The sequence below is a fragment of the Haliaeetus leucocephalus genome, unplaced genomic scaffold, assembly GCF_000737465.1.
Source record: "Haliaeetus leucocephalus isolate CR32 unplaced genomic scaffold, Haliaeetus_leucocephalus-4.0 Scaffold556, whole genome shotgun sequence".
In the NCBI taxonomy this organism is placed as follows: domain Eukaryota; kingdom Metazoa; phylum Chordata; class Aves; order Accipitriformes; family Accipitridae; genus Haliaeetus; species Haliaeetus leucocephalus.
Genome location: NW_010972992.1, coordinates 540,533 through 610,789, shown reverse-complemented (window position 1 = coordinate 610,789; position 70,257 = coordinate 540,533). Strand labels below are relative to the sequence as shown.

The 70,257-nt window shown below is 53.4% G+C and overlaps 1 protein-coding gene across 1 annotated transcript; it reads left to right on the top strand.

Moving 5' to 3' along the window:
• Positions 1–17,338: 17,338 nt before the first annotated feature.
• Positions 17,339–55,291, top strand: EPHA8 (EPH receptor A8). Its single transcript, XM_010577481.1, has 16 exons — positions 17,339–17,359; positions 27,073–27,736; positions 40,739–40,894; positions 41,970–42,305; positions 44,594–44,718; positions 44,901–45,063; positions 45,540–45,636; positions 46,205–46,272; positions 46,812–46,937; positions 47,791–47,976; positions 48,607–48,668; positions 49,049–49,258; positions 51,675–51,824; positions 52,997–53,187; positions 53,590–53,745; positions 55,177–55,291. The coding sequence occupies exons 1-16, from the start codon at positions 17,339–17,341 to the stop codon at positions 55,289–55,291; spliced, it is 2,826 nt and encodes a 941-aa protein (XP_010575783.1).
• The last annotated feature ends 14,966 nt before the right edge of the window (positions 55,292–70,257 follow it).

The following is a 70,257-nucleotide window of genomic DNA, read 5'->3' as shown; positions in this document are numbered from 1 at the left end:
ATTAATCGGGTGCTGATTGCTCAGCTGGCCAAGGTCCTCCCACAGTTCCACCTCGTCACGACTGATGCCAAGATCTGACCCTCTCCGCTGGCATTAATGGAAGAAACCAGGCACCCACCTATGGTAACGAGGAGGGAAGCAGCATCCTCCACCTGGCCACGGTGAAGGGCTAGGCAAGACATTCGGCCGTGGCATCTCGTGAAAGATGCTGGCTCGAGGGCTGCTCTGCTGGGGAAGAGGCCAGGCTGTGATGGGGATACTGGTGAGTCCCTGGGGCAAACAGGGAAGGCACCACCTGGCCTGCTCCTCAGGGCAGGCACCTTGCTGAAATAGCGGCCTGACACATTAGGAAAACAAAAGCCCTCAGGGCGCTGGAGAGGGAAAAGAGCCCTGTGCAGGCTGCCCAGGAGGCAGGAAGGAGGTGAGACATGGTCCCTGTGATGCTTGACCTTGCTGCCAAGCAACCTGTCCCAGCCCCGATACAGCACGAGGAGTTTAGTGATACTGATGTAGCACAGGTATTGCTCCAGATGAATTGTTATAACAATATAGATGACTTGTCGGCATGTTTATATATTAGAAGCCAGTTTAAAGTGCTGTCCACATGCATCGTTACATGGGGTACACTGAAGTTCACTGGAAATTACTGCTAACAGCTCAGGCTGGGGCACCAAACGCAAGCTTTTCTGGTGGATGCCATTGCCACGTGAAAGTGCAGAACGGGGATGTACAACCTGCATGGGTACAGCATTCCGCTCCTATCCTGCTGCTCCCAGAGCTTTGCTGGAGAGGCCAGGGTAGAGGGCTCAGGACAAGAAGCCTGACTTGTTTAATCCCAGTTTTAAAAGGTCTTTGGATTCAGGGCTGTTGTCTGTGCAAGAGATGGAGGGGGCATTGTGCATGGCCATTTGTGTGGGGAAAGCCCCCCCCCAGGACTCCTGTCCCCCCACCCTGCAGGGGGGCACGGCTTTGCCAGGAGGATCCTGGACCTCTGTGCGGCATTGCCTGTGCTTGGGGACCCACTCAGGTCATCCTCCTCCTCCCGCAGACACCATGTGAGTGGGACAGGGATGCACATTGGGCTTGGGAGAGGGCACCTATTCCCCATCATCTCTCAGCGCTCCTCCTCCTGGCAAAGGGATGTACAGCAGCAGACAGACAGATGGACAGGCATCAGGGGGTTACAGAGACCTGCAACACAGCTCTTCTCCCTGCCCTGAGTGTTCCCTTCCCTGCAGAGTTGAAGGGGGACCTGGGTCTGCTAGTGGCCTGACACGGGGTGACATGGGTCCTGGAGATGGTGTCATTCCCTTAATGACTGCCACCCATGCTGCCTGCACCGGCCCTGACCTGGAGGTGCCTGGCCCTGCAAATGCTATAGGAAAGCAGAATTGCCTGGATGTTGCTTTCCTGACCCAGGAGGAGCAGGGACACTGGAGGCAGGGCTGTCCTCCCTGCTAGCCCAGGCACAGATTTGCTCTAGCAGGCCTGTGATGGGCAATCCTTGGGTGCAAAGCTGGGTGAAAGGGGCAACAGCCACTCAGGTCTGAGCTGCTGAGTTAGTGAGGAGGCTGTGGTCTCCCTGGTAAATGCACAATGACCTGGGTCATGCTAAAAGGGGGTATAGCCAGGCTTGGCTCCCCTCCTTTGCTGATCCTGAGCTGCCTGAGCTGTGCTTTCCTCTCTCCGCAGCATCTATAAATATCCTCCCCATCTCCGTGACAGCCAGGTGCAGGACCATGTCTGAGGGACGTGGTGACGGCAAGAGACTCACCAAGGAGCAGAGGCAGCAGCACGCAGTGAGATAGGGGAGGCAGCTGGCAGGCAGGCGTTGTGCCCCATCCTGCTCAGGCCAGGGAGAGGTGACTGGGAGCCTAGGGAGGGATGCAGATGGGGAGAACGGCCAGGGATCCTGGTGTGATGCCTTCCATGTGTCTGGTTCCTGGGCTGTTTGGGGTTTCTGGGATGCCTTGTGACTGTGTCTGCGGCTGCATGTGGATCCTGGTAGGGAAAGGATCCGCATTTCCAGACAGCAGCATCCCAGGCTCTTTCTCAAGTGTTTCCATCCTGTACCAGCTCACACACTCCCGACAGTGCCCAGCCTGCAGGCACATGCACTAATTATGCACACGAGGCACATCCTGACCGCAAAACCAAGTGTCCAGTGAAACCAGGATGCCTGCCCCTACTCCCACACCCCTTCAGTGCCCAGCGTGCACGCACCACATTACGGTATGCCATTCACACTGAGCCAGCACAGTCCTCCACCAAGGCTCAGCACCCTGCTGCACCCACCACTGCATGCAGGCACCCCAGTACATGTCATCCTCTCTCCCCAAAGCTGACAGTGTATCTGAGAGGCCTCCCATTCCCTGGGAGGGATTTGGGGCACACTGTTTTGGAGTCACTGTGTCCTGGCTCCTGCAAAGCTGCTTTACATTCTGTAACAGTGCCCAACCACCGCAGCTTTTCTAGGCTCCTGGGTCACAGCAAAGCCAAAAGCTGTGGGGAGGTGCAATATCTGGTAGCCCTGAACACCCCTGCAAGACCTAGAAGACCCGCATTCCTGGGACATGTGGGGCTGGGATGGTACCAGGGGACTGGAGATCCTCTGTGGGTGCCTGGGTTCTGTTGGAGGTCTGCAGGGTTAGCCCCCTGTGTTAGAGCGTCACTCTGGGAGCAGACTTCACTCAGTACTGCAAGGCCAAAGCTGGCTTCTCCTTCCCCAGAGGTTCATTTCCAGAGCTTGGGGCTGAGATGATGGCAGCGTGGATGGTGTCCCTCTGGCATGCCTGACTCTGCTTGGTCACTGCGTGACAAAGAGTTGAGGGATCCAGCACTGAGCTGTGACAAGCCCTTTCAGCACCAGGAGATTTCTGGGTTGGAGTAGCAATGTGATAGCTGGCGGAAAATCAGCTCTCCCACCACCTGCAGGGGTGCAACCATCATGGCATCAGCACTGCTCTGGGGCTTCCTGGTGGCTTGGTGCTGTTCAGGAAACCACCAGCCCTGACCCCTTTGCTCCAAGGTGCACTGCAAAGACCACCGCTTAGCTGCATCCCCTGCCAGACGGCACCGCTCAGCCTCTGCCAGCTGTGTTGGGAACTGCTGGAGTCCTCCCCAAGCCATGGCTGTGTCCCTGCTGGAGCCGCTCTGCAAACCTATCCTGTGATATCGCTGATGACAGGATCTCTCCAGCACTGTCTCCAGACGGATGGCTTCCCAGGCAGGCAGAGCAAAAAAACCTGGAGGCACCTGACGCCCTGGGCCGTTCCCAGATCCTAATGATGAGTGGTGCAGACATGTCCCTGCAGGCACAATCCTCATCCATTCTGAATGGGGAATTATTGCCACCACGTGCTGTGAGACGGGCAGGGAGCCCCTCTCAGCCCAGCAGGTAGGAAGCTGCTGGCAGCGCTGTGGGGTGCCCCAGCATGGGATCCAGCATCTCCAGGGAACATGCTGGGATCAAGGGTAAGACGGAGGGTGTGCAACACTCCCCCCCACCCCCCAAGCCCACTGAGCAAGTTGGGTTGAGCTTTATCCAAGGGATGGCCTGACAGTCAACAGAGGGAGATGCCCATCCTCCCTCCTGTGCCTTTTCCTGGGGTGAGTTGCTGGGGGCAGGGGAGGGCTGCAATCATACATCAGTTCCCTGGTCATGAGCACACGGAAGAGCAAATAACCCTACTGCACGTGGCATAGGTGGGAGTCAGCATCTGTGGTTACCATGGGCAGGTATTAGTGATCGTTCAGCATTTAGATGGGGAAACAGTTGTGGCCACTGTAGGGGGTCTGTTGACAGATGCCGAGTGTTTAATGCTGAGCAAGGTACTCACCCGGCTCAGCAATTCTGGTGGCTCCAAGCAAGAGGGACGTAGAGGCATCCTCAGTGGGGCTGTGGGGAGGCCGCTCTGTGCTCCCGAGGCAGCCCAGACCCCGGTTGCAGCGCACCCTTGCCCAGTGCCTGGCCTTGCCCACCGTGGGACAACTGCAGCGTCCTCCCAAACTCTGCTTTTGAAGGGCTTGGCCCTCTCTCAGGCAGCCGATGTGGCTGTAAACAGGCTGGGTGTTGTCAGCCCTGGCCGTGTTGTCCCCTGCTCCCGCTGACCCAGCTCAAGGGCAAGCAGAGAGTATCTATCCCAGGACAATGTGGCATGGAAAGCATCAAGGGGGGCAGGTTCTGCCTGTCTTCCACGGCCCCAGACATGCAAAGGGACCATGTGCAAGGGGTTTTCCTCTCTGTGCACACTGGGACTGAAGGGCAGCCCCATCCCCTTCACACCTGACCCCAACTGAGCGCAGAGCTCCCCGCTGGGCCACAGCTCAGGCTGCAAGTTTGGCTCTTGCAGCAGCTGGAAAAGAAAAGCGAAGAGGGTTGGGGAGCGCGAGCAGCGGTGGGGACTGCTCGAGCATCGCGAGGGAGGGAGGATGGATGGCAGTGGGGAGCGGGAGCCCACCGTCCGGATGGATGCTCGGGCTGGGTACAGCGTGCGCGCGTGGTGCGGGAAGGGGGGCTTGCTGCAGAGCCCACCCACCCTATTGGCTTGCGAGCGGTGACAGGCAGGCTGCTCCCTCCCTGCCGAGCCGCTCGCCTGTGTGGATGCGAGCAATGTGCGCAAAGTGCCTTTGCATTAGCCGGCGTGTGCTGTAGCTCTGGGCGCTCGCTCGCAGAGGTGCTGGGACAACCGAGGTGGCCCTGTCCCGTGCCTGGTGGCCCTGCCGGATCATGGCATGGGCACAGGGGGATCTGACGTCCTCGCTCTCCATCGTCATCGCTTTGGCTGCCTGCCTCTCTGCCACCACCAGCGAAGGTAGGAACCGGGGTGGCCCTGGCGTGACGGGGCAGTGTTGGGGGGGGACCTGTGGGATCGCTGTGGCTGTCTGGATGTGTCCACATGGGCTTGCTCGCTCTGTCGGGCTTAGCTTCTCCCTCCTCCCAGGGGAGCGCAGCTCCGGGTTCCTGCCTGCCTGAGTTTCCTGATCCTGGAGCTTTTGCACTGGAGGCTAAACTTCTGAGCTGGGCAGGAGGACTCGATTTCTGCAGCAATGCCTGTCAGCTCTGACTGGCCTCCCCTGCAAGGGCTCTGCTGCAGCGTGGAGGGGTGGCTGCAGAGGGGACAGGGACACAGACACCAGCTCAGCCACGGCGATCCCCATCACCAGAGCTGGTGGCAGTGCGGGGCCGTGTGTGCTGGCCGGGTGGTGTGGGCTGCAAGGGAGCAAGCAGGTGGGCACGGGAAGGTGTGCGGAGGATGTGGGGAGCTGGAAGGGCACTCAGGTGGGAAACTTGTCACGAAGGAATGGGCTGGAAACTTCTGAAGTAGAAAGCAGGGATGCAGCCAGGGACCCTCTCCCAACATCTCAGTGTCAGCCACATCAGGCCTGCTCCCTCTGCCCAGCCAGTCTACCCTGCTGCTGGCTGCACTCATCCCCGGCCCTTGTCAGCAGTGCAACCCTGCTCCCGCATCTCGGGCCCCCCTCAGCTTCGGCAGCGCTGCTCCCACTGCCTGCCACCCACCCGCTCGCCTGCCTTCTTCCGCGCTGGCAGCGGCAGCATGGCTGCTTCCCAGGTCTGCTGATCTTCATCACCCGGAGATCTGCTGTTCCCGCTCCCGAGCGTGTCCCTGGCACCAGCAGCATCCTCCTTCCCCCCTTCTGCTACGCCTGAGAGCCGCGGCCAGCACGGTGCAGCCCTCTGCAGCGAGTCCCGGTGCTGGTGTCCCTACCCGGTGGCGGCAGTGGCATCCCTCCCTTCTCCTGCCCCTGCATCCCTGCCATCCTTCTGGCTTGCTGAGGCCCACGGGCTGGCGCCGCGATGCCTCGTGCACTTTGCGGCATCCTGCCGGGCTGGATCCTTGCACCTGCTGCCATCTTCCAACACCCACCCGCACCTCGCCTCCAACCCAGTCTGTCTTCCTCACCTCTGTTACCCATTTCTGGCTATTTGCTGGTCCTAACCCCGTTTTATGGTAGCTGTCTGCTTCCTGGTACTCCTCCTGCTCCTTTCCCCGCTGGCTTTCCTGCCCTTGTGGGGGGATGCATTGGGCTTTCACTGCTGGGGACGGGCTGTGTGGGTGCAGGATGAGAACCCAGCCCCCTGACACCCCCAGCCCTTGCTTGCCCTCCACTCCACGGTGCAGCAGCTGCCCTGTACCCCGAGCCCTGGGCAGAGCGCAGTGCAGGATGCTGCCCGCGCTGCCCTGGGGTCTCAGCGCTGCAGCCCTGCAAAGCCAGGTAGCCCTGCCTGAACTCAGCTAACGCTGGGCACGGACAAGCGAGGCTGGGGCCTCTTTGCTTTCCTCTGTGGAGGAGATTGCTGGCTGCTGGGGTAGGTTTTATGGTGCCTATACGGACAGCCGGGCCCTGGACTGCTGTCTGCCTGTCCCCAGCTGGAAAGACCTGGGTTTCCCGCAAGACTTTTTGGAAAGCAAAGCTAGTCTCAATAACAGCCTTGATCAGGGGCATGCATGGGGCTGGGGATGAGCCAGGCTCTGGGGAAGACCAAGCGGGCTGGATCTGGGTTAGACTGGGCAGAAGGTGCTGGGCGGCATCAGGACAAAGTGCGGGAGCCGGCAGAAAGCTGGTGGTGCTCTGTTGACCACCCCCAAGGATGCTCGTGCCTCCGTGGCTACTGGGACACCGCTCTGCAGTGGCGCGGGGCAGCTCAGTGTCAGCCGGGCCCCACAATACAGACAGTGGAGCCGGGGATGTGGCTGCAGGCTCCTGCCAGCTCCCAGCATCTCTGGGTGTGGGGATGGGCTGGTGGCCGCATCCATGCCGGGGCGGTTGCAGTGCCGGTCATTGAGCGCCCTGGCATGGGGATGGGACTAGAAACGTGGAGAGGTGCTGCAAAGCACAGCATTGCCCTGGTGTCTCCTGCACTCTGGTTGTGCTGGGCTTTGCTACCCCATTTCTACAGCATGTGGCACTTGCGGGCACGGTGTGAGGGTGTAGCCGTGGTGCACAAAGGTGCCCCGCGGCTGCTGACCGTGACCTCTGCCTGCTGCCACAGCCATGGTCTGCTTCTTGCTGTGCATCTCTGGCCATGCTACCCAGAAAACCCAATGCTCGAGAGCTGCAGGGTAGAAAATTACAGCTGCAAAGCAAATTTAAGGCCAGTGTGCGCTGCACTCTGTGTGTGCGTATTGGGAGGCAATTGGTATATAAAGACGTATATTAACCTGAAGAAATGGCTTTAGTCTGATTTTCTTCTCCTTCCAAGAGCTCCCAGTGCATTTCTCTTTTCTGAAAGATTTGTTCCAAGAAGTTTTGAGCTTATATTTTTTATTCCTTTCAGTCTTGCATGCAGTGGGTGCCCTGGAAATGGGAGAAAAAGGGAATCGCCATTCCTTGGGAAATCCCCACATTTCAGCACAACAGCCATTGCAAAACGCATTGAAAGCGAAAACTCAGATTTTTTTTCTAGGTAGGTGAAAATTTGCAGGATGTGGAAAATTTTCATTTGGAGCACTGAAAAAATTTTGTCTGAAATTGTTAAATTGCTTTAGAGCAGGGAGGTAGAAAAGTTATTTTCAATAATAAGAAGATAGTGTGATAGACTAAAATATTTACACTATTACACACCAAGTTACATAGGCAAAAATATTAAAGCAGATATTTTATATGACATTGCAAATTGAAGTGCAATAATAAAATCTGAAATATCTTTGTTCTATTGAATGAAAATCAGACAAGCAGAAATTACCACATTTGGGGCTTGGGCAGGGAGTGACAAAATTTTATTTTCTGCTGGAAAATGGCACTTCAAATGCTGCTGCTGGGGTCTGCTCCCTCCCAGGTGATGCCTCCAGCTCAGGTCTGCCCTCCATCCATGAGGTGGGCAACCTTCCTCCCCATCACAGCACAGACCTCATGGCCCGCGGGTCAGCTTGGGTGATACCTCGGTGGGGAACATGGTGCAGTAGGGAAGAGGGACCCAGGGACATGTGTCCCAGCATTTCAGGCACGTAGGGACGGCCAAGGCAAACAGCAGGTGATGGGGATAGGGCAATGTACAGGGAGCGTACTGGTGAGGATGCAGAGCTGATGACACAGGGATGCTCGCCTTTTCCCCGCACCACGGGGTCGGTGATGGAGATGTTTTGTTCATCCTCGCAACAAGGATGGGGTGCGGGAGAGCACCAGGGTCCTTGGGAAAACCCAGCAGCTTGCTATGCTGCTGAAATGGGGGCCAGAGGAAGCTTGTGTGGCAATCTCCCCTGCTAATCTCTCAATTGTAATCTCATTAATTACCCCTCTGCTCAAACAGAAAAAGAGGAAAAAAACTTATCTGCATGTTTATTCAACGCTACTTTTCTACCCCTTCTGCAGCAATGCCGAAGTCAGGGCTGCGGGAGAAGCAAAGCTCTGAAAGGGAGAGGAAATAGCTTTTGCAGTTGTAAAAAGGCTGTGAGGATGCCGTGATCCTCTGTAAGAATTGGAAACAAGACGTTTTAGGTATACAGACTGTTGGTGATGGGGGGACAGAGAAGAATTAGTTTAAAACAGGGAGCTGATTTTGGCTATGTTTGCCAAAAAAAAAAAAAAAAATTGGGGTGTGTAATTTTTTGATTGATCCCAAAATGCTGATATAAAGCAAATACTTCCATGATTTTAGGCAGGCTCACGGGGATATGTTTCTGGTCTCATCTTCATTTCCATCCTTCTTGTATTAATAGCTTATAAAACTTCTGGATAATGAAACCACAAAATTTGCAGAAAAATAACACAACAGCACAGAAAATGCACCTACTCCGTGAGCTTTTTTTCATTCTCCTTGAATTCTCGTTTCCTGAAATCATGAGGGGTTTATTTACAGTGAAAATAAATGGGCACCCATTTTGGTGACGGTGGAAATAGATCTGATGAATCCAAAATTAAGTACAATTGAAAACCCAATGAATTACTACAGGGATGAAGGAATTCCCTATTTTTTCGATTGCTGAGAAATTATTAGAAAAATATTTTACCCAAAAGAAAAAAAAAACACTAAACAACGAACCCCAGCCCCATAAGATGCTCAGCCAGGGAGGGAGGGAGAGAGGCTCGTCCCACACATCCCGCTGGGGTCAGCACGTGTGGGTCCTGGCGGGCAAGACTCCGGAGAACGCTGGTTTCATCAAGATATCCTGACACCTCCGCTCTTTGTTTCGGTCGGGTCCTGTGTTTCGTACGTCCCTGCTCGCCTCGCTGGCAGCCTTCAGTGCTGCCTTTATCTCCAGGGGCAAATCCATTCATATGATAACTCTATTCATACCCTGACAGTTTTTGATAGTTCATTCTCCTAACCCCAGTGTGTTTGCATGACCAACACTCAAAATTATTCCTCTGTCACAGAGAAACGATTAACCCCTTCAGCCCTGGTAGTTCAAAAGTGAGCGGCGGGATCACACAGTCTATTTCCTTCAAAAAGAAAAAAAATAACCCCATGTCCTGCCTGAGTAGATGTGCGGTACTTAAGGTCATAAATAACTACATAAAGGACGTAACTCCTTTACGGGTCAGGTTCAGCCACACCAATAAAACCTAATGAACTGTGTTTGGCCTAAGGACGCCATCCAGAAAGGTATTCCACATTTATCTGAAGACATCGGCAAAGGCAGACCAATCCCTGCCTTCAATAATTTGTTCCAATGGCCCATTGGCCTCAGCCTTAAAAAATTAGACCCCTCTTTTCCCTAATACAAATTTGCCTGGATTCAACTTCCAGCCATTTGTTCTTGTTAGGCTTTCCTTACTAGATTTAAGAGCCCATATTTTTCTGCCATGAAAGTATGCTGAGTGCAACTGGGTGCCTCGCACTCCTCATGGGCACAAGCAGATTGGACTCTGCAGTTTCCTCTCTCTCATATTTTTTTTTCCTCCAACCCTGGTGTCATGGTTGTGCCTGTGGTATCTTCTGCTCTGTCTCCAGTTTCTCGTATTTAAAATGCCTTAACCATATAAGTGAGTGGCAACAGCACAGGCTGCAGCTAGATAGACCAGCTCCATCCCAGCATCAAAGGTGCGCACAGGTCACCAGATCTTTCCTTGGATGAAATACCTTTTGTGTTACGTACCTCCCATACAGTTTTTAAGGACTCTTGTGATATTTCATTACCGGTGGCATGAGATATTCAGCCTGTCCCCTCAAACATTTTTAGTATTGGTATTTTTGTCCATGAAAATATTCCATTTTAGAAAGCTATTTTTAAGAGAGCAAAGTAATTGCCTTTAAAAGAAATTAACTTGCTTTAAAAATGTCACTGGGATACAAACAGCTAGACATGGTTTAGGGTGGCCAACTGGTGTGAGAGCAAAAGATGTCGTCAGAGAAATCAGGGAAAACGCACCCGACAGTCTGAAAAACTGCCATCCAAAGCCCCTTCAGATAACCCAGATAAGTAAGCACATTTGCAAAAAATCCACATTTTTCCTAGTGAATGCTCCAGAGAGGATAAAACTCAAATCTTTGCCAGGACTGCCGGGATGCAAGAGTCAGTGGGAAGGGCAAGGTGTCTGCAGGCTTTGTACTGTTGATGGACTCACAGGCTCTGCTACAAGCGCAGATCTCCAGTGCCAGGTCCACCTGAGTCACTGTGGGTGGCATGGAAAGCAGCTGCGAGTGACACCAAGGAGTCCTGATTTTGGGTAAGAAATCTGCAAAATCCCAGACAGGCAGGAGATAATGGAGCAGACATGCGGCTTACAGGTTGGGGATGGAAGCGCTGAGATGCTCTGGGATAAGGACCTGGGATGGTGTTAGGGGCTTGCCTGGCGTGAGCTTTGACTCCCCAAAAATGCAGCAGAAGTCAGAAACCTTGTCAGCTAAAGCTGAAAAAGCATTCATGTCTATTTTGCTATACCCAATAAATGTGCAAAAAGAGAAGAGGGAATCAGGACTGGTGTGAGAACACTGGCACAAAACCCTCTGGAAAGGGCTCCCATTTCTCCGAGTCTGTGCTACACAGATTTTGCTTACCGCAAGCAAAAGAGGTGTATTTTGTGTTAGAAAAATCTCCTGTGTAATTTTTAGACTGTCACGATGTTGCGTTACTGGTGGCATGAGATATTCCGCCTGTCCCTGAGACTAGGATGGTAGCTTTGTGGAAAGTGGGACGTCCTGGTCCGGGTGCAGGTCTGTTACCTGTTCTTCAAGTTTCTGGGTTTGGGGACACTGGTGAGGGATGCAAGAAGCTGTCCTTTGAAGGTCTGTGGGTTGAACAGATTAGGTCTCGCAAGGCTTTAGCCAAATGAATTGCCAAGGTGTGGCTGTGCAAGGCACGGGCTCCTCTCTGCTGATGGACGGGTCCATGTCATCTTGCTGTCCTTTAGGCTGGAGACATTGTGATGGAAAGGACTCACACGACTCCCTGATGGCCAAATCCAGACCTGGGGACTCCAAGTCTGCAGAGCCCCTCACCAGGGCTGCAGGGACCCTTCAGCTGCCCTTGGTGCTCCCCAGTGACTGCCCTCTCCCCAGCCTCACCGCAGTCCTGCTCCTTCCCCTGCTCACATCGGATGTTTCCATGGAATTTCTTGCCTCCCTGACCTTTCTGAGCCCCCCCATCCCCAGAGCCTTCCCACCTCCTCCTCTGGCTTCTGCCCTGAATTACAACGAGCCCAGCCACCCCTTGAGCCCAAAAGAGCTCCTTCCCCACCAGCACGAGCTCCTGGACTGGGGACGTGGAAATGTGTGCTCACCCCTCGCTCTGAGCCTCAGGTCTGGCCCCATACACCCCATATTCGAACCCTGGGACAGCCTGTGGTTTTTTAACATTTCCAGTCAGTTATTTATGTCCAGCTCTGACCACACACTCTGTTTGCACCAAAACCTGTGTGTGCCACGAAGCGGGGATGCACACTGGTGCTGTAACACCCTGCCCGGTGGTGGGGAGTGTGTGTGCTTTAATCTAGGTTGCCGAAGCCAGCCTGCCCAATTTGCCCTGGCTGTCCCACCACACATGAGCGTCAGGAGTTTCAAATTGAGTAGGAAACACGAGCATTTTACATCTATATTTTCTCACCTATATTTCTGCGAGGAAACACTTTTTTGTTGTTTGGCTTTTGATGTGGGTTTTTTTTTTTTTTTTCTGGGGAAAAAAATGCTGCCCTGTAATTTCAAGGTTTTTAGCCTTGGAAATAATTTATTCAGGGTGTTTTGTTTTGTTTCATTTTTTTTTTCACTATTTCATGACACCTCAGTCCTACCACAGGTTATGGCCTTGTGCTGCACATTATCTTACATGATATCATGCAGGGTCTGGAAGGATCAGGTTGATAATTTTATTTTTAAAACCTGAACTGCAGCTTTTTGTTAGCACTGATTGAACAAACAAGCTTTCTTCCTACATCAAAGTATCTTCTGCTCCTGGTATACTGAAAAGGGGTGACCCTCTGGGCAGTCCTTATGGGCATTACCGCTCCTGATGCATTACAAAAGATATAAAATTAAATACAGAAAGTTCACAGCAACAATCCGGAGGTCTGAGAAGAAATCCTGAAATGGGAATTAGGGCACGTCCAAAAAGCAGCACTGCTTTTTCACGGCAATTGTTTGAAAATGTTTCTTTTTAATATATTTTTTTTTCAGCTGGATTGTGGCATTTCCAGAAATGTGGAAATCCCACATTCCTGATGGATTTGGCGACATCTTTTATATCTACCCGCAATGCTTTCCTAAATTTCCTCTCTGGGCAGCCGAGGCCAGCGGGTGCCGATGCGAGCACCATCCCCGCTGTGTCCTTAGTACATGCAGCCTCATCGACAAGCAGCTGCTTGACAAAGCCTGCCAGGATCTGGCCACTTGTGCGGTGGAGCACTGGTGTGCAGCACCCCACTGCCGCGGTGCTGACATGGATCCGCGGGGCGCATCCCCTGCGCACAGCTCCCGAATGGGAAGAGCTGACCTACCCTCCAGGCTTGCTGCTTTTACCTCAAAGCCCCAACGGATGGCCTTGTGCGTTGGTGAATAAATAACTATTTTGCTCTCTTTAAAGATATATGCTGTCCCGGGGAGGGGGAAGCTGAAAGCGAAGCATCCCATCCTGTGCCCCTGTGATGCTCCGAGGCCAGTAAGACACAGCTTTGTTGCTTGGAAAGGTCACGGCTGGCTATTCAGCATGCCCTTGGATTATATGGTGGGACACAAATGGCTGACCCACCCCGGCCCCACCTGCCCATTCAAAGTTCTCTTTGAGCTTATGAGAAATGAATACCGCTGGCTCTTGTTTGCGTCCTCTCATGGAGCCTCCTCCTGCCCCTTTCCCATACACCGACTCTCCCTTTCTGCTGCAGATAACCCTTCCCGTATCATTCCTTCACCAAGTGGGGCTGGGGCTGTGGAGCTGCTGTGGGGTGTGCAGACCTGTGTGGGGCTGTGGGGGCTGAGACCACCGGTCTTCGGCTAGCAGGGAGCAGGAGTGCCTAACCGTGCTGAAAAGAGTTTAATTATCGATGCAAAAGGCATTGTTACATGGGGGAGAGCCTTGCTGTGAATCCTGGGAGGGCTTTGAAGTTGTGATGGAGAGGAACTGAAGCCCAAGGGAACAGGGCTGCTCCCACTGACCCTTCCTCCCCACGTCTGCGCTACAAAGCCCCTGCGTGGGAGGGAGACGGCGGAGTAATTAGAGTGAGGACCGCAGTGGGTTAACAATTAGCGAGGGAGCTCAGAGCCCTCTTTGGTCCCCCACTGTTCTTCTAGAGGCTGGGGCTCAGCACATCCCCCAGCATGTCACCCCCGGGCTTGTCCCGCCACCCCACCATGCACTCCTGGGTGGGCTGAGGGTCTCCATGTTCCCCTGAGCTGGGCAGCCGTGGCTCCCACAGCACCATTCCTGAGCCGGGGATGCTTGGATGTGGGACCCCAAGATGTCTGTGCCTCTGTTTGTAGGGATGTAATACCTCCCTGCAGGAGCCACAACCACTAGCACAAGTGTTGGGAAAGGTTTCTCAGCACTCTTTATAGATATAGATATATGGACCCAGGCAAAACACACATCCTCTGGATGCTAGTCCCTGCCTTGGCTTCCTCGCTCATCCCAAGCGGTGTTTAGAATTTGGTAGATATGGGTATGGATATGGACATGGATACAGCTACAGATACATATAGATGTAGATATAAAAATAAAGATGTAGGTATAAATAAATTATACATATACATATAGATCATATACATATACATACACCTAATCTTCGACTCCTGCATAACGTGCATCTATGAGATTGCAATGTGCACTACTCACACAACTTTACATGATGCAACTTTATAAAGGAGCAAGTAGGTATGCCTTGCGTGAGACTCCATCTCAAGACCCCGGTTGGCACTGGGAAGCGACCTGCTCGCTCCTAGGTGCTTCCATTTGAATGGGCAATCAGGCTTGACAGCTTTTCCACCAGTGCGAGAATTTCCCCTGACACCTCCTGGTGTTTTGGCTCAATATGTCGAGTCAAGGCCAAGGCACAGAATAGGGAAAATACAAAATGGTGCTCAGGAAAACAAAATGGAGCTCGCAGTTTGAGACTGATACGTGCAGACAGTCCATAACATCAAACAGAATTGCCCAGCTGTAGGAGAGAGGTCTCCCAAACCGGCACATTTTCTGAGAAACGTTTCAGCTGAAAAGGGTCCTTTGTGGCGGTCTCGCTCACCCTCTGGCATCAAGGGCGGGATCTTTCTGAGCATTGCCCCCGGAGAACTGACACAGCCGGGAGATCACCTGCAAGGGGCTGGACAGGGCATTTGTCGCATGCAATGCAGTGGGTTTCATCGGTGTTGGTCTGTAGCCTTTCCCTGAAATGGGTGGCTGGGTTTTGGGACACTATTGTTCTCCCCATATCTGACCACAGCATGTAATAGTGCTGCTAGATGGATGCTCATATCCACAGACATGTGTGCTATACCATGAGTTAACGCAAGAGGTCTTGGACACAAAATGCTTTTGTATTTGTGCAATGCCCACTGCAGTGGGCTTAATGCATAGGACTCCTAGGCACTTGGCTAAAACACTTGCTAAGGAATAAAAGAAATAACTTAGCCCTCTTCCTGCAAAGAGGCATGAGCTATCTGCTCCACGCGCTTGTTGCAGGGAATGCAAGCTTGTGTAGTCGTTTGTGCACCAAAGCACCCGTCAGCAGACGGCTCCTTCATGTATAGGAGACTGGGTGACAACCATATGGTCCACATGGTGGGATGGGGTGCAGCAAGCTGGCTCCAGGTCCCACACACTGCTGTGCAGACAAGCCTGGGGCACATCCCACCATGCCTGCTCTGATCTCGGCGTTGTTCCCCATGGCGCGGTGCTCCAGCTGGACCCCAGTCTCTGCAGGCTCCTCATGCTGCCTGGAGAGAAGCGAGAGGCAGGCGCATCCATCGCTGAGCATCTCAGCGTGGGAAAGAGGGTGCAAAGACCATGGCTGGGGGGAGAGAGGGCCTGCGAAAGCGGTCCCCTCCCTGCAGCCTGCCTGCTGAGGGTCACCGGGACTCTGATCCTGCACTGTGAGCAGGGAAACTCCTGAGCCCCGGCTCCTGCTGGGTGAATTACCCAGGGAAAATAGGCAGAAAATCTTCAGATTAACAATAACAAATAAAAATGGATTTGAGATCTCCGAGGTAATTACTCCGTGCTGAGGGCAAGGGGCCTCTTTAGCAGTGGGAGCAGTGCCGTGCGGGGAGTGGAGGGGCTCGGCCTGCTGTTGGGCCAATGGAGTCACACAAGAAGCCCTGGAAATTCTTTCAAATTGTTCTGCTAACATTAATAAATGCCTCAAAAGCTCCTAATCTGCTATGTCAGAAGCATGACGTCTGGGCGTTTCACAGCCAGCTCACGTCTCTGCTCCTCTCTCTCCTCCGTCTCCTTCCCTGCCTGGTAATAGTAAATGAAAGTGGCACCCGTTCCTCCAGCTGCTGGGACCAGCATCATGCTGAGTCCAGCCTCTGCTGGGGCTGGAGCTGCTGTCCTGACATGCCCCGTCCCCGCCGTGACAAGCCGGTGCCTTGCACTGGGACCACCATCCCTCCAGAGCCCAGGGACCAGCCGAGACCCGGTGCTGCAGCAGGGATGCTGCGCCACGTTGCCTCGAGGTCCAGTTTGATGCTGCTCGAGGGCGAGGAAAAGCAGCTGGCATGGACGCAGCATCCAGCATGGTCTTGACCTTACTGGGTGACTGCAGGGCAAAGAGCACTGGGGAGAGCTGGAGGCACTGGAGGTCCCTGAGGGAGTCCGGTGCTGATGAGGGGTGACGAGGCATGGGTGCACTGGTGTCGGTGCCCACTGTGCTCACTCCCAAGGGTCAGGGCACCTTGCCGGCACCCTCTCCCAAGCCTCCATCCCTCTTGATCTGCACCCTGGAGCTGGGGCTTGGGGTCCTTCCCCAGGTGCTGACCAAGTCGGGGGGTTATCAGGCAGCGGCAAGTCTCTCCTCTGCCTGATGCTGTGGGATCTGGGTGTGGGGTTCATGGGCAGTAGATGACACTCAGGGGCAGCTCACCCTGTGCATGCAGCGATGCCGTGGCATCCCGCTTCCCCTGCCTGCTGACACTGCACGGGTTTCCATGGGAAGCTCCTGAGCACGTTCAAAGGCATCCTCGCCTCTCCCCCTGCAGAAGCTGCTACCCTGTCCTTGCAGCTTTTCCCATCTCTCCTTGTTAAGCTGAGCTCCCGGTGGTGGCAGGGCTTTTGAAGGGTTGGCTTTGATGGGCCTCCTCATGCAGCCTGTCCCCCAAGGGCTGGCTTCTCCAGTGGGGTGTCAGCCAGGACCATGGGAGGTCACTTTGTGCTGGAGACAGGCACTGCGGTGCGTAATTACAGTGGCTGCTGGAGTGCAGACTTCAAGCTGGTGATGCTGGGAGGGATGTGAGCCTAAAGGGCTCAGCGGAGCATCCAGAGGAGAAGTATCCAAGTGAGGAACAATGCTCCGGTTGCATCAGTGTTTGCACAGGGTGGGGCTGGTGGACAACCTGATGCTTGGAGTTTGTTTCCCCAGCTCCCCCTTGCTTTGCATCCCCTCCGACCTGCTGTTTGCAAATGGACACATTGCTCTCAGTCTTACGGCCAGGACTGATACAGCCCCACCCCAACTCTGCCCCGAACCAACAGCTCTGGGGAGCATCATTTGTTGCCATCCCCTTACTCTATATCTGCCTCAGCTGCAGCCAGGCAGGTCTCTGGCAGCAGCCCCATGGATTGATGGGCACAGGGAACAATCAAGAGAGTGGGATGCAAGGAGGGGTCATTTGTGGTGGCTCAGTTTCTTGCCCCTTGGGGACGGGGAGAAAGCTTTCTAATGCAGCATTTTGCTCCTGTGTTTTCCAGTGAACTTGCTAGACACGTCAACAATCCTGGGAGACTGGGGCTGGATGACTTATCCCTCACATGGGGTAAGTATGAAGCAGCTGTTGGCACATGGGGGACCCCAGTGGGATGGGTCACCATGGGTTCAGTGGGCAGGGTGGTCCCAGGTTGGTGCCTTGGTCAGTGCTGATGGGGCAAAGAGCCCATATCTGTTGGGAAAATGCCAGCCTGAAAGACTAGCAGTGGGATGCGGCCGGTTTGAAAATGCTGTTTAACTCTCCATGTCCCCTGGTAGGGACCAGGTTGTCACCAGGTCCTGAGCTTTGAGGGAACTCAAGACCTGGGTCACCCCATGGGCACTCACGCTGAGAAGCATCTCATTCCTCACTGCACCGGGGGAGCATCAGGAGCAACAGCCCAAAATGACTGGGAAGCTCTCAACCGCCTGTAATCAGAGGAGTTTGCTGTGGGAACTGGGCAAGAGGGGCAGGGGAGCATCCCCTGTAGATGGTTTCTTATGGGGAATGGGGATGTAAATGCACAGCCCTGTGGTGTGGCTGGGAGGGATGTAGGGGTGGTGATCCCCATGTGAGCCTGCCATCTCTACTGGTTGGATCGTCTCTGCATGCTCCCTTCACTTGCATTTCCATGTTCAAGTTTTTCCTGCCGCAGCAGCTTTCTGGAAATTGTGAGTTTCAGATGGCTGCGGTGACCTGGCTGTAAGGATTTTGCTCATTCATTTAGTGAACAGAAACAATCCCATAAATACACACAGGACCAACTGCAAGGCACAGTGGGGCTTGCTGCATGCACAAAACGTGCAAAATTGGGGTGCCTACCTGGCTTTCGCTGCTGTGTTGATTTTTCATGTCCACTCTTTTTCATCCCCTCTCTGAACTAAACGGTCCTAATCTTTTCAATTCCGCCTCCTACAGAAATCTTCCCAGGCCTCTAATCATTTTCATTGATCTGTTGCTTGAGACTTTCAGTCCCCGTGCTCTTTGAGCAGGAGTGATCAGAACTGTGAATTCATAATAATAACAATAATCAGATTTATATCAGACATTATCATATATGTAAATATATTAAATCATTAACTCAGCTCTAATTTTAGCAGTTAGCTGTTGCAATGATGACTATCCTGGAAATGTAGTAGATTCAGAGGTACAAGGTCAGAGGGGACCGCAGAGCTAATGTGATGTGATCTCCTGCATAAATGCAGGCCTTCAGACCTGTCAATTCACTTGCATCTCAGAAAAGCTCAGCTTTTAGAAAAAAAAACCATCCTTGACTACAAAATTGCCAGTGGTGGTAAATCCTCCAGGTCCTCGTAGCAATGTTGTTAACACGCTGCTGTTAAAAACCCATCGATACATGGGTTTGCCTGGCTTCGGTTTCCAGCCACCGGACCTTCTTCTGCCATTGCCCAGATGAGGGAGATGTTGTCCTCTTCATGGTCATGCACAGGCTGCCCTTGGTCATGTGGATCCCTGTCCCGTCACCCTGCTGATGCCATCTCATCCCAGCCCTGCTGCCAAATCCTGGCATCCTGGAGGGGCCTGATGCACGTTCAGGGGATCAGGGACCAGGGCTTCCTCTGCTCCCCTGGGAGGGAGGATGTTTCTGGGACGTTTCTGGGAGTGAGGGCTGTCTTCCTTTGTCCACTTCCATGGTTCTGCCCTTCACCACATCCTAAGCAATTCCTCTCCATAGTCAGACCCTCCACCGCTCGCAGACTGTCTAAGACCCTCCTTCTTCTGGATCCTCCACCATGAATCCAGCTCTCCAGACTCCTGCGTGACCGCATCCCCAGGCCCATTACTAGCTGTCAGACATGCAGATGGGATCCATCACATCACCTAGGTGACTTGGATGAAGATGAATCCACCTGAGCTGGCTGTCCTGGGGACACATGGGCATGACTGGGTAGGACCTTGCACTCCCAAAGCAGACAAGAGATTGAGCCTACAGGTGCCTTTTTCTCACCACATCAGGGACTTCCATGACGGGTTAAGGTGTATCATCCTGTATTGTACATCTGCAAATCCAGGGGATGAATACTGGGTCCCGTTAGAGTTGTCAGGTGTAATGTGTTATGTGACCATAGGGTGCTGGCTCACAGGGCAGTCACCACTGCACTGCTCTCTTGCACTACAGCAGATGTCCAGCAGGCCTTCACCAGCAGCCCAGCAACTCCTGAACCCTAATACGTGTCTGAAGTCTCCACCTTATTAGTGATGTTTATTAAGAATAGTTAATACTGGATGCCAAAAAAGAAAACCAAAAAGACTTGTGTAACACCTAACACCAAAGCCACCTCTTGGACATGCTGCTGTGTCCTCCTACAAGACCTAGGTAAGTCATGGGTAACACCACACTTTGCTTACCCTGTGCTTTTGCCCAACTTGTGGCCTTGTTACTGAGAGGATGACCATACAGCTGTGTGAAAACTGTCTTAAACACCTTCAAGGAGGGTGCCTGGGTTTCAAGGTGACATTCCTGCACAAACAACTTTGCATATCTTTTTTCAGCTGGATGTTTTAATGGTCCTTCTGAACACTTGTCTGGACTGTTGTTCTTCCCCCATGGGCCATTGCATTGCATCATCCTGAAAGAGCATCTCATTCCTTTAACCTCCTGCTGGTCCTTCAGCTCCAGGTGCTTTTTGAGTAGTAAATTTGCACTTGGATCCAGTTGCCATCACCAGAAAGGAGGTGGGATAGTGTGCTGGTGTCTCAGAGAAGCTACTGTAGGATACTTGCTCTCAGATGCCTCCTCAGCAGCCCCTACAGCAGGGTTCAGATTCAGGTGGGAGAGATGCCAGGTGACTTGCAGGCTTGGTATGTTGGGTCCACATGGCTCCAAGCCTGGTGTGATCTCTGCTCCGGGAAAGGGTCTGAGTTTGCTGGTCACTATCTCAGGAGTACTGTGGGTGTCCCTGGGACTGTCCCTGACCACTGTGGCATGCTGTGACTCTGGCAGCCCTGGGCTGGGTAGAACCCAGTTGGTGGTGTAGGATGGAGGTGGTGTACCATGAAGCCAGATTTTATTTGAGGTCCCTTATTTTTGATGCTGTTTCCTTAATTCAGATATTCCTGCTGGAAAAAAAGGTGGCAGTGCCCCCCGCCCTACCACTATCCTCCCTTGCTGCCTGCTGGCTGTCCTGCCTGAGCTGCAGCTGGAGTGTGTGCTGGGTGCTGGAGGGTGCAGGATTTTCCAGCAGTGTCTCTGCTCCATCCATGGACAGACACAAGCATCACAACATCCTCCTGCTAAGGGACAGTGTTGCTGACCTGCTCCCCAGCTGAAGTCTTGCTTGTTTTTGCTTTACCCACGTCTCCATTCCCCTGCTCCTCATGAACCCAGGGCCACCGCATGGGTGACAGTGGGGAGGTGAGTAGCTCTGGCTGGGTCTTTGCATGGCACTAAACAGCACAGAGTCCCAGTCCCCAGCCCAAGGAGCGTAAGAAGGGAACTTGTGTCTGCTAGCTCAGTCCCTAATGCCCTATGGCTTGCTTTTCCAGCACCTGCAGCTCCTGTCCCACCTCTCTGGGGCTCCTGGGGATGCCAGAGGAAAGGCAGAAGCCTCAGAGGTTTCGTCTTCGGGGCTGGGAGATCCCAGAGCTGCCCGTACAGCCAGGGCAATGGTTCAAAGCATCAGCAGTGCAAAACTGGAAGGGTACCACTTGCAAAGTCCTGATGTTTTCATCACACCTGTGGGCAAGGTGAACTTGCCTCACAGGGAGGTTTTTTTTCCTCTCTGGGCTTTCTGTGGCCAGCAAGAGCAGAGGAGCAGGGGACTGGGAGCAATGGGCATAGTGGGGGTCAGCAGCACCATGGGCCCTGGGGAGTGTCAAGCCATCAGGGAGCATGCATGGCCTGTTTTGACATTTCCTCTTGCCAGACAATTAACAGAGGGGTAATTGGCTGTAATTGCTGCTCAAGGGTTTAATTGCATCCTCCCCCTCACCTCCACCCCGGAGACACGTGCAGGAAGCGGAAGGGTCACTGGGAGCATCCCTGTCCCACAGGCTGCAGCTCCTCTCAATTATAACTTCAAAGGGCTCCCAGGAGCTTTGCAGCTCACTCCATCCCCAGAACAATTCCCTTTGCATTGAAAATTAAACTCTTATCAGTGCAGTCAAAGAGCCTGCCCCTTCCCCTTCTGTGCCTCTGGTTTCCCAGCTCTCCCCAGGAAAATGCCCCAGTGCCCCAGTGCCCTTCTCTCCCCTTTCCTTGCTTGGCACGTGACCTGCTGGATCAGAGGGACCCTGATCGGCCCCTTTGCAAATTGCTTTTCTACTGACTAATTAAAACGCTGATGAGATAAGTCAACATATTATTAATAATTATTGTATCGTCTACTTTGATTTACAAAGTCAAACAGGAAATGATTTTGTTCAGACACAGGGTATCTAAGGAGCTTGAATGATGCCTTGCAAAAGCTAATTATAATGGGAGCACCTTGAGTGCCGGAGAAAGGCCCCCCATGCTGCCCACAACCTCCCCGTCTGCCCCCCACCAACACCTCTGTTGTCTGGCCCCACAGCATCCCCCTTGTTGCACGGCCTGGGGTCAGCCCAGAATGCTGGTGGGCATCTGCCACCCAGGAAGCTGCCCCAATGCCTGGCATGCTTCATGTTGGCTTTGCTGGTGGGAACACCAGGAAAGACCTTCAGAGGTGGTTTGCACCTCCTCATCTCTGCCTCTCCACTCCTGGTAAAGGGACATTCCTGAGGCCCCTGGGCACAATTAGCCAAGCCAAGCCAATTCACTCATTCTGCAGTAGCTCAGAGACCAAACTGGCAGGAAGGCACCAGATTTGCTTAAACAACCAACTGAGAGCACAGACAACAGGCTTCTGCCTGTAGGACGGTCTCTCAGCAGTGTTTGCGCATCAGGGATGGGGATTTCATGCTGGTGTACAGTGCAAATGTAAACGCCCCAGGACCCAACTGTTTGCAGAACAAAGCCTATGCAGCAGGGGACTTTTTTTGCCTGGCTTTGGTCCTGCAGCCAACAGCCAGTTCATGGCCTAGATGAACCCCGCCTGACGCGCCAGGTCTGTTACAGAGCAGTCTCCCTTTGTCCCAAGCCCACCCTGCAAAAACTCTGCCCCAGTCCGAGCTGTGCTGTGTGCTTGCCATTTCAACCCCGTCTAAGGTCATGTCTTTCTCCTCAGAACACCAAAAGATATTTGGGCTCTCCCATTTGCCCAGGCCATGTCTTCTGCCCTCCATCACTTTGATGTCCTTGTGCCATTTCTTGGGTTTCTCTTTCAATCCAGAGCCTCTGCCTGGATCCAGGAATACCAGCAAGTTAAAGGACAAGCTGCAGCGAAACTGATTTTCTTTGAAAAAAAGAAGACGGGTAGGAATGGAACATTGGAAAATAAAGATTTAGACTAGTAATTGAGATAAAAGCTCATCTCCCAGCACTTGTTCAGTAAATGCTGGGTTATTGCTAATTCCCCAGACACTGGTCACTACCAGGAGTTAATCACCTGCAGTGAAGCTCAGGGTGGTTAACTGCCTGACAAATCCTTCCTTAGCCACAGCAGTGACTGATTTCATGGGGATTATCTCCATTAACGCCTCCCATCTAATGATTTATAGCTGCAATAATGTCCTTCTTTCTTTTTTTCTCTCCCAGTGACAGTGGTGTGAGGGACCTGGCAGCTCCAGGGGAGGTGCCGTAGCTCAGGTCTTGCTCTCGGGAGGAAGGAAAGTGCTGGATGTCTCAGTGGCAACAAAAACTTTGCTATGCCAAGCAGACCTGGCATCCCTCCTGGAAGCCAACGTAGGGCTGGGGAGACCTTGTGCCTTGGCTCCTGCTGTGGGCACCGCAAGGGTGGTGGGAGGCTGAGCTGCTGCTCCAGGGCAACGTGGTCTCTCCTAATGTGTTCGCCCCCTCCGCTCCTCCTCCGCCTCCTCCTCCCCACACTGCTGCACCACACAAGCCCTGGGAGACTTCTAAGACCTTGCTCAGCCGCCCAGATATCTGGTGTTTGCATCTTTCGCCTTTCATAATCTGGCAAATTTTTTTATAACTGGTGTTGACTTTAATTTAAACTATTAGGCAAGGCCCTGAATACAGATGCGATCATGTCCCCCCCCCGCCCCAACGCGTGCGCTCACCACGTTAATTATGATGTCCTCATTTCTGTCTCACTAGGGGTTCTTATCGCAATGATGGGGGCCGGGCTGAGCTTCGTTTAATAAAAGCCACTTCAAACTGTCAGCTGAGAGCAGGCGATGCTGGGAGGCTGGGTGTGTGCACAGTGCCTGCACTCTTGAACTAATGGTACCCGGCGTCAGAGACTCCTCTTCCTGCCCATAAGAGCCTGTAATTAAGGTGAAACAGAAAAACCCTTCAAGTCATGGGGACTCCTGAAGCGGGTCCCTCCATCCCAAATGCCTGGCACATCCTGGGACCTGGCGGAGCTGTGTTGCCTTGTAGCATGCTGGGAAGATGCACGGGTGGCATCCAAGCCCCCAGTTCAGGTGGCCTGCCTTCCCTTCGTGCAGTACCACCAATGACAGAGCACTTGCCCTGTAGGCCAGTGGTGCAGGTGTGGTGTTTCGGGCTAGTCTCAGATTGCGATCCCAAGGCGCTGCATGCAACCCTGGGAAAGAGCTGACAGTCCAGCCGCTGTGCAAAAAAGCACCAAGTTTGAAAGAGTGATGTTGCAAATGCAAACCCTCCGAGTTCTCCCCTGTGGTTGATGCTGACCATTGCCGGTGCTTGAAGGTGAGCATTTAGCTCCCTGCTCTCTGCCAGCAGCGAGGACACAGCCAGCTCTGGCAGTGCCACAGGGCTGTAGGGACACCACAGTCAGGAGCATTGTCTCCTCTGCCAGATTTGAGAGAGAAGTGAATGTCTGGAGACCCAAAGCAACCACACCAGCTGGAGGCCAAGACATTTCGTGGCACACAGAAACCTCATATTTCCCTTGTCAGACACTCCTGGAGAGCCCCAAGCCCCACAGACGTTGCAGAGGGGAGCTTGCTGTGCAGCGTGGGAGCATCCCTGCTCCCCACCCTCAGCTCTGCCCTCGTCCTGCGTGTCTCCTCCCGTGCGCAGCTCTGCCTCGCTTCCCCCCAGGGAACTCAGCAGGGAAAAGACAGGAAACAGATGTTGTGTTAATTTGTGCTCAATTAATTTCGACAACGACTTCCACACCCTCCGCAGCGCTGCAGTGCATACACGCGTTGACGCAGGAACGGGGAGCTGGCTGGTTTCTGCTGGCCCCAGTGCAGGAGTGTGCAGGGAGCTGTGCCATGTCTGCTGCTGCACACATTTTAGGGCACCTCTGTACCCCTTGGCTGAGCAGCAGGGGTGTATCCTGGGTGTCATAGCACTTTCTACAGGCTTATCTCTGTGGTTGAGGAAGCTGAGGCATAACAAGATGGGTGCTGCTGCTCACCCCTCCAGCAAAGCACACAGGTAGCCTGGCTCCTTTCCACGTTGTCTACTTGAGTGCTGGGGTGCAGAGCAAGTCCTCAGTGATCCTAGGACCTAGGATGAACCTGGGCTTTTCTGGAATTCAGGTGATTTTTTTAAAAGAATCTTGAAATATTTTTCTCTCCTGGCAGTGGCTTGACTTTCACACCCTTTGCCAGCATATTCCTCTCTGAATGAGTGTTTGTTGAAGTCTGCACCTGGAGCTGCTGCCTTTTCCAGGTTGTTTTTGAGCTCTTCAGCAGTGAGGAGCAGAGTTTCCTAAAGGCAAGATGCTGGGGGAGTTTTGAAGATGTACCTCACCAAAATGACTGCTCTGACCATCCTAGCACTAGCAGAAGGCAGAGGAACGTCTCCTCCACAGGAGCTGCAGGTTGAGGAGGCTAAATGAGGAAGGACTTTCCTGTCTGAGAGGGGAGAAAGGAGCAGGCTGTCTTACAGGTATCACTGATAACTCTTTCCAATCTCTCTTATGTCCTGGAGGTGTGATGCCCTCCCTCAGCTGTGTCCTGTCCCTGCAGTGCTAGCAGCCACATCATGAGGCTATCGGGTGCCTGTCCTGGCAGATCTGCATCCTTGCTGGCTCCCGCAGTCACTGGGGTGAAGTCTTCAGGCTCACACCCCACCCTGAGCTGAGCATCAGGCTCCTTCTCTCTGAGCTGCTGTCAGTTTTGCATCTGTAATGAATCACGGGTCACTATTCGCATAAGAAAACATCATTTTTTCCCTGTCAGAGCAAGCCCAGAGATTTATTTTAATGTACTTGCAATGCTGCTTAAAAGATTTGTTTTCCTGCTCTGTGCACCACTGCTGGAGCTCTGCTTGGCCCCCCCAGCTCCCCCAGACAGCACACAGGCAGGCAGGGCACATACGGTGAGTGCTGAAGTGGGGGGCTGCACCTCGCTGGCTGCCTTCGGTGGTGCAGGCAGAGCCAGGAAGGTGCAGGCAGGGGGGTGCTGAGGCTGTGGGGGGTGATGGTTTGGTAGGCAGAGCAGCAAGTACTGCAGGGGTGCCAGTACCTTCCCCAACTTCTGCAGGGCTGCGTCTGGGGCTGCCCCTCGCAACTGGACTTGGGTATGGTGGTGGGACTCAGGCATCTTCAAAGCCTGTTGCTAAGTCCAGAGAAAAGGCAGAAGGTCTGAAGTCCTCCTCTGCTCATCTTCCTCCTCCTCCTTCTCCCATAAGAAGAATTGAGGGGTCCCAGATCCATCCATGGGGGGTGTGATTGGTGTGCCTGGTTTGGACAGGGATGTGAGCTGAAGAGGTCGTGTGAAGCCCTCAGAGAAGTGAAGGTCTGTGGGTCCTGGTGAGGGGTTGGTGGGGTTGGAGAGGGTGGAGAGGGAGACATGTGAGGAAAGAGCGAGCCCCCAGAAATGTCCTGTAGCCCTCAACACCTAAGTTCAACTTGTCCCTCAACAACTGACCTCATTTATATCCAAAATCTCACTAACTTCTCACTTTGAGTCAGTCAAACCCACTTAGCATCCCTTCCTTGGATGGTACAAATGTCCCTGTCCCCTCCTAACTCACCCAGTGACTCCCCAGACCAGCCCTCCATCACAGTCTCACTTACTGCAACCTGCTTTTGCCCAGAATCCCCTTCCCAAGTTCATCCTGCTGCTACACTGAATTTTAACCCCAGAGCTGTCAAGCTGTAAGCCTCTGGATTCCCAGAGCCAGCCCCCAGTCCAGCCTCTCAGCTGGGCTGAGCACTGTGCACTCACTGAGGAACCACACTGACCTCTCCTTGCCTGGGAAGAAGGGGGCTCTGAGCCTCCATGGACCCCCGTTTCTTGCTGGAAGTCCTGTGTTCACTGCATGCTTCCCCTTCACCCTGTGGTATGCACCCTGAAACCCATTCTCCAGCTGGAAAGTGGAGAAGTTTAGTTTGTGCATGGAGATTGCATGAGCCAGAAGAGACCCAGGTGAGCACCGCGTGGGTGCCTTCCTGCTGCTGCTGCGAATGGCAGGTTAAGCACCAAAAGGGACTTGCAGATATGGTCTGGAGGGTTTGGAGCCCTCCCAAACAGTTTCTGCCATCAGTTTCTGCCATCAAATCAGACTCGTGCAAGCATTCCCGTCTGCGAACAGGGGTGCACTTCACCCAGCTCTGCATCTGGGTGGGCTGTGAGAGTTACTGCCCAAATTAGTGCTGGGTAAAGTCTGCTCATCTTAATTTTCCTTTGGCCTGTGGCAGCAGTGATCTCTCATCCAGACGCAGCTGCAGGAGCAGAGGGAGTTCATCCCAGCGTGGGTGATGACACAGACCCCTGCATGTCCCGTGCTCACCCAGTGTTCGGGGACATCTGGAATGACCTGTTCTCTCTCTGTCCTGCAGTGGGATTCAATCAATGAAATGGATGAGTTTTTCAGCCCCATCCACACCTACCAGGTCTGTAATGTCATGACTCCCAACCAGAACAACTGGCTACGGACCAACTGGGTTCAACGGGATGGCGCACGGCGGGTCTACGCAGAGATTAAATTCACGCTGAGGGACTGTAACAGCATGCCGGGTGTGCTGGGCACCTGCAAGGAGACTTTCAACCTCTACTACCTGGAGTCCGACCGGGACCTGGGCACCAGCACTCGGGAAAGCCAGTTTATGAAGATCGATACCATTGCAGCTGATGAGAGCTTCACCAACGTGGACCTGGGGGTGAGGCGCCTGAAGCTGAACACGGAGGTGCGGGGCGTGGGGCCACTGAGCAAGAGGGGTTTCTACTTGGCCTTCCAGGACATAGGTGCTTGCATCGCCATCGTTTCAGTGCGGGTGTACTACAAGAAGTGCCCGGCGATGGTGAGGAACTTGGCGTCCTTCTCCGAGGCTGTGACTGGGGCGGACTCCTCCTCCTTGGTGGAAGTGCGGGGAGAGTGCGTGGGCCATTCAGAAGAGAGGGACACCCCCAAAATGTACTGCAGTGCTGAGGGAGAATGGTTGGTGCCCATCGGGAAGTGTGTGTGCAGTGCTGGCTACGAAGAACAGCGTGATTCCTGCATGGGTGAGTCCCTGCTTCTTGCTAGCAGTGCCTGCAAGGGGAGGGATGGCTGTAAAGGGGCTCTTGCCTCTTTGGGGAAGGGCTGAGGGCAGAAGCCTGCTCAGAGAAACTTGGAAAGCCAGCCTCTGTGAAGGCCAAGGTCTGCCCAAACCTTTGCTGGCCATCTTCATGCTTCCAAAATGGATCACTGGTACCACTGACAAGCTCCTTTGGAGCTCCTGTGAGTCTGACTATGACATGTCCTGGTGCAGGGGGTTTGAAAGCAAGGAAAGCAAAAAGAAAAAACACCGAGCTTTTATGAAACAAGGTTATTGCATCCATCCATCACCCCTCCCTGGGGCTGCTGCAGAGCCCTGCCGTCCAGGGGTGTGGAGAGCCTTCCCGGGGGCCCTCTGTGCCGCTGGGCAGACTTCAAGCTGCCGACTGTACAAACTGTGATAAGGAAGCGGGGTGACCAGCAGCAGCCGTGCACCAGGCACGGGGATGTGTGTGTACAGAGCACGGCACTCGGGGCTCCCCATGAGAGCCATCCACACAGATTTGTTTGCTCTCAGTTTCTTTATGGGACGTGTTTAGGGGAGCAGCACAAATAAGAGTGCGGGGCCTTTGTTTGAGTTTCATGGAAACGTCAAGTGTAGCATTTGTCTTAGGGAGACTTGGCACAAGGTTAGGACGTCCGACACCGGAGTGGAATGGATCCAGGTGCTGCTGGGACCCGCGCCGGCCCCGGCGGGTCCCCAGCTACGCAGAGTGGGAAGGACGGGCAGAATAAATGTTTCTATCTGAAACTCCTCCTGTCTGCGACCATTGATTTGAAAGTCATCCTTGATAGATCTGGTAATTCAGAAAGGGCCTTCTTCTGCCATGTTAAAGAGTGGGTGTAAAGTGTGCATGGGGCCAGGCACATGCTACTGTGGGAGGGGGCACTGGCATGGGCTGCCTGGATGGCTGGGTCCCAGCCCCACGACTGCAAGGAGCTGCGAGTTGGAGGTTTGGTTCAGAATGGGCAAACACCCCTTCCCTGTATTCCCCTCCTGCAGTCCCATACAGCAGAATCCACCCCAGGAGATCACCACCCCAAAGCCTAGAGGCAGAGGGAAGCCCCAGGGTCTGTGTTGTGCTCAGCCCACCTCATTTTCCTGTGTTTCCTTGGACATGTTTGTCTCTCTTCTCGAAGCAAAACTCTGGGAGAGCTCCTTCTCTGCTCTCCTGCCCTTTTCTGGGTTTTGCCCCTACCCATAGGCACAGCACAGGAGGAAGTGTGGTCCAACCTGCCTCCCCAGATGGGGTGGACACAGGCAGAAGCTGGCCCTTCTGCATGCAGGCGGACTCAGACCCATGCTGCTCAACCAGAAATGCTCTTTGGTGAAGCTCTCCAAGGCTCGTGGCATCACAAACAGGACAGAAATGTCACTGGACTTTCTCCGACCTCAGTGTTGTCTCTCCTGCCTGCCTCCCCTGTTCCATTTATCCAGCTCCTAGCATGGGGCGTTTGATAGCCCATCATCAAGGGAGCAGGGGCAGCACATCCTTCCTAGCCTCTCCTTTGGTGGGTGGGAGTGGAGCAGGAGTACATATATTTACACACAAAAGCAAACAGATGCAAATCTCTGATCTAAGCTTCTTGTGTTTGACTGGGACAGAGTTCATTTTTCACGGTGAAAAGTGCCTTTCCAGAATGATTTATAACCCCAGTGGATCCGTCAGAGTTGGAAATTAGCCGTTTTAATTGTCAGGCGGACAAAAGCAGGATTCCAGTGGCTGTCGCCCCAGCAATTTTTCATTCTCCGTCACAGGGATGAGATGGTATAAATCACTCCTTGTGGCCCTAATAATCTTTCTATAAATATCAGGGAAATTCATTTTTTGCTTGGGGGGGGGGAAATTAGAGAGAAGATACTTTGCCTCTATGGCAGTGTTTAAAATGTGATTCCAAATTAATTTCCTTTTGCCTTTCACAGTTGGACGCCTTATTTGTCAAAGCTAAAGATGTTTGAACAGTGGAGGTTTCTCCCCCACTTCTTTAACGTTCATTTTTCTAAGGACCTGCCAGAGTGATGGAAGACAGCTCAGGAAACCAGATCATGGCCAGAGCTGTTCCCAGCCCTTCGGAAGTGAAGGAAGCCTGTGCCACAGAGCTGGGAAGGATGGGGTGAGGTGGGACATGGTGGAGGATGTGTAGGAACCTGGGGAAATTCTCTGCCTCTCATCCCCTTTACTGTCAGCCATCACCTTAGATGCCCCCTTGTTTGGGCAGAAGGGTGGTGGCTGGTATCTCTGACTCCTTGCGCTTACCCCAGCAGGATCCACATTTTTCATCTTGTTGTGATTGATGTCCTGGTGTTTGCCATAAGGGTGTGAGGGGCAGTTTCCATGGCATCGGGGGGGCAGATGTCAGCCCAGGAGCTCCGGATTCAGGACAACGCTAAGGATGCCAGCCAGCCTGGCATGAGATGTGTCACAGCCCTGCATCACACAAGACATTTGTCCCCCGTATTGGTGCCTCATGCATCTGTCTGATTTATCTTCAGAGGCACAGAGTCCCCTTTTCCAGCTGTCCCTGGGCACGGGTGCTGCAGTGCCTTACTGGGCAGAAAGCAGGTTTGAGCATGAATTGCCACAGCTGCTGATGGGGTCCTGGGGTCTGCCAGCTCCTAAAATTCCCAGCTTCTGGTCCCATGGCATCTTCTGCCACAGCCACCCCAAGAATGAAACCCCTTGAGTTCTCTCTCCCAGGGCAGCACAGCCCTGCTGCCCCACTCACTTTTCCCCTCCATTTTCAAGGCTCTGAAGGACTTTGCTTCCCTCATCCCTGTCATTCACAGCCAGCCTCGGATGTGCTGCTCTTTCCTTCTTGAAATGCATTAGTCCACAGCAAGACGCGTTAGTATCTCTTACACATAGCAAATAGCAACTGCTCTGCCTAAATAGCAGAATAAGCAATAGCATGAGTGAAAAGGATCTGTCCCAGCAATTTATCAGATAAGAAGACTATCAGCATAATTCACCTTATTTAAATGCAGTTGCTGTACAGGACAAATAGAGACCCATTTCAATAAGGTCAGTGCTATTAAAGAAACAAGAAAGGGGAGCACTTTAACCTGGTTCTGCTTCTGCGGGATGGGAAGAAACCCATAAGCCACCTCCTCAAACAGTCGTGAGGCTGAGAGCTGGGACATGTACCACATCCTGTGGATGGATGGAGAGATGGACAGGGAGGCTTAGGCAGGCTAGGACAGTGGCTCTCCACCCCCTCCCCTCCTACCAGCCCTTGCAGCCCCTCTTTGGGAAGGGCCACCAGGCTTCTGAGCCACCAAGGCTTTGAGTCTGTGGTCCTTGCATAAGAGTCAGCCTTTTGGGGCGGATCTGAATTATTCCTTGGGCTGCATCTGTCACCAGCTATCAGTGAGCAAAACTGGAAAGTTGGGCTACAATCTGTTTAGGTGATCATGAGTTGCATACGCGCAGAGTCAGTTTGGAGCATCAGTAGCAGTGCCATAGCTATGGATCGTGGTGCTGCTCTCTAGGAGCTGACACAAACCCAGCCAGCCAGCCAACCACCAGCCACGGAGACCTCCAGGAGTGCAGAATCTCTTGGGAAATGTTTTCTTTAACAAATGAAAAAGGGTGAAAGAGAAGGGACAGGCCCTCTTCCCTGTTGTCAGAGCAAAAGGATGAGCCTTTGGCAGAAATGCCATTCCCAAAGAGCATCTTTGAGGTATATTCATGGGTTTCAGGAGTGGTTCAGACATTTTTGTCTAAAGTTTTGGACCAGGCATCTTGGCCTCCAGGTCTCCTGATTGCTCTGGCTACTTTCCCTCTGCTGTGCTTGGGGGGCTTCAGCTTGGCTGTTGCTGTTGGCTGGAAAACAGTGATGAGGGAGCAACAGTTAAGCAAGTCCTGCTCTATCAGCCCATTTGCACATGAAGACGGGTGTTCATAGCCTGCCAGGGCTGAGCAAGAACAGCTACCAAACAGGGGTCTGATGTGTGTGGCTGAACAATGATCTGACCTTGGGGTAGACTTTACCCAGCTCTGCTTAAGCCAAAAAAATGGCCTGTCTCCTCCAGACAAGAGGAGAGGGAAGCTGTCACCACAGGGACCCTTTCCTCTCCAGCTCCCAAACTGAAGGAGAGATGGGAATAGGAGAGGGTCTGCTCGCCCCTCATGGACAAAATCCTCTGCTGCTGGGCGCTCTCATGCCTCCTGTGGTACACGCCTGGTGGAAATGGATCTGGAGAGTCTGGTTAGCAATCTGGAAGCCAGTTAATTTTTTCCAGTTGGTGGGATTCATGCTGATGAACCAATCAGCAAATTTAATGTACTTTAAACTTTCCTTGTGGGCAACTTTAATCGAGCAATTAAAGCACCACGGCATTGCTAATTAAGAGGAGAAAATACCCAGCTTGGTAATTATGTGCTTGTGAATACAGTTTTGCATTCATGGACCTTTAAGAAGAAAGTCAGTGGAGACTGACTTTCCAGCTGATGGGGCAAGGGGGAGCAGAGCTATAGGGTGTGACATGAGGGGAAACCCCATCCAGCTGTACCCCACCACCCACGTACCTTGCTGGTGGGCACAACCCTGGCCACACAGGGTCAGGGTAAGCCCTAGAAACACCAGGGGACAAAATGACACAGATGAAGCCATTGGCAGGGGAAGCCAGGTCAGAGACACTGACTCCACCTGTGCTGGGCTGGGCAATGACCTACAGCCACTGCAGCAAACATTTGCAGCTGTGTGAACAGATGTGGTCCAGATACTGATGTTGGAAGGGGAGGAAAGGTGGAGGCATACGACCTGCTCTCCTCGGCCTTGGGTGCGAGGGGACGGACCCCTTTGCCCAGTGCATTGCAGGTGCAGATGCTGCTCACCCTTGGATACCTGCCCAGGGAGACAACTGCCTGTGTTCTCTTCCTTCAGTGCCGAAAGAGTGGAGAAGCATACACGGAGGACGAAAGATGCGCTAGTGGGTTAAGGGAGCCCACCAGAGCCTTGCTCCATTCCCTTCTCTCCCCAAACTCCTTATCCCTTTCTCCCTCAGAGATGTTCTGAGAAGCCTCGGGCTTCTCTCTCCCTTTTCTGCTAACAGCGATTTTTTTCCCCACCTGTATAAGAACATCACACAGCAACTGTGAGCTCCTTGTGTTGTGTCTTCATGTGAAACAGCTGATCCAGGTTGCTCTGTTGGAAACAGGACACCGGTCCTGCTGGGCTGACTCCAAGCAAACCCCCTTTTTCCTGGCTCTGAGCTAGACAGGGCCCTCCAAAATGCATGCGGGGGTCACACATGCCTCTGTCAACCAGCAAACCTGGGAATTCAGGGCACCCATTACCAGGCTGGGCTCCACCTCCCTTAGGTCCTGCCTGGAAGAATATGTACCATATATCAAGGCAACAGATAAAAGTGTGTCAAAATACCCTATCACTGCAACTCCAAACAAACACATTGGAATATATTTCACTTTTCTTTACAAATTGGTGTGGATTTCAAGGAGACTTTCCGTGCAAGTCGCAGCACACCCATGCCAGCTCCGAGCTGCAGGCTTGATGGCTGTGTTGTACCTCAGTGACGTCTCTCCAGAGTCTCCTGTGCCTGCTGGCAGAGTACCAGGCTGTCGTACCCAGAGCTAGACTGCACCAGTGCCCTGAGTGCCCACCACAGAGGGCTTCTGCCGTGAGTGTACCAAAATGAACCTTTCAAGGGCAGGGGCAGTGATAGTTTTGAAGATGTGCTATGGAAGTTATGCAAACGTCCTTTCCATGATATCAGGCAAGAAAATCAAAGAAATTTGCAAGATTTTCACTCTTGGTTTGCAAGCCAGTCAGCTGCTTTGTAAAATACAGGCAATACTGTCTGGTAAGATTATATCACCTTCTGTTTATCCCACGCAAAGCCCTGCATCCCCCAAAAAAAGAAAACAGTTTGTTTTCCAAACCACATAAGCTAGGACTGTTAAGGATCCAGGTATCAGACTTCAGATGGGAACAGCCTGCAAAGAAGATGTGTCAGAGACACAATTTTTTTGCAAGGTTTGGGCTGGACATTAGGAAAAACTTCTTCCCCTGGAAGATTATCCAGCCCTGGGACGGGATCCTTGGATTCACATTTGCCTCGTACCAAGACTTCCAGTTTATAGTCCCAGACCTAGCTGCTAATTAGTCTGTTTGGATGCCGGGTCTGCTGGGTTATGTGTGCATGGCTAATTCAGCTCAGTGAGCATGCTGGAGAAGGCAGGGTGCAGGACAAGGTGATCTCATTATCTCCAGCACCTTCACTCCCTCCTTGAAAATTCAAGCTCATGGCTAATTGCATTTACTAGGAAAACAAAACAAAGCAGCACCCCCACCCCTGCCCCCTCCAAACCTTTTTTTTTTTTTTTTTTCTGATTAGGGGCAAACAAAAAAGACAGATGACTGCAGAGCTGCCCTTTCCCCACCAAGAGAACAATATGGGTTTTGTCCCTGGCTGAATATTTTATTGTTTGCCACTTTTCCTGAGTTTGCTGTGTTTAGCCACTGACATAGATGAAGGGTGAGAATGATGTGAGGCTGGAGTTTAGGGTATTGATGGGGCTGAAACAAATTTCATTTGTGCTTGGTAGGTCTCTGTAGTCCCTATAAGAAATGCCAAAGAGCAGCTGGACTGTGATGGATGGATCTGGCAGTACTCAAAGACCTTCACCAGTTTTTGAGTGTGGGGGTTTTTTTTGTTTGAACTCTTCTTTTCCACAGAATTTGGCCAGGTTCACGTCTTGAACACAGGTTGCTGCTCTGGATTACCAATGTGCAGGTGCCTGGGAAGCTGTTGTTGGGGAGTTAGAAACAGGCAGCCTGCAGGAAAGACCTGGCATTTTGCACTGATACTTACACTGGAGACGGTGTAATGCAATGGGGGGCTGGGGACCTTAAATTCACTACCAGCATATTCGGAAGATTGGTGTGATTGCCTTGCATGGGCAAGATGCTCCTCATCCCACAGAGCAGTAGCACCGTGCCAAAAATTTGTTCTGTACTTGGCATGAGATGCAGATCCTAACCATGTCACCGCTTCTTTCCCCTTCCTGAAAACAAGATGCTGCTGCTGACACTTCCCTGTGAAGGAGAAAGGGATCCAAAAGCTGGTGGTGCTCAGCTGTGCGAGAGCGAGGGCTGTGCTGGCCCTGTGATGCTCTTCACTTGCTTCTGCTGGAGTGCTGGGCACCCTTATTTTAAAGCTCAGCCTCTGTACATATCCATAGCCATATGCATGTTGTGAGAGGGCTCACATACATACCCTCCAAAGCTGCGTACTGGTTCCTGCAGGGGCTGGGATTAGGTTCTTGGTGTTTTGTACGTCCTTTCTTCATTTATGCATCTTTGCTCCCTGAAGCCTTGCAGCAGGGATGCAGGGTTACCTCCAGCACTGTCATCTGCAGGCGTGGCTCCCATTCAGCCATTCTTCTTCCTGAACACAGCGTTTTCTGGGGTTGTTTTTGGTTTGGTGAAAACTCTGTTCTTTTCAGGAGCCTTGGTTAGTTCTGTCTAAAACCCTTTGGCAAGACTGAGTTTTGGAAACAGGTTTTTTCTAATTCTGGCATTAGGCTGCCTGTTTCCATCTGACTCCTGCAAGCTGTAGCATTTCCCCAGATAAGCTTTACAAAAAAAGTTTTTGCTCCAAGAGCATGCCAGGCTGTCTCACCTACATAAGTCTGCACAGCATCACCTCGACTCCACTCCCGCAGAAGGATGTCTGCACCGGGCAGCAGAGCAGCACTCGCAGCAAACTGGGATTTGGATGTTTCCTGCTTTTAAAAATTTTTTTAAAAAACATGGAGGGAAGAAGAGCAGGACAGAGTCAGGGGTGCCTTCAGCAGTACTGAATCCAAGGCAATTGCTGATTTTTCTATGGCAGCACCATGCAGATGTCCAGTTTGGGATGCAGCCAGTCTGGGCCACCATGGTTCCAGTTTGCCCAGCAAGTAGAATTACTCCACTCGGAAAAGCAGAGGCCTCCTTAGACAACTTGTCCCAGTGGCTGTGAAATCTGGGAGCAAGAAGCTGTGCAGGGTGCCCTTTGCTGCATGTGCCATTTGCTCGCAGCCTGATGCATAGGGTTTTGCTAGCTTTGCAAAATCTTCATGGGTGAAAACTCCATGGGTTGAACTGTGGGAAGAAGGGCCAAGCAGTGGGGAGGTGATATGAGGTGGAGTCTGGGGTGATATGAGACAAGTTCAGGTGTGTAGAGTGGTGTGACAGGTTGTAAGGCAGTATTGGGGGTGGAAGGGGTTGTGAGCTGTGCAAAGAGGCTGCAAGGTGGGAACTGGGCTGTGTGAAGGGCTGTAAGGTGGTGCAGAGTGGCTAGAGGTAAAGCAGTGATTGGAGGTGTGAGACAGTGCAGGGGCGAGCAGGATGCAAAGGATGCACAGAGCATCAGCAGGGCCGTGGGGTGATGCATGATTTAGGGACCAAGAGTTTGCCTGAGAAAGCCAGCCCAGCCAGTCCCCAAAACCCCCTCCAGACCACCGACCAACTTGGGGACAGAGCCTGGGCTGACCTGGGATTGCAGGGAAAGGGGAGCACAGCCTTGCAAAAACACAAAGTCTGGGTCAATGAGGCAGATGCCTCTTTTAAAGACGTGACTGTGAATAACATGCTTCTGTTTCAGTGTCTGTGTCATGTGGGAGCTGAGCATCATGCTGAAACTGGATTGAAAAGAGCTAGGATTTTCTGTGCTAGCTTCTTCTGCATCCTGGAGGGCTCTGGGATTGATGCCTGTCTCTGGCTGTCACAGTGGCTGTGACACCCTTATTTCCATCTCTATTTCTTCCCAGCACCACCGAAGTATGTTCTGCTGGTGCTCTTGGCTCCCTTCTAGTGCTTGCTGATGTCCAGCTTTGTTGCAGGGTCAGAGAAGGGGGCAATTTGTGGCACCAGTGCTGCAGAGCTTCCCCATGGCACTCTCTCAGCTGTGCCCTTGCCCTGCCCAAACGTCCTGGCCTGAGGATGGAGCCAAGAGGGAGTGACACAGGGTCGATGCTCACATTTGCAGCCCCACTGAAGTAGCCCTTGGTGGTCCCACCAGGGCCACCTGCAGAGCACTAGTCCCAGATGGCAACTTCAGACTGAGAAGAGCAGCTCATTCCCAGCTAGTGTATCCTCGACAGGTTCATCTATCATCTCCTGAGCTCTGCCAGCTTATTAGCAGATGTTGTCCTGTCCCCAGAGGATGGAGAGGGAGGGAAACAAATGGACCAAACTACAGATGGCTGGCAGCGCCTTCCCCATGCTCGCTGTTTCTAAGACAAGCCTGCTGCTCCGGGGCCCCTTGGGCAGGTGATGCATGAGAGAGTGGGGCTGGTGGGCTGGGGAAAACAGGCAAGTTGTGCTGTGCAGGGTAGTGGGATCAGTGGAAGCCCTGTGGCATTTACCCCCAACAGGCTGGGGTGATAATTGCGACAGAGGGTTGGAGATGTGCTCTGCCGAGCACAGGTTTAGTGCTGGTTTTTGTAGGCTCTGTTTGTGTCTCTGGGACCAGCCAGGGGGCTGGGCTGCAAGCCCAGTGTAGATATGCACGTCTTGAGCTGGGCTGCAGGCAAAGGTGTGCTGTTGTCCCAAGTGCACTGCAAAACCACACCATGAGATGAAACTGCAAGGACAGACAACCTTGGCTGGGTTTGGCATGGGGAATGGCACTGGGGACAGAAGAAGGGCACCAGTAGCAGGACTTCTGGTGGTCCACAAAGAGGCAGGAGCCGAGATCCTCAGGCACAGAGTAAGGGTATCAACTGTATAAAATAATAACAAAAAAAAAGATATCCCCACCTTCTATAAGGCTCCTGGGAGGGCATTTCTGGTAGGTGGCAATAGCTGGTTGCTGCGAAGACAGCAGGACAACAGTTCTGCACCTCCCTGGTGGGTGGCTTCAGTGTGTGCTACAACCATGGCTGTGGAGCCCTGTAGATTTTAGACCTGATGTGTTTGACTGAATTTTTCTTGCTGGCCACTTCTCTGATGGTTTGCTCTTACCAGAGCTATCCCGGGAGGTCCTGGTCTTCCACATGTCATTGGCTTGGCATGAGAGACCTCAGTCCAGAGCAGGACATGCCTGTCATCCTGTACTGTAGGGATTTCTTATCTTGTGCAGGTTCCAAGCTGGTGCCCTGTCTCTCAAGCCTGCAAAAGGCTTTGCACATGTGTCCTGCTTCCACCTAAAGCAAGCACTGAGACACACAGAGGTGCATGACCCCATCCAGAACAGTGCCTACCCCAGCCCCAGTTGCTCTCCAGGCTTCCTCAAGTGCTTGTGCTGTCCAGGTGCTGGGAGGTGGCTCTCAGCAGCTCTGCCCTGGTGCGCAAATTCACCTGTAATTTGTCATTTAGGATAATTTTCCCCCTGAGTGCATCTAAAATAATTGGAATCATTGCTACAGGTAATTAATGCTTTCTTTTTTTTTTTTCCAGCATTAAATGCTAAGTGATTACAATTGCTTAGTGCAAATCTGCTGTGCTTCATGTTCCCAGCCTTCCTGCTGGCCTGTCTCTCTGTACCTGATACATGATACAGCACTGATTTCTTTGCCCTTAATTAAATATTGGTGGGGAGAACCACTCCAGTGCTTCTTGAATCAAGAGTCCCTGGTTGCTGGGTCCTGCGTGGGTAGAGATGACAGTGGTTTGCAGGTACAAGGGGGGCTTCACACAACAAGTTGAAGGTGGCAAATCCTGGCATGCGTGCTGGCTAGCATGGACTGTGGGGCTGTCTCTTCGCTTGGTTCCCATCTGGTAGGCTGTGCTCATGCCATGTCTTCATCCTTTCCCACACAGAGGAACTGGGAACTTTTCTTTCTTAGAGATATGATTTGGTTTATTTCCCCAGCTGCCTACCCCCCCAAATCTGTCCCCACCTGAGAACAGGGTGTAACAGCACTCATCTCAGTCTTACACCCAAAACCAAGGCGTTGCAGACCGGAGGGTGTTGCAGCATCAGGCAGAGGGGATTTGGTAAAGGCAGAGAGTCCCTGGCTCTTTTGGTGTGTGGGATAACAAAGACCAGTCAGCACCAGAGCTTGGCAAATGTTCCGGGCTGTCCTTGCTGTGGTTGGCTGGGGACAGGAATCCTCCTCTCCCAGCTCTGCCTCCCCTGTTTTCTCTCCTCTTCTGATGCCCTTGAGGAGGTGAAAGATGTTGAGAGAGCTGGGGAGCAAAGCCAGCCCAGAGCTGCTGCCATTTCCTCATGAGTCACATCTGCCTTCCCTTGCATCCCCAAGTTTGGGCATTTCTGCTCCTTGCTCTGATGCTACTCGGGGACTGGAGGAGCAGGGATTTGGGAACAAACTCTGGAGCTTCTGGCCTTTGCTTTTTCCAGCCTGCTATACCAAGCTGTGATACCAACCTGTGATACCACCATCCCTGGTACATCCTGCTAGTAGTATTTCTCCTCTGTCTTTAAAGCAGCATTCAGCACATAACTGCCACAGGAGCTGGTGACAGAGCCTGAAGAGGGACCAGCAAGCCACCAGGGATGTGTGTGGCTGGAGCACAGCCTTCAGCTGCTGTTGCTGGAAGTAGCTCCGTTATAAAAAGGCTGTTGCATTACTGTGCAGTGTGTGACACATGAAATATGTTGGTGGCAATCAGTCCAGGGAGATCTGTGGCAAGGAAAGGAGTGTTATTAATAACAAAACAAATCAGCACCTAGAAGCAGAACAAACAGCCAGCACAGAGGGACCCAGACCACTGGGGATGCTGGATCACAAACAAAACCCTTCTACATGCTTGGAAGCAAAATTTGAGGCAGTATGCAGAGGTGGCCACTGGGGGTAAAGACGGGAAAATGAAGGTATTACTACCTCAGTAAGGAAAAACAGAAATGAGTCAGAGCCAGGATTAACGCTTGAATCACTGGAACTGGTCCTAGAAGTACTTGGTGAATACAGGGACTCAGACAGAGCCTGTTTTTCCCTACTTGGAACTGAAATCTGCAAGAAAGGACAGATCCTTCCACCCCCAGACAGATACCTGACATGCCACATGTCACTTTTGAGCTAATCGATTTTCCTAATGAGAGACGAGTTGTTTGTTTGTGTGACAAATGATTCACCCGAGGGGTTTCTGGGAGAGGTGGGGGTAGGATGGAGCAGACTGATGCCAGCTGTGGCGTGGGATGAGCGTGTGCTGCTGCCACACAGTCCCCAGCACCAGAAGGAGGCAGAGCAACTGAAGGGGGGTTGCGTTGTCAGAAAAAAGCTCAGGGTAGCTCGTTTGGCCTTGCTGTCCCTCCGCAGATAGCAGGCAGCATGCATGCACTGCTGTTTTGTTGCAATGTGGAACAAGAGAGTTTTCCCTTTGTTTTGTGCAAGCAAACTTGTTTTGTATAGTGGCACACCAGGGGCTTGCAGAGGGATGTGCACCATGTTGCAGGTGCAGAGCTTTTCGTTCTTGAAACCGCCCACATGGATGCTCTTGGACACCTGGGCACATCCAGCATGAGTAGTATGGCAGTTCACAACATCACTGTGAAGTGAGGACTGTGCTGCAAATTTGCCCCGTAAATAATGGTTATTAGAATAGTTAACAAAGCAATTTCCAGTGCTGCCTGGTTTGATCTTTGCAGTGCTCCCTGCCCCGGGGCCAGGTGGTGCCCCAGAGGGGTGGCTGCAGTGGGCAGAGCTCTGGGCAGTAGGCAGGGGTACAAGGAGAGCACCTCGAGCCTCGCAGGCAGCTCATGAAAACAGAGGCACCTAAGTCTGCTTGTGAAACAGTGGTGAATGGGTACCAGGATGGCAGTAAGTACCAAGATGACAGCTTGGGGGAGAGACAAAAGCAATTTTCACAGAACACGGTTTCCAGCTGGACAGCTGGAGTGGGACTCACCCAGGCGCTGGGGAGAAGGGCTGGTTTCCCATGCACTGCGATGGGGGCGAGAGCGGGGTCCAGCTTTGTGCTGGTGGGACCCACCGAGTCATGGGATGCTCCTTATCCGGGCGCATCCCTCTGACCTCTGCCCCTTCCCTCCTCTGCAGCCTGCCAGCTGGGATTTTACAAGTCAGCCCCCGGGGACCAGCTGTGTGCAAAGTGCCCCTTGCACAGCCATTCGGAGAGCCGGGCGGCCCGTGTGTGCCGCTGCGACAGCAGCTTCTACAGGGCGGTGCAGGACCCCCCCTCGGCCGCCTGCACGCGTGAGTACCCCGGCTGCCCAGGCGCCCGTCCGTGCTGCAGCGGGGCAGGCGTCAAGCCCTCGGACACAGCAGGTGCTCCCTGGCTGAGCCCAGCATGCACCCTTGCCGCCGTGCATGCTGCCCAAGGCGCTGTAGCAGCCTTTCAACCCCAGGTCTCCCTTCAGCGCACGAGCTGAGACCCCCTTAGCTGCACTCCCTCACTGCCCTCTGTCTCATCCTCATCCTGCTGCTCTCCAAACATCCCTGGGCAGAGTCTGCTCCCCTCCTGGGCGTCTCTCCTGCGACAGGGCAGGTTGAGACCATGTCTCTGCCGACAAGCTCACCTGCTCATGCACCAGCCAGTGTGGCCGCTTCCCTTTGCAGAAATGCCCAGGGTGGTCAGACCCCTGGGAGGCAACAGGGTGGCACAAATGTTTCTGTGCTCTCCTTCGCTGTGGGTGGACGGTGGCACCAGGGCTTGTCATAGGGTTTCAGCTCAGCTCTCTGCAATAGCCTGCTCTGAGGGGCCTAGTGCTATTAAAAGGGGACAAGAACATCCCAGGAGGAGTCATCCTCTCTGTAGCTGGTCCAGCAGGGCAGAAAGGTGTGGGGCTGCTAGCTGAAGCCAGGGTGAAAGACAGGTCAGCAGCATCTGACTTGTGTTTCCCTAGGGGATATCCACCCAAGATTGTTGATTTCCCCAGGAAGTGTGAGTTTACCCTTCCCTTTAGATGAGCAGATCCTGTTCTCCACCGTCCAGCCCATCAGCACCTTGGCTCTTCCCCCAAAAGCTTCATGCATCCCCATTGCTTTCTGCTTCCCCCAGAACAAACATCAGCTTTTGCCTGCCTGGCATTTGGCATCCTGGTCCAGAGCATCTTACCTCCACGGCATTTCACCCTGAGACCTGTCTGTGTCTTTGCTGTCTTCTGTTTGGAGCATTTCCCTCTCCGGGCAGCTCTGTATTCCCTGTAGCATCATTTGTACACACAGGTACATGCTGCCCAAGATGCATCTCTCTGTGCGTCCCGTGCTCTGCCAGTCCCAACACACTTCAGCAGCTCCTGCTCTGCCTGAACCTCTGTTTCTTTTCCAGGCCCCCCCTCTGCTCCTGTGAACCTGATCTCCAGTGTAAATGGCACCTCGGTGACACTGGAGTGGGGCCCACCCCTGGACAAGGGGGGACGAGCTGACATCGTGTACAACGTGGTCTGCAGGCGCTGCGCGGGGGACGCTGGCCAGTGCGAGGCGTGTGGCAGTGCAATCCGCTTCGTGCCCCAGCAGATGAGCCTGGTGCAGGGAGCGCTGACGGTGACCAACCTCCTGGCCCACACCAACTACTCCTTTTGGGTGGAGGCCGTCAATGGCGTCTCTGACCTCAGCCTGGAGTCCAGGAGAGCTGCAGTCGCCAACATCACGACAAACCAGGCAGGTAGGAGGAGCAGACACCCCCCCCCAGGGCTTTGCCTGTGTGGGTGATGCTGATGTTGCTCTGACATTGCTCCAGCCAGTATCTGCAGGAGCCAGAACCTGCCCTAGCAGCCAAGGACTGGTTTGGTGATGGGCATGGGACCCCCAGGAGATGTGGCCCCTATCATCTCTGCTGCTGGAGGTGGGTTCAGGGAGCCGGGGTGGGCTGGAAACAAGCTGCTGCCCAAGGCAAGTCTTACCCTTCTCTGGTTCATGGTATCCTTTTTCATTCTCCTTTCCTTCCACTTCAGCCTGCAGCCACTGGTGGAGGCTCCTTTTCTGCAGGAGACAGGGGGCAGGGAGAACACTTGTTTATTGACAGGAACACTAAGTGGAGCATGAATCTTTCAGGCTGTTCCTCCAACCTTCTGTCCCTTCCCAAAGGGCCAAGCAGCAGTTCATGCTCTGCTCTTAGCTCACACCAATGCCCAGCCCTGGCAGGTGACAGCAACGTTTGCTGGGAAAAGTCTCTCTCATGCACGTCTCATCTGTGCAAATCCCTTGCTGTGAAATGCTTTTTCCCCAGGAAATATTTCTGAGCAATGCTCTAGCCCAGGTGGGCCAGGACCCTGCTACAGGGTCACCTAGGCATATCCCCAGAGCAGAGCCCAGCTAAGCCCCTTTCCACGGAACACGCTGTAGGCAGAGAGGACAGGGCAGGGACTGACCCTTCTTGTTAATCCTCCCAGTTGGAAATGAGCCCGCAGGAACTTCCTGCGATGCTGAGCCCCTTCTGCTCTCATGGCGGTGGTGCCAGCAGGAGAAACCCGGGGAGCCTCGCTAAGTTAGCTCATGGCTGGCATGAGAACAAGGCCCTTTTGTTACTAATGCCTGCCCGTAGCACTCCTTCAGCACTCCACTGAGCCTATGGGGAAGTGGCTCAATCCTGCTGGCTTGCTCCTGCATGATCCCTCCAAGTGCTTACGAGCAACGTCAGCCTGATGCCTCGGAGGGGGATGCTCTCAGGAGGTGCTGAATATTCCCATTTCAACCTCTCTGCTGGGAGGTGGATACTGAGCAGGTGCCGCGAAACCAGCAGGGTTGGGAATTTGGTAGTGGTTGAGGTTTAGCTGCTGTGCCTGCACGGTGCTCCAGCTGCTGTGCACCACAGAGCATCCCTGCCTGCCAGGAAGGGCTGAGGGATCCCTGCCACCCTGCTCAGGGTGGCTTGCCCATGCTGGGTGGCGGTCACTCTTGTCCCCCCAGCCCCAGGGGGGCTGGTGCAGCAGAGATGCCCTGGGGCTGTTTGGAGAGATGCCCTTGGGGTTTAGCTGATTCCCACCATCCCACCCTGTTCCAGCTCCCCGGAGTCCTGTGTCCCAACAGTGATTTCTGCTTCTCAGAAGAGCCAGCTCGAAGATGAACTGAGCTATAACTGCCACCTTTCAGTCCCTGGGTACCCCACTGCTGCTGCAGCCCCTGAGGCCTCTTTTGGTCTCTGTGCTCCTCCAGGGACACCCCTGTGCTGCAGCCATGGCAGACAGCAGCTCTATCTTCCCCAAAGCCACCGCATCCCATTTTTCATTCGGCAGTTAGGGTCATAAGGGGTGTCTGACCCCTTGCCATGGACCCCATGGCTGCACCTGGCCATCGCAGCACCCACCACACTCTCTGAGGTCCTTCCAGGGGGGTATTCCCAGCAGGAAAAGAGGCTCATGAGTTGGGTCCTCCAGCTCCAATTTGGGCATGGCAGGTACAAGGACCGATTCACAGGCTCCCAACCCAGGCCCAGGCAGATGACCAGTATCTCAGGGCAGGAGAGCACCCCCAGGATACCTTTAGACTGATGCTCATTCCCTGATCACCCCTCTGGGCATTTATCATGTCCTCTTTCCCTCTTCCCCTGACCCTCTTCCCATTCCCCAGATGGGGGGCAGGAGGGGTCAGGGTCCTGGTAGGGATCTCCACAACCTCCAGCCCTGCAGCCCCTTCTCCCTTCTGGCTCCAGGTCACAGTGAAACACCAGTGTCTCCTCCTGCCTGTGCTGGGACAGTGCCCTCCTCTTTCATATCCTCAGAGCCTGCTCATTCAATGGGAAAGAGATTGAGGCAACTGAAGCGAGCAAAGCCTGTTTGCTAGGCCCTTCACGGCACCCATCTCATGGCTTTAATCAAAACAGAAACATGGTTTAAACCAAGCATCCTGCATGGGTTGCCAGTTCCACCCTTCCCTGCTGCTGTGTCCTGCTGCCCTCACCCGTGCAGGACCCACACCAGCAGGTACCTAACACCCTGCCATCTGCATCCCCAGCCCCGTCCCAGGTGGTGGTAGTCCGCCAGGAGAGCACGGGCCAGAACAGCGTCACCTTGCTGTGGCAAGAGCCAGACCAGCCCAACGGCATCATCCTGGAGTACGAGATCAAGTACTACGAGAAGGTAATGCTGAGCTTGCTGCCGCAAACTGGTCCCAGCATGGTGGATTTAGATGGGCATGGCTCCGTTTAAATCCTGCTGGTGCAATTGCTGCTGTCAGCTAGCCTTGCGCAAAGGACTATTTTGGAAGATTTTGTGGCTGCTGTGCTAATACAGCAAGGTTTTTGGTGTTGTTTTTTCCCCAGGACAAGGAAATGCAGAGCTATTCGACCCTAAAATCCAAGGGCACCACTGCCACCATCTCTGGGCTCAAGCCTGCAACCCGCTACATTTTCCAGGTTCGGGCTCGCACCTCTGCTGGCTGCGGGAGGTTCAGTCAGACTGTGGAGGTGGAAACGGGGAAGCCAGGTGAGTGTGTACAGTTGTGGGATGTGGTAAGTGTGGGGCAGGGAGCATGGGGGATAGTGATGCCCTTCTCCATGGCCATTGTTCCTCTGCCACATAGGGAAGGAGGCTGGACACACATCTTCTGGGGTTTCGCCTGCAGGGCTTGCCTGAGTTTGCCCTCCTGAGATGTTCTTATACATTAGGAAGAAGAGGGAGGAAGGACATAGCAGCCAGGGTAGGGAAGACCTGGTGAGGTCCTGAGGCCCCAGACTCCTCTCTGTACTGGTTTGCTGTATCACCATGGCTTTCCCAGATCTGTGCTTGGTTTCCCCATGTATAAATGGTCCCTGTACACTGGGAGAGCCCCAAAGCTGGGGCTGGATGGTGGATAGTGCTTTATCTTTTAAGACCATGACCCCATTGGGGTAGGTAAGTTTCAGTGCTCAGCAGAGCACTCCCCACTCCAGCTCACCTCCTTCCTAACCTGCTTCTTCCAGTCTCTCTCCGGTACGACACGATGACGATTGTCTGGATCTGCTTGACACTCATCACCGGCCTTGTCGCGCTGCTGGTGGTCCTAATCTGCAAGAAGAGGTAAGTGTTTTCTGGAGGTCAGTGCAGCTTGTCACCAAGCAGGGCAGCAGGGATGGGAGTACTTGGGCGCAACTTTTGTCCTCTCAGTTTGTCCAAAGCATCCGTAGATGAGGGCTTAATAAGCAACCAAGAGACTTCATTTAGGGGTCACCCTGCCTCCACTTTCCCTGAGGCAGAGCTGGTCTCCAGACCTTCCCCTCATGCCAGCAAGCTGAATAGTGGAGAGCTCTTCTCCATCAAAAAGGTCCAAGGGGGACTGTGTCTGCTACATCTCAGCGTGACTGAGCCAGGCATGTGGAGCACACATGCTGCTGCCCAGAGAAGACAAAAGGGCTGCAGCTTTTAGCACTGCCAAGCCTTGGAGAGCATCTGGAAAGTACCTTGCTCCAGGCCAAAGTATTTGTCCAGCAAGACACAGGGATGCAGCTGGTGGAGGGCCAAATGTTAGCTCCAGCTCCTCCTGGGCTGCCTACAGCCCTGGCACACACTGCCTTCCACCCTGCCTTTGGGCTGCTTGTGGGACCAAGGGACAGGAGCAGCTCTTCTGACTCTTGTGTCCCCGTGGCAGGCACTGCGGGTACAGCAAGGCTTTCCAGGACTCCGACGAGGAGAAGATGCATTATCAGAATGGGCAAGGTAGGACCATCCCTGCTGCTGCCCCTGGGGTGTGAAGGACCTCAGCCCTGTGGATGGGCAGGGACCTGGACCATTACTGCCTGGCACTGCTGTGGTTTCCAGGGGGAAGTGTTATGACCACTGGCTGCTTCTGGGGATGTGTCTAGGAGAGCCGAGCGGGGGCTCTGATCCCAGGGGCATCCTGGTAATGGGGTTGAAGGGTTGCACAGCATAAGATGGGACTGCAGCATGTTCATCGCAGACAGCAGCAGGCCAGAAGAGTAGAAAACTCATCACAGGTGAGGGGTGGGGTTGGGGGGGTTATGGAGGGGGATGATCACATGGACGAGATCTGGGCAGATCCTGGACTGCTCTGAGGACATTGCTATGCCAAAGAATACCTTAGGTTTCCTTGGGGCTGCAACCTCTGTGGCTCCTCAGCGTGTCAACCCAAGAAGTCCTGCCCCTGCCCATCCTCTGCCCAGCTGCTGGGTGCCCCTACTTCTCAGCAGGGCTGCCTGAAAGAGCTTATCTCCTGTCTCCCCTTTGAAACCTGGCAGTGAAGTTCCCCGAGTCCAAGTTCTACGTGGACCCCCACACATACGAAGACCCCTGCCAAGCCGTGCATGAGTTCACCCGTGAAATCGAGGCCTCCCGGATCAAGATTGAGAAGGTTATTGGGTCTGGTGAGTCCCTGGGCCAGGGACCTCTTTGCATAGCATCTGCTCAGGGAAATTCACAGTCTGACGTGCCATCCCCATGGCCTGCTGGGACCACAGCAGGCTATGCAGCACTGACACAGTGCTCAGCCAGGGCTTCATCTGCTCCTCACCCTTCTGAGATCAAAATCATGGATAGAGTGGGGGTTTTCTGGTGCATGAAATAAACTCTTTGGAGGGAGCCTGATGCAGAGGGTTGCTGCTCAGCCAGCGTGGCACTGACAGCTCAGGCGGATGCAGCAGATGGCTCAGCCTGTCCCGCGTGGGCGCTCCAACGCTGCCACCCTGCTTTCAAACCTTGGAGCAAGCATCTGGGGTGACAAGATGCAAATGAAATTGCAAGCAAAATGGTAAATTTTCAGAACAAAAGGGATTTTTGTATAGGAACAGGGGCTTGCAGGGAAGCACGGGGCAGAGCCAGAACTGGAACTTTACCAGCAGCACCCCAAGGGCTTACCCCAGAGCAGCATTAGGAAGCCTGGCTGAGAGACATCCCTGCTGCTCTAAGAGACTCCCAAATTTGTTCATTAAAAGTGGTAAAGCAAGTGCCACTGTATTCATTACTCTTGGCCCATTGTCTTCAGTGAAAGGTATCAGAGAGAGATGGTTTCTGGTATTTCTGCCCAGTTCCCAGAGGTGGCACTGGAAGCCAGAGATGACCTTTCTGTACTCAGGGGCAGTGATGCACAAAGACCCCAGGAGTCCTGAGGGGCTGGAGCATGCTGTGAGCATGTTGGCAGTCTGGGTGATCTGTGGTGCTGGTGGGTTGGTGCAAGAAGCTGAGGAGCTCTCCATGCCCTCACCTTCTCTTGCCTTGCAGGGGAGTCCGGAGAGGTGTGCTACGGCCGCCTGAAGCTGCCAGGGAAGAGGGAGATTCCCGTGGCCATCAAGGCACTGAAAGCAGGCTACACAGAGAAGCAGAGACGGGACTTTCTGAGCGAAGCCAGCATCATGGCACAGTTCGACCACCCCAACGTCATCCATCTAGAGGGGGTGGTGACCAGGAGTAGGTGGCTGGCAGGGATGGGACCCCATGCTGGGGCAGAGCTGGGATGTATCTCCCTGTGGGCACCCTAGGAGATGGGGGTTAGGGATCACTTTGGGTGCACTCAGTCCTTCAGCTGCCTTGATTGCTCACTTGTCAGAGGTCCTTTTACCCTGGGTCTCCTCCATCCCACCCGCTTGCCTTCTCTTACAGGACAAACTTTCCATGTGGCAGTCCCCGACCTTGATCTGCAGTGCGCCTCAGGTCAGGGTTATTGGTTTAGGAGATCTCCTACCCATTAGTGTTTATTTTAAAGCTGCCTGTATTGAATCATAATTTGAAGTCTTCCTTCAAAAAGGCACATTCTGATGCAAAGCGTTATGCTAATGGAATGCAAATTTCAGTGGGATAACGAAGCTGACCTAGCCACATCAATAACACCTGGAGGGAGGCATAAATGTCGGGGTTATTGCCACATCCCCACGGTCCTGCCCATCCTGCAGTCCTGCGTGGTGCAGGGGTGAGACTGCTCTTCAGGATTGCAGGAGACCCACAGGCCTGGATTCATGTCTTTCCCAGTAAAAGCCTGGCACTGGGCTTCCCAGAGGAAGGTGACTTCTCTGCTAACTTGACCTCCCTTGTCTTCTGCAGGCAAATTGGTAATGATTGTTACGGAATACATGGAGAATGGCTCGCTAGACACCTTCCTCAGGGTAAGGAGCTCTTTTGTATTTTTTATTCATTGCACATTCCTGTGGGCTGAGTGACTGGAGAAGAGGCTGGTTCCTGCTCCTCAGCCTCACGGCCACTGCAACCCCTGTGTGAGAGCCGTGTGCTCTGGGCTCTCATCTCTCCAGCAGAGACCAGCTCCTGGGCATCGCGCCTGGCTCCCCGGAGCAGTACCGCAAAGGCAGGGACATGTCAGAGGTTCTGGGAGGGCAGGATGTGGGCTGGGGGGACAAGAGAGAGGCACTGAGGTTAGAGGAGGTACTAAGCCACAGATGAGAGGCACTAGGGGGTTAGTTTAATGGGACCAGCATCAACAGGATGCTGGTGAAAACCACAAGTGAACTCTGGGTTATTTCCTTTCCAGAAACATGATGGACAGTTCACCATCATCCAGCTGGTGGGCATGTTGCGTGGCATCGGAGCAGGCATGAGGTACCTGTCTGACCTCGGCTACGTGCACCGGGACCTGGCTGCCCGTAACATTCTGGTGAACAGCAACTTGGTCTGCAAAGTGTCTGATTTTGGCCTCTCACGCATCCTGGAGGATGACCCTGATGCTGCGTACACCACCACGGTGCGTTGCTCCTCGCATTGCAGTCTTTTTTATCCTTACTGATGGTGATTGCCCCAGGCCACTAACAGATGGAAAAGATAGACACTCTCAAGTCAAAATAGGCAGGGCAGGAATGGAGATAGTCACCTCGCTGCTGATGTCTGGACCAAGAGCATGAACCCAAAGAGCTTCTGAGCCTTAATGCATTGTCCTTCATACAGGGACATCCCAGAACTGAAGAGTATGGTGAACAGAGAAGCAGGGTGGGAGAGCAGGGAGCTGATCAAACCTCCCCAGCAAACAGCTCCCAAGGGCATGTGTGGCCACCTGCACAGGGACACTGCCATGTCCCCGTTGGAGTGCTTCCCTAGACTCTGTAGCTCTATCCACTCCTTCAGTTGTCCTAGAGCCATCAGTCAGTAGGTGGGTGTTACGGTACGCTCTTCAGTCGTGTGGCCACACACCAGTTTTTCCATGCCACTCTGCCTCATTCAGGGGTGTGGAAAGGGTGGGAATTGGCTTTGCAACCTAGGTGATTTTGTTTTAATATAGGACGCTTTTGTCTGTGAAGGCATTTTAAGATACTTCTGGCCAACCTGACAGCTCTGGAGCTTGATGTGCTCCTCCACTGGAGGTCATCAGAGCCAAAATTAAATACATTGAGGGAATGTGCTCTTTTTTGCTCTTCTCTGGCCATGAAAGGATTTAGTGTACTCCCCAGGCACACCTCTGACTGGGAAAATGTGGTGGATAGGCATTTCCTGATGGAGGCCAGTTTGGAGCTGCAGCTGAGGAGTCTAAGCATCATTTTTCAGAAGGACGCAGACTAGACAAGCAGAAAGAGCCTCAGGTTACTTTGGGGTAGCTGACTGCAAAGCAGAGTATGCCCCAAAGCAGTTGCAGCTCTGAGGGATGAATGCAAAATGGCCCAGCCTGGAGAACATGGCCTTCATGCTCTTGGCTTGGCTTCAGCCAAGTGGAGGAGTGAGCCAGAATATGTCCTGTGTGTGTTTTTGTGTTCAGCTGCTCCCTTTGGTATCTCAAGAAATAACCTGATATTCCAAATCCTTTAGTTTTGGGGAAGGTTCCTGCTGCTTGGTTCAAATACAGCATCTTCTGCATCTTGGCTTTGGGACTCTCAGAGGAAGGGTAAGAAGGGGCCCAAGATCAGCTAGGGCTTCCTGGTGTCAGAGCAGCCCATCTCCTTGTCCGTGACCTACAGACACACACATAGCCTGGTCTTCCTCCCACCAAGCCAGTCTCTGAGCTCTCCCCCAGTGCTTTTAGTCTTTATGAACAAGTTTCCAGAGACAGTATGTCAGTGACCACACTGTGTCAGGACGGTGACCTGAGTGACCAGAGTTCATGTATTGACCTACCTGCTGACCCTTTCCAATCCTGCCTAGTTTCTAGAGACACTGTCTCATGTCCCTGGTATGAATGCAAGCAGGGAGGTCACTAGAGGGTGGAGTAGCCACTGGAAATGTTACAAGCAGAGGCTTTGAGGCATCTTGGCACCGTGAGGCCCACCAGATCTGGTTGCTCTGGAGCAAGACTAGGTGCATAGCCTGGATATAGTTGAACCACAAGGATGCAGTGACAGGATCAGGAGCACAAGATCTCTGGCAAGGTCTCAGTCAGGATATCCTGAAAATGTGGATGTTTTCTTGTTCAGAAACTTGTGATCAGATGGTGTTCTGTGTTCCTCCTCTGTTGTCCTCGACCTGCTCGGGAGGGGACTGTCCCAAAGGATGCATCATTCATCTTCAGTCCCCATCAAGGAGTGAGCCAGAGCAGGCAGGACTCATTTGGGTGGAGGCAACTTTCCCTAGACAGGAATACCTGAAAGATGTTCCCAGGCACATCATGCCTGCCCCAGCTGCTCCAGGAACCCACTCGATATTCCCTACAACACAACTTTCCTCTTCAGATGGCAGGCAACCACATTTCTAGCTTAAATGTATTCTTAGCACATATATTGCTGATTTTTGTCAGCATGGTCCTTTAACTCAACAAGTCTTGCTCTTCAGTGCTTGCCTGCCAAAGCAGTAATGGACAGGGAGCACATGCCGTTGCTCTCTTTGTCTGCTCGAGTCAGGCTCTCTGCCTGGGCCCAGGCTCAGCTCCATGCTTTTGTGCTTTGGTAGCCCTTGGCTTCATCATGTTGAAGTCCTCCCTCTTGAACACTGAGGGCCAGAATTGTGCATGAAGAAGACCTTGTAAAACAGCACAGCTTTGTCCTTGCTCTACTGGAAATACCTTGAAGTCATCCTTCAGGTACACCTTTAGGCTTACCTAGGGCAGATTGCCTCCTCAGTCCTTTCCAGAAGATGCCATCCCAGCATTTTCCTTGTCTAATCTGCTGTCCCAGCTGCAGAGAGGTAGGGATGCCTGAGCCCTGCACGGTCTGAGCCTCCACTGTTGCTCACTTTTTCAGGGGGGGAAGATCCCCATTCGCTGGACGGCTCCGGAGGCCATCGCATACCGCAAGTTCTCCTCAGCCAGTGATGTGTGGAGCTATGGCATTGTCATGTGGGAGGTGCTGGCCTACGGCGAGCGCCCGTACTGGAACATGACCAACCGGGACGTGAGTGGATGCGGGGTGGCATGGTGGCAAGCCTGCCTCTCCTCCTGCCCTTACCCAAGCCAGCCTAGCAGAGGGGGCTGGGAAAAGAGGACCTAAAGAGCAACCCTCTTCTCACGCCCCTGCACAGTGTGCTTGTCCCCTCGCTGGGGACATCAGTGTGTTGCCCATCATTGCACCATGCAGTCTTTCCCTTTGCAGCACCTTGGCTCCTTGCTGTGTGCACTGTGGGCCTCCCCATCCCTGTCTGCTGCTCTGTACAAGCCTTTCTGCTGGCTGGAGAGCTTCAGCAGGTGTTCTGACACCTTTCCCATTCCATGGAAGGGATCAGGGCTTCCCTAGGATCACTGCAGCCCCACTGCATTAGACTGCCAGTCCCTCCTGCACCCAGTGCTAGGGGTCTATCCCTTCCACTGCCCATGTGAGGCTGCTGAGAGCCCCAGGCTTGCACCAACTGACAGTAGGCTTTGGGCTTGTCAGAGTTGTGTGGAGCCACTCTTACCACAAGAGTAGCATGAAAACTGTGGGAAAATGTAGGTTATATTCCTGACTACAGCCTGGGAGCAAAATTTACAAAAGGAGGCAACAAAATGAGTATTTTGACTCTGTAGAACCACAGGACTCCTTTTTTTTACCTATGGGGACTATAAACCTACCTGCCTTCTCCCTGCTCTGGGAGTCCTGACAGTCCCCTCTCTCCCTAGTGTTTTTATTTTTTTAGAAAGTGGCTTTGGTGACAACAGGGTATGGATGCAGTGGCTTACACTACCTCCTCCGCACAGTTCCTTCAAGCAGGGTTTCCTCCAGCCTTGCTAAGCAGTGGCAAGCCCTAGTTGTAGAACAACTGAGTGCGAATGCAGCTTTCATGGCTTGTCAGCTGGAGGAAGCTGCAATATTTTAGGCCTGTTAGACCCTGTAATAAATCCGCTGTCATAGCAGTGATTTCTTGTATGTGTATGGTATCCAGCCTGCTTCCAGCTCTCCACAGAGACTGCGCACAGCTCGCTGGCAATTCAGTTGTCGTTTAGCATGAATCTTGTGTACAACCCCCCTGCTTCCACATCTGATGGCCCCAGCAACTCACGCAGCAGGGATTTTCCCTATGTGCTGCTCTCTGGGGTGCTGGGAGTTGGGGTGAGGGTGCAACTCCACTTCGGCGTGTGGCTTCCTTCCAGGTCATTAACTCGGTGGAGGAAGGCTACCGCCTGCCTGCCCCCATGGGCTGCCCCACAGCCCTGCACCAGCTCATGCTAGATTGCTGGCAGAAGGACCGGAGTGAGAGGCCACGCTTCTCCCAGATTGTTGGCATCCTGGACAAGCTGATCCGCAACCCTGACAACTTGAAGTGCACAGCCACGGTGAACCGGTAAGGGCTCCCTGAGCCATCACGATGAGCAGGGGTTGACAGCTGATGCTGGGCAGAACAAGTGGGTTGCAGCAAATAAGGGATATTTCTGTCCAGCTCTAGCAGCAGTGGCTTCCCCTGTGGCCATGGACATGCATAGGGCCCACGGGCACAGGTTGTGGTGGACAGTGGGAAGCAAACTGCATGTCACTGCCTTGCTCCCACCATGGCATCCCCACACCAGGGTCTGGTCAAGTACATGCAGCAGTGCCTATGCAGCGGCATGCTTGTCTTTACTAGCCTGCACAGGCTCTCTCTGTCCTGCCCTCACCTGCAGAGTCACAGGCTTTTTGAGCTGGACCTCATAGCCTGGCCACCTAAGACCAACATCTCCTGGTCTAACCCCTTCTGTCCTGCTCCCAGGTTCACCCAAACACCCTTTGACAGGGGTCTGCTTGACCTGGCCAGCTGTCTGACAGTGGAGGACTGGCTGGACTCCATCCGGCTGGGGCACTACCGCGACAACTTTGCCATGGCAGGGTACTCCTCCCTGGGCATGGTGATGCGCATGAATGTTGAGTGAGTACCAGAGAACAAACAGCATTGGTTGGGTTGCCCGGCACCATCCCACTAGCTGCAAATAGTGACTGTTCTGCCTTGGCTTGCTCGATCTAGTTGCTCCCTGATGCCAGAGACACACCCCTAAGGAAACGGTGTTGAGACCTGGGACAATGTCCAAGGCTGTGCTGACCTTTGAGAGAAGGTGTGGGAGCTGTACTGAGAGGGTGTGAGTTCCAAGTCACTTCTGGTGCTCTGTGGTGGGTCTCCAACATCATCATAGGTAATTTGGGTTGTAAGGTGCTTCAGGAGGTCATATAGCCCAACCTCCTGATCAAAGCAGGGTCAGATATGAGGTTTCTGTCTCCTTGGACTTTTCACCTTTGTTTCCCCTGCAAAAGTCATGTCTGGAACAGAGCACAGTTGCACCATACTGCACGGTTTCTCTGGGATCGTTGGGAAACAAATGGATCTGGGGTGCACATCAGAGTTTTTTCAGACCCCAGTGCACTGGACTGGCTCCCTGCTCAGTGCAACTAGGCAGGGAGGCACCACCCAGGGCCTTGGTGTGAGTGGAAGGTCACAGCCAAGTGACCAAGGATGGGTTAAGTAAGGAGAGCTGGGGAAGATGTGTCCCACCACCTATCCTCCTCCTCCTGCTGTAAGGAGCTTGCTCTGCCACCTGTCTAGGGGGTCTCCGAGGTGGCTGATGCTCCAAATGGTATCAGAAAAGATGGCAACTATATCTGCTCCTACCCTGGGCTTACATTCCCCATCCCTTGGTGTTAGCATTAGTGCCAGGGCTGGCAACAACCACTCCTACCCCTGAGGAGACTTGTTGCCTGTCAAAAGGTGTGGAGGTGCCAGATGGTAGTTCTGTGACTCAGGAAGGATGTGAGAGTGCACACCTTGGTCGAGGTGCGGCAGGTAGCGAAGGAGCCAGTGAAAGGGAAGATGGGGACATGCAGGCAGAGGGCTGTCATGTGCATTGATCAGGGGCTGCACTTGGGCCTTTGCTATGGGATTGAGCTGATACCGATCCTTGTCTCTCATGCACATCAGGAAAGCTTTTGAGTGGGTAAGGCTCATCATCCATCTGTCTTTCTGACTGGATTATCTGTGGGCATCTTGCTGAAACTGAATCCAATTTCAGAGCATCGATCTTGTCACCTACTAGCCTGTCAGGAGTGATCCCCCTCCTGCTCCCCCCGGGGCTGTCACAGCAGCCCTGTCAGGAGGATGTGCCCGAGGGAATGGCAGCCTCTCTGGCCCTGGGAGGATGCCCATGGACCCTCAGCAGCAGCAGACTTGTGCTGATGGGCAAGTAGAGAGGAGCCAGGCATGGGATCCTAGGCTGGTCCGTGGGATGAGCACACAGGGAGGAGCAGTGTCTCTCTGGGACCCAGCACAGGTTCAGCCCATGGGGTGTCCAAGAGTGTCTTTGTTCTCCAGGGACATTCGGAGTCTGGGCATCACCATGATGGGTCACCAGAAGAAGATCTTGAGCAGTATCCAGGCCATGAGATCCCAGCTGCTGAACACTAATGGCCCCAGGAGGCATCTCTGATCACCAGCTTTGCAGACCCACATTGGTCATTCCTTAACACTTACCCTGGCAAAAGGGGCAGCAGGGTAGTGAGCAGGAAAAGGGGCACCAGACCAGGACCTGGAGCCCCACCAGCATGTCTTTGATTTCAGCATCAGTGGAAATATGACTTCCCAGATACCTCGATGATCCTGCTGCCTCCTTCCCCCATCTGAAGGGGGGAGCAGCCTTCCAAGGGGGCTAGGGACATGTCATGCCTCTCTCCATCCTCTACTGTGTCCCCGTGGGACTGGGGGTCCTCACACAACTATGCAGGATAGGTGGTAACCCCTTCACACAGCGGGATGGCCCCAGCTGCACCTGCAGATGGAGGGGTATCAGACGCAACAGCAATACCAGGAGCAGTGGGACTTGGCTTGCCATGGCACACAGCTCCCATGGATCTGACAGCTGGGGAGTTTGTTGGATCTCTGAACTGAGGACTCCACACAGCAGAGACAACCCTGCTCCCAGTACCTCCCAGTCCAGTGTATTCCAGCTTGGACCTCCTGAACTGCACCAGCCTGCAGGTGACTTCACGGTCCACCTCTACCAAGCCCAGGAGGGCAGGGGACAGAGTACAAGGTAGCAGTGCCAGGAGCAGCTGGCTCTACCTGCAGAGGAGACTTCCCCACCATGAAGGAGAGTTGGCCAGGGTCTGCTATCTGGAGCCTCAAGATGCCCCAGGGTGCTGTAGAAGGCTCTCCACCTCTTGAACCCACCAGCACTGCTCCTCTCCGGATCCAGCACAGGCAGCCCAGGGCAGCCCAGGCACATTTTTGAGGGCCACAAGCTCAGGTTTCTCCCCCAGCAGAACAACCATCCTGGCCTCTCCCAAAGCCGTACCAGAGCAGAGAGGAGTGGGAGAGTTTGCTCCCATCTCACATGATGGAGGGACAGAGACACTTCTGCCAAACTCTTCATTACCCTAGAGAAACCCACGAGCTGTCCCATTACCACGCTATCTGCCTATACCCAGGGCTGCCATGTCATCTGCAGAGGAGGAGTCCTGAGCACACTTCCAGCTGCAATCACACAGTCCTATGGCTGGGGACAGGGGCTCTGGGCAAAGACAATCTTCAGCACTACCCAGCTGATGAGCTTGGTGACTGGGAGGTTGGCCTTTCCTTCACAGCTCTCCTCTCCTCCACAAGAGCACCTCTTTTGGCGAGCTTGCCTGGTGTGGAGCAGTGTCCTCCAAAGACTTGTGGAGCTGCTCTGAGAGGCTGAGCTGGCTGCAGAGATGCAGATGTGCCGGGGAGGGGGCAGGCTGTGGGCTGGGAAGGTTTGTCTTGGGTGTAAATACAATTTTCTATGGGTTTCGGAACTGTTTTACTGAAATACAATGTTAAGTACACAAAAATGGTCTCAAAGCACAGAAGCCTTGGTCATGGGGCTGAGCTCACTGCAAAAAAAAAATCTGCTGGGAGCGTGGCTGGGGAGGGGTGCAGCTGGAGAAGAAGTGCTGGAGGGGAGCCACGCTGACTGCCAGGGACCAGCCTGGCCCACAGCATCCCTGTCCTTAGCACTGGCACAGTTAAATCCAGCATCACTCACATGCAGGTACTGGTAGGATCTGGCCCGAGGTCTGTTCCTCCCAGTTCTGTTTGGGCACAAGGGAGGGTGGGGGGAGGGATAAAGCCATTTCTCAGCTGCAATAATCTGGCTAAACTGGCCTTTCTGAGGCTGGCTTAGCTTTCCATCCAGGGCACTTACGTCCTGATGGATTCTCTGACTGTGGCGGGCACTTTACTTCTTCCTATGGAAGTTCTTTGTAATGGGGGATAGATGCAATGTGTTGTTTAATTTGTATTGCACCCTGTATCCCGCACTCAGACCTGTCACACACCTACCCTGCAGTCATCATCATGACGGAGGTCAGTCCAAGCCCTGCAGCACAGGATGGTGGGTTCTGGCCATGTCCTCTCTTCCCAACATTTGGGACGCCCCAGAGGGTGAGTCCGTCATGAACAAACTGGGGAGAGCAGAGGTCAGGTCAGTGCCACAGGCTTGTGTCCTTGGGGTTTGCTGGGCAACCCTAGTAACATGGGCTGCAGGATCTGAGATTGGGACCTGCCAGATGGCCCCTTTCCAGGTGGTTCATGGGTCAGATCCTGCAGCGTGGGGTCATTGGGCTGCTGCCAGCTGTGGGAATGGCAGGGCAGGGTTTGCCTTTTATGTTCAGACTGTGCACCTCCTCCTGGACAATAAAACTCCTTCTTCCCATGGGCCATCTCCTTGCCTGTTGTTGTTGCTGTGCTGCACAGACCTGCTTCATCACTTGCAGAGAGCATGGGGCCCTCCACAGCTGCTTCAGAGGCACAGGGGGGCCAGCACTGGGATGCCCAGCTAGACACCACCTTCCTTTGCTCCAGAAAGCCTCCCACACATGAAGGATGCTTCCCTGGGGAGCTGGAGCATCTGTGAGATGGGCCCACAGGTGCAGGGAAGGGCCAAGAGGCTGATCATTTGTAGGCTTCCTGTGGGGAGGTTGCTGTACTGTGGGCTGGGAGAAGCATCCCCAAAACTACCAAGTCATTGCTACGTAGGAGCATCTCTTGCAGGAGATCATGCAAGCACAGGATGTCTTGCCTGCAGAGGCTCCTCTGAACCTCAGGGGTCTCTTGCATGTTTTCCCAGAACCAGGCTTACCCGCTCCTGGAAATAGAGGAATTTTTAAAAAAAGCAAAACAAAACCCCAGTAAAACCTCGACTCTCATCCCCTGAAGCCTGAGCTGAGGTATCTTGTAAGTGGGCTTACAAAACCCTTCTTGCAGCTGTTTAGCTGTGGTTCCAGCTGCCCTCCAGTGAAGGATTTACCAGCATGTATTGCAGGGACAAAGACAACACCAGCATTTGCAGGAAAGAAGCATATTTTTCTTGCCATATAAAACCAAAAGGGCACCACAGCGCAGGGTGGGATTGGCTTTATCCGTGTTAGCACCTGCTCGCGTGCCCCCAGCCTTTGCGGCCCTTCAGGGTTGGAGACACCCATCCCCAGGCAGGACAGCCCTACTCCACATCCCTGCTGTGGGGAAAGGCCAGCCTGGCTCCACCACGATGCTGTGCAGCCCTCTCCTCCCAGGTGCCCCAGCCCTCCTTGCACCAGCTGTCTACACGCTATCAGGTTATCCTGCCAGACCCATCCAGAGCCTCCTTCCTCCCAGTCAGCCCTTTCACTGTTCTCTCCGGTGCCCCCTTTCCAGAAGCACTGGTCCCCAGGCTGGGCACGCTGCTCCAGAGCTGAGCTCACAAGCCCTGCGCTCTGCATTCCCCCTTAAGTACCCCATTTTGGTATTTGCGTTTCCTATCACTACCACCCACGCATGACTGCAGAATGCCTGCTGCTTCTCCTGTTGCTCCCGACCTGTCCTGTTCCAGACTCTCCTCCTTTCCCCATCACCTCCCAAACACATCCTTAGGCATCATATTCCACCCTTCTAGTTTGCTGGAGCCTTTATCTGCCAAAGACTTCAAGAAATATGGTTGGAAGGGACCTCTGAAGGTCACCTCATCCTGCTCCTCCCTATGCATGTCCAGCGCACACAGCTGTGCAGGTTCTGCTCGGACCCTCGCTCCATCATGCAGGCAGGGACAGCAACCATGTCACACCTCGCACACCATAACTGCTGGCACTGGGCACAGTGGGACAGCCTGGGAATGCTGGGACGTGTCAGCGTTCACTGAGGACCCACATTCCACTAATTTGTTTCACTTATGAATAAAGCCAGTATCCACATTGTGCAAAATGTGTAAAGTTTTCTTACATTTCTCAGTCCCAAAGCAAACATTTGATCTGTGGAAGGATGGATGATGCTGGTGCCTGGCTTCTGGACAGGCAGGGGCAGACGCACTCAGCTAGGCTGGTGTGCGTGGGTAGGGTCCTGTGTTCAGAGCTGCTCCACAGCTACTACAGCATCACTTTGTGAAAGACTGCGAGGACCATGCCCAGGGCGTCACCCCGCTCACAACCTCCAGGAAAACGAGGCACGGTTGTGTCATTTTTAACACATCATTTCTTCCCCTTCTGGAAGAAAATGCCATGAAATTGCAGTCCTGGCAAGGGCCAGTCATCAAGGGCTCCTCTCCAGGACACAGAACCATGTTTCCAGACTTCATGCACTGCTCCATGTTCCCAAAGCTGAGCCCCACTGCAGGCAGTGGGTGTCTGGTCCAGCCAGGCTGGGGACAGGGCTGGCACCCAGGCACCCTGATGGCTGAGAAAGGAACCTGCTCAGCAGCAAACCCCTTGTGGAGAGGACTTAGGGAACCCATCTGGGGGAAGGAGCTGGTCAAGAGGTAAACTCTCCCATCTGAGGAGAGGTGATGGAAACTCTGGCTTATGTACGACAGCAAATAAACCCCTTCATGTATCAAAATAGCCCTCAGGATTTTCACACCCTCTTAAATGCCCCCCAAGAGACTTTTATGCCAACTTGCACTATTGGGAGCTGGTCTTTCCCTAGTAAAACAGCTTTTCTTTTCTAGTCACACCCAATATTACTCCAAGCTACCAATAAGTCATCTCCAAAGCATTTCATTTACAGCTGTCCAGGCCAAATTTGTCTGTGTCATTAGCAAGCGAGGCTCTGCAAGCTTTGTGTGCCTGGAGGTGGCAGTCTGGACTTGCAGAGCACCTGCAGAGCCCTGCGTGGAGCCACCCGTCTTAGCTCTGCACCCACGCTCACTTTGTGCCAACTTTATGCAGGTTTGCAGGGGTCAGATGCACTCCATGGATGGTGTTAACAGATGGTGAACTCTGCTTCGTATTTACCGATATGATTCCTGTCTGATCACATACCAGCTTAGTCTGCCAAGGAAGGCTGTATTCCCAAACCACCTTCTCTCTCTGCTTTTAGCACAGTCGTTTAGCATCATGTCCAAGCAAATTACTCAGGATAATCTGATGTAAGATAGAATTATCACCCACAGCTGCTGTTTTAACCCTTGGAAGGGTTATGGGTTAAGCTCTGCATGGGTTTTGAAGTATCCCATAGGTCATGTCTTGGAAACCACCATCAAGGAGTGAGATAGCAGCACAGTTCATCCCAGGATGAACAGAAGTGCCTGCTCTGTGATCAGGCCAGGGTCTCCCCACCTCGAGTGAGCTGGGCTCGGGGAAGGATGAGCCAGGATTGACTTCTGCTGCAGGGGCTGGAAACATGGGACAGGCTTCAGAGCAGAAATGCGGGTCTTTCGGATTAGGAGGTCTCCTTCCAAGCAGTCACGGGCTGCGCTGAGTGGGAAAAGGAGGAAACGAATGGCACTTCGTCACCTGCCTTCTGAAGGTGCCTTCCTCTCTCCATTGGGTGTAAAAGGGAACCTGGACTGATCAGCCTGACTTAACCTCCAGTTACATGACATGTATCCTACCCCTGCACCCAGGGTGGTCCCACGGGTCCACGGGATGCAACCTAAAGCATCTCACTTAGAGGGGAGTACCAGGGGATCCCCAGACACACACAGCCCAGCCCCTCAGGGACCTGTGACCCACCCCACCACCACCCACGTAGCCTGGGATGTGTGGTTTTGCTGTGCAGCACCTGTGAGCAGGATCCTCAGCTATCTGCACCCTCGGCAGTTTATGGGTCCCCCATCCAGCAACCCAGGCACAATTACACCTGCTCTTCTGAGCAGGCTGTCAAACATCCATGACATCCAGACAAACAACAAAGCCTTTCAAATTTCCTGGATGAAAACTCCTGGCAGTTGTGTCTTGGGAAATCCCAGTGCACAGTTGCTGCATCTCCTGCTTATGCTGGTCCTTCCGGAAGGGAATTGCAGACCACCTGCAAGCACCAGAAAGATTTCTGCATGCAAAGCTGGCAACACTTCCCCTACATACTGTGCTGCTTACTCTTGGAAGCAAAGAAAAAAAGCAAGATTTTTTTTTACTGAGTTAAAAAAGACTAAGGGGTTGCACACCACACAGGAAACTTGTGAAAAGGGTAAAGGCATTGAAACTTGTTGATCTAGACTCCCAGCCACGGCACGTTAGAGATTTTCATTTTGCTGATGCTGAAAGAAGGTTAAATTGTTCCCAGGCACTCACTGATGTCTTCCTGACCCCAGAGTCTTTCACTCAGAGATTTCTTATTACTTATTGTATGTTTCATTTCCTCCCTGCCTTCCCATCTTCCCCTCACAAAGTTGTCCTGAAAAGTGACCCTTCTAGGGAGCGGGCAGTGGGATGGAGAGTGTGGGTGGGGTGTCATTGAGCAGATAACATGTCCTTCCCAAACACAGAGAAGGGTGCAGATTAACTGGGTGTATCAAGGAAGAGAGGTGAGGGCATGCGGTGCAGACGATGCTGAGCAGTGGTCTTTGTGCCTGGATGGGAGCTGAGGGAGCGTGGGGTGACAGAGGCAGTCTGGGTGGACATGCTTTGGTGCTCTGATGGGGCATAAGCTTGGGGACTGGTGTGTGCTGCAACAGGGGCAGGACATGTTCCAAAGGCACCGGGTGAGCTTACACCTCTCAGTGCAGAGGAGAGGAGATGGAGATGCAGGAGGTGATAAAGAGGCAGGAGCAGCAGGTTTAGACCTCCTTGCCCAGTGGGACTGGCCCTATCCTGCGCGGACACACAGCAGGAAGGGATGAAACCCCATTTAATGTTGGGCTCCTCTAAACCTGTTATCAAAAGATGAGGTTCCTCATTACAATTCTTTTATTTCTCTCACATTCAGAGCTGCCAGTGAAGGGTCAGCAGCACTTATGAAATTTTCAATTCTCGCAGGTTTTGAATTTACATGTTTTTTTCTGTGTCTGAGCTGGAAGAAGATTATGAATAAAAGATTAAAATTGGAGGTCTCCAATCATTTAAGAGCAATGCAACAAGCATTTATTCTGGGAATGAGCACGAGCCAAACACTGCTACATGCATACCAAAAATTAGCAGCAAACTTCAAACAGGGCCTAAACAAAAGGCTGTGCTCTTTGATGTGACTCTCTGCTGGGGTGTGGGGAGGAATGAACCTGGGGAGCTGGAAATCTCTGGGCTCTGCAGGGTCTAGGGAGCAAAGCAACAGCCTCCTTGACTCCAGATGCTCCAGAGGAGAGATGAGTCCCGCTGGCTCCATCGATGCTTTTACACTGCCGAGCCCTGCTGAGAGGCATTATTATTGTACAGGAGTGTCTTGTGCAAGCGATGGCTCTCTTCAAGAGAAAATGGAGGGGTGGGTGGTGGGAAAAGAAGGGTGACTAAGATTTGGGTGAACTAAGATGTGGTTGAGAGACGTGGGAAGAGCTGAAGCAGGAGGAGGAACTGGGATGAGCTGAGGAGCGCGGGGGAGGCAAGGTAGGTCTGAGTAGGGCAGGAGCTGAAATAAGAGGCCAGAACAAGCCATGCCTGGTGTGGAAAAGGGCTTTTCATAACTAGAGGCAATGGTTTATTGAGTATAAGCTTCGCAAAGGAAAAAAAAGTTCTAGCAAAATCTTTGGCTTCTCTGCTCAGAGAAATGAAAACAGGATGGGACTTGCTGGTGCATGGCCCCTTCTCTGGCCATGGGCATATTTCTGTGCATGTTCTCACCATGCAAAAAATCCCATTCCTTGCTCCTATCGATACCTGACCTTCCTCCCTGCATCCTCACTTTTCCAGGTGCTTTGACTTCAGTTCACTTCTTTATCAACACTATGGTACTTAAGGGAATAGGCACAGACATGGCTTGTGGTTCCCAGCACAACCTCTCTCAGGCTTTGCTGGGATAAGAGACATCCAGCCTGAAGTGTTAGCCTCTTTAGTGCTGTTCCCTGCCTCAGTTTCCCTTGTTCTGTCAGAGTCCTGCTCCCACGCCTGAGCCAGAAACTCAGATCTCACTCCTCCAGTCCATGGGTCCTTTGCCCGCACCATGTCTATGCAGGTGCCACCAGATGCCTTTGTTTGCAGTGACCTGGCATTACCTGTTCAGAGAGCCCCCGTGGCTGGTACTGGTGTGGGGGGAGGCAGCAGAAGGGTCTGTGATCAGGAGAGGCTGGCAGGACCCCAGCCATGCACAGCAAGGACACGCCATGTCCCTGGAAGGGTCTGAGGGGAACATGGTGCTATGGGACAACCTGATCTGTGACAGGTGACAGCCCCACTGTGAACGTCATGCTGGACAGGACAACCCAGAGGTCCCTTTCACCAGCCCTGCTGGATCCTGTGAAATTTCCAGGCAGTGAAATATCTCTAAGCAGCAGATCTTATCAATAAATGCTGTACATAAAGCACTAAAATGTTATGATACAGCTTTCCAAGACATTTCCAGGACTTTCACCTTTTTTATGAGCAAGGGCTGGGCAATGCAGTTGTAGGCAGCATCCCCCCACAGCCTGTACCTGTCCTGCATCTCTCTCCCCCTCCTGGAGCAGTAGTGGGTTCCAGCAAAACGTGACAGAGGACAGCAAGCACGGAGGAACTTGTGTTGCTACAGGCTTTATGGAAATAGAAGACAGCCAGAGAAAGAGCATGCGACATAGCAGTGCCCCCGCAGACAAGACGGTGGCAGCCTCAGCTTGCGTCTACATATGTCCAGGAGAAGGCATGAAAGAGGGACGTGTGACAGCTCCCTGTAGGCAAAGCTTTGCTTCAAGCTTGCAATGAGACTTGAGACACTGTCCTGAAGGAAAGTGCCCCCGAGACTACTTGTAGCTCATGTGCTCTGGTTTTCCATACTTTACCCTTGTCCCCTGCTCTCCTGACACTGTGTCTTCAGCTGCTCCCTGAAATCATCCCACCATCTCTCCTTCACCTTCTTCCCGGGCCCCGCCATGGCCGGTCCTGCTGCCTTTTGAGGGCAACTGGCAGCATGGTGAAGCATCCTTGGTGGTGAGGGGACCTCATGGTGCCCATAACCATGGGTTACACCGGGTTTCACCTCCCTGCCTATGTCCTTTGAACAAGGCAGTGCCCAAGGAGGACAGCTGTGATGGGGACGATGTGTTGTCTGCAAGAGGGTGGCCACACAGAGCTCCTTCCCAGGAAGAGCAGAGAGTCACAGCCTCTTTGAAATTCCCTGCACATGCAAGCCGGGGAGCCAGGAGGGGCACTGAGCTGGGGAGAGCTTGGGCTTTGTTTTCTCTCTGCAGAGTGCCTGTCAGAGACGCCCACCTCCGGGAGGACAGGATAGACAGATGGACGTGGCTGGGCTGAGCAATGCTCATGGTGGGCTGCAGGGAGCTCCCTGTGCTTTGATAAGCTCTCAAGTGTCGGTGCTGACAGCCGCGGCTGCCGACTCTCTGCCCTTGCAAAGCAGCGCCTTCAATTTGATCCTCTCCCAGGACTGCTCCCACCACTGACAAAATCTCTTCCTCAGCTTTTACACATCCTCACTTCAGCAGCCAAGCCCCTGACACCACTCGTTTGGCGTGGGGACTCAGTCCTACCCTCAGGGCAGAGCCCTCCTTGCCCACCCTGCTCTTGTCGAGCATCCCCAGGCTGCTGGTCCTGCTCCGACTCAGGGTTCTGGTGCAGCCCGGCAAAAACTTTATTCAATCAGCCTATAATTGTAAGAGAAGGGCTGGGGGTGATGAGCAAGCTGTTAGTGGTGAAATGAAGCGGCTCAAGGACGAGCCATGCCTGGTTTGCCCCCAGTTCTCCACCAGCCTGGTGAAACACCCCCGGGAAGATGAGCGGGTCTGTGCCAGCTGCATCTCTCCAATGTCCTGCATCCTCTCGTTCTCACTCAATTTCCCAAGCCTACTACTATGTCTATATTCACATTTACTTTTCAAGCCTCTCTAAAATCCCAGTGCACTGCAAGTTGGGGAATTTAAGAGTAGTTGATGAAAGGGACTCAACTGCACATGCCACTTGAAGTACACAGGGTTGGCACCTGGTACCAGTCAGGTTTCAAGGGCCAGCATTACAGCTGCGGTGAGATTCCCCAGTATTTTATGGATGTTCAATGTCCATGGGAGGCATTTGTGATGACTGCCTGCAGCTCTCGCTTATGCCAAGTGGTTGTCTCTTGCTGAGCCCGTGTTTTTGTGTAGGTGCTGGGAGCTGGAGTGTAGGACAAGAGAGCAGATCCAGTCAGACGTATCATGAATTTACGGTCTTGACAGTAGGAGGAGGTAGGCAAGGCTCCATCTGGAAGTGCGATGCAGGAAATTGCTAGCATTTTTGCTTGTTTGCCCCAAACCTTTCTTTTCCCTGTTGCATTTTCAGTATCTTCCCTTGTGGGTAGAGGCGGGGATGCAAACCTGTAACTTCTGGGGGCCAAGACAGGTACGTCTTGCCCTAGGTTACCTCCAGGAGGTTGGGTTTGCCCTCAAGTGAGCTTCTTGCTGCCATAGGCTATGTGTGGTCCCAGGATCCGGAACCCTCCCTGTGCACAGGTCCCACTGTGGGACCTGCTGCCTGTGGATTGTTGTGCAGGCTGAGTGGGGCAGGATGCTGCCTTAGACCCCAGCCCTGCAGGAGACATGGAGACTGTCGGGTTCAATCAATGTCTCACCTTTTTGATCATTAGACCAGAACATTTTAGCATCCTCTGTAGCCCTGGGAGGAGGGTGATGGGTGCCACAGCCTTGTGGCAATCCCTGACCAGCCCCAGCCCCAGCTACTGCTGCTGCCAGTCTCTCCTTTACTCTTCCTCCATGGTGGCATTGCTCTGCTGCTGCACAGCTTGGTTACTCCCAAGCCTGGATTAGCCACGTTCCTGCCTCCACGTCTCCTGGGGGTAGGACAGGTCTGCTTTTGGGATCAAGTGTTTTCCCTGCTAGTGACCCTCCTGGCACTACAGAGCTGGGGGCAGCTGCCTGGGAATGCTTCCAGACCTCTATACTTGATGCTGAAGTATTTCACCAGTTTCAGATGGAAAGTTTTGGGAGTCCAGGAGATGGCTTCTGGCTGAAAGCAGGGTGCAGTGCAGGCAGTCCCAGAGAGCCAGCAGTGTCTGCTGCCCGCAGGGCGGTGCAGAGGCCCCCAGATTTTTCAATGGCATCTTCCTGCACTCTGGTCCTGGAGCCTGCACCACCAGTCTGGCCACAGCAGGCAGCCTGTGCTCTCCTGGAGTGCAGCCTGAGTGGTCAGGACAACTGGCTTGCAGCCAAGCCATGCTTCATGGAGGGCAGGACCCACCAGCTGCCACTGAACTGCACGAGAATCTCTGAACTGCTGTTATTTTTTGTGTTCCTGACAAAGCCAACGGCTTAGAGGAGGGGTGGAAGCAAAGCAGGGAGGGAAGGGTGGTGGGATGGATAGAATGTCCTGCAAGACACCCGTAGGTTGCTCTGAGCCAGCACCAGTGATATCCCCACCAAACCCAGTTACTTCTCCATGCTGGGTCCCTGAGACATGTGAAAGGCCAAAGCAGAAAGTGCCATTGGGAGGTGGAAACCCGACACAGGGAAGGGAAGGGAAGGGAAGGGAAGGGAAGGGAAGGGAAGGGAAGGGAAGGGAAAGGCAGCAGGCTCTCCCCAGTGACAGGCTTACCAGACCAGCTGGTGTACTGCTCTGGGCACGCTGGGGATAGGCACCAGTAAAAGGCCAAGTCTCTGGAGTTAAAACAGGAGTTTCCTGTCTCGGTCCTCTGTCCCTCTTGTCAGAGCTCCAAGAGGAGCAGAGATGGCTGCCTGCCCATTTGTCTAACAGTTTGCCTGTCTTTAATACTGTTTTTATTTCTTCTGCTTATCAGCCTTGATCATAGGCTCCATCAGCCTTCCCTTCCCTGCATGCCTCCCTCCACCGTCCCTGCTGGGAGCTTTGCAGCAAAGCACCCCACACAGCTGCTCACATCCCCTCGCTGTTGCAGCAGGAACCGTGGTTCAGCTCCTGCTGTAGGCTGAGGAACCTGCCTGCAATCTGCCTCTCCCACTCTGGCAGTAGCTCTATGCAGCCTGCTGATGGGATCTGCACCCCTCACCCCCCATCCCACAGCAGTAGGGTCTTTGGAGTCTCTTGCAGACAAGGGTAAAGCCCCTAAAGAGATGCTTTTGGGGACAACCAGACCCTAGTCACTGTCTGCCACGAGTGCTGTCTTCTCATCTTGCTGGCCACAACCAGCTTGGGCTTCCCTGGGCTCCCACCCGCCACTAGCAGCACTGAGGAGCAACTGTCCCACAACCAGGGGCCAAGAAAAGTCTCCAGCAGCCACGGAAGAGACGGAGCAAAGCCCCATGCAACCTACTTGCTTTGCTGACCTTCAGAGGCCAGAACCTGAAAGCTGGTGAGTGCTGACTTGAGCTTACGTGGGACATCACTGACCTGCTGGCAAGTCCAGCCACCCTCCCGCACCCCTGCCCCAGCCCATGTGTAGGTCAGCCTTTGGTTCTCCTCTCCCCTGGCCTCCCCCCCATGGTCTTGGGGTCCTACCAATGCCAAGCAGGGCTCCCCCACCTTTTGCACTGGCCTTTGTCTTGCTGAAGTGGAGCAAAGCATGAAATATGAATGAGCTGCCGTGGCCTGTCGCGTGCTGCTGGGCTGGACCCTGATTCGATTAGCACTGATGTTTCTTTCATGAGCAAGAAGCTTTCTCCTCTCTGGAGCTCTTTGCTGCAAACGCCAGGCTCAGTCACGGAAGCAGACGGCTGATTAACCACCCGCTGCCTACTGCTGCTCCTGCCTGCTGCTCCTGCCCGCCTGCCGGCCATCCACTCCCTCCTGTCCCTGTCCCTGTCCCTGCCTGCTGTTGTCCCCCCGCTACCTCCTACCACTCTGGAGCAAGCCCCGCTGCCTGCAGCCTGCTCTCGCTGCTGCTGCTACCAGCATCTGGCTTTCTCCCTCTTCCTAGGCTGGCATTCGCCATGGGTCCTTCCTATGCCAAACGCAGAGTTGTTTTCACGATGTGATAGGGCTGGGTATTTCCAGACGTGGAGCAGCACTGCTAAGAGAAGAGATGGTTGGGCCCTGCCTGGTGTGGAGGCTACGGTTCAAGGTGTGCAACCGGCTACCTCCTGCACGAAGGACACAGCTTCTGCTCCTGCTCCTGCTCCGGACGCACAGGGTCGGCTCCTGAACAGGCTGATAAATGTTGTCTCTTCAGCAAGATCTTGATGATTTTCCTAATGACCAGGCCGGCAAAATAAGCCTGGCTCCTGAGAATTCATCTGGGCTATTTCAGGCAGCTAATTGTACCTAGCAAGGACGTTCCTACTGTTCAAATTTTTCAGTTATCTGGGACAATGTGAGTGCTAACAGGCTTCCCCAGAGCTGCTCTGTGGGGCAGGGAGAAGGGGACACAGCAAAGATCATAGTGCATCTGTCTCTCTCTGTCTCTATGCTTTTGTAAGGTAACCTTGAGGCTGGTATATACTATCAGCTTTAAAACTTTGTGCATCCCAACTTGCCTCAGCTTTCTTTGTGCAAGAACAGCCATTCCTCCCTGGCTCCACCTGCACACAAGAACACGTGGCTTACACACGGCAGGATCTTGGTTGCCTCTTTCCCCACAATCAGCTGCAGGAGGCATCGAAGGCACCAGAACTTTGCACAAAATTAAATGCTTGAATATCTGGAAAGGGCTGGGTAATTTTGCGGCTGAAAACTTTCCCTCTGCCTTTTGCATCCCTGAATTGCATCTGTGCTGTTAATCATGTGCATGTGTAAAATTTCCCAGGCAGTACTGTTGGGGACCAAAAAATCTCTGTCTGTGAAGATTTTCAGCACTCAGTTGGACAAGGGCAACAAGATCTGACTCTGAAGTCAGCCATGCTTGCAGCTGCTGCCTGGACTGTGGACCTCCAGAGAGCCCTTCCAACCTAAATCTTTGGCTGAGCCTCATTTCATGACAGGCCTGGCAGCTCGGACCTTCCGGGCTGTGTGTTTTTGCTCTTTCCCTGCTGGAACAGTCCAGTCCAGTCCATCCTCTCCGGTGTTGTTTTGCTCCGGGAAAAGCTCCGTCCTTTCTTAGACGTGGATTTCAATCACAGCCACACACCACCAGCTCTGTTCCCACCCAGAGACTCGTTGACCTTCAACAGGTGCAGTTCAGGAAGATGGTGCAATTAGCTCCAGAGCTAATTTTTCTGTCTGCCCACATATGGTGTGACTTCTTGGGTGCAGTTTGAGAAATGGTAGTGACACCATTAATGTGGGTGGATCACATACGCCAGCTCCCCTGCAGTGCCCCTTAGCCAAGGGCACAGGTTTTCCATGCTCTTCTGCCCACAATCCAAGGTGAGGCAACATGATGGAGAGAGCAGGAACGACCTCTGACGCATGACAGGTATAAGCCAGTCTGCTGAAATAAATGGAGTATCAATGGGACAAGAGCTGAGATGCCATAAAGCAGTCTAAATGCACTGACTTCAGCGCTTCAGCCTCCGAAGGACTGACCCAGTTCTCACTCCCGAATCCCACCACCTCCTCTGTCCCGGGGTGGCTATTTTGGGGAGTACATCGCCAGCTTGGGAGAGTCTGGGCTGTGCCCCGGGATGCAGCCTTTCCCTGGCAGCAGCCTTTGCTGTCTCCCTGCCCAGCGGGCGGTCTGCCTGCCGGGATGCTGCTTGCAGACACTTTCCGCTGCTCTGCCTTTGCCTCCCGCGCAGGGAGGGCAGGGATGGAGGCAGGCGGCGGCGAGCAGCGATCCCGGGGCCCCGGGGAGCACTTGACACGCGATTCCTCTCGCACAGACAGTGCTTTACACGCTATTGCTGGCACAACACAGCGAGCGGCCAGGGGTTTCTCTGACACACATGCTCCTCCTTGCAGCTCCCTGGGCTCATCCTTCTCTCAGCCGTCATACCAAAGACACTGGCTGCTGGTCTGGCAGCATGAGTGGTCTCTGCTCATCAGAGCCCAGGGGAACAGTGGCAGAGCACGGCTCATCACCCTGCCTCTGCTCCCTTTGCTCTGCCTTCCTCTGTCCCTCCACTCCTCACTGCCTGGCTGCCTCGGGCCACTGGTGAAGCCTTGATGGGGATGGGGATGGCTTTACCCCTACAACATCCACTGGACTGGAGTCAATGGTGGAAGATGCAGGGCAAGCTGACCGTCCCAGCTATAGCAAGCAATTAGCCACCCC

Bases quoted from the DNA above. Each gene is read 5' to 3' on its own strand.
- EPHA8 (XM_010577481.1), top strand. From the start codon at position 17,339: ATGACTTATCCCTCACATGGG. The intron at 48,669-49,048 runs GTAAGGAGCTCT...TTTCCTTTCCAG, and splicing joins CGCTAGACACCTTCCTCAGG to AAACATGATGGACAGTTCAC. The intron at 53,746-55,176 runs GTGAGTACCAGA...TTTGTTCTCCAG, and splicing joins GTGATGCGCATGAATGTTGA to GGACATTCGGAGTCTGGGCA.